Raw genomic sequence first — 72,089 nt, 5'->3', positions numbered from 1 at the left:
AACGTTCCATGGATGTCAGAACGACATTTGACAAAAAATCTTTATTTATTAGAGATGATGATCGATTGATTTGACATGTAACCATATCTCACCCATGCAAATCGATAAGCAAATGATTTTTTACAAAAATGTCAACCACGGTGGCTTTTATGATGGCAAGTTGTTAATAAAAATGGAATAAAATCAAAACTTATGGTATACATACGTGATACGACTAAAATAAGTATTATTTTTGGCAATTCCGAATAACAAAAAAGTATTTACTTATAACAAATCTTTTTTTTATATAAAAATTGTTAATTTTGGATAGGTTATACATATATCATGGATTGCTTGTCTAATCCTACTACCGTATTGACTTTATTACAATATTTATTGCATATTTGCATCTTTGTCATCCGATTAACTTTCTTTATAGATAGAAAAATAAGATAAGGTTCTTTGAATTGAAATTGTTAATTGTGACATGTATTTATGTATTTATAAAGGAAAGTGATTCGTACACAACAATTTTTATCAGTACACAACATTTTATGCTTAATAAAGTTGTACAATACAAAATTTTAAAGCACACATTGTTGTGTATGGAGAATTTTTGTTGTGTACGAATCAACTCCCATTTATAAATAACTTCCAAAATTAAATAAGTCCAAGTAAAATAACCTTATATATTGTGTCCGAATTAAATCTCCTAACTTTTTTTTTCCTTTATGAAAAACACCTTATAATTATTCATTTTTTTCAATTTGATCATTTTAGTAGTTTTTTTTTCCCCAAAAAACTTACCAAATGTAAGTATTTTTTTTTAGGATAAAAAAATTAAAGGTTTTTTTTGGAAAAAACTAAAAGATTGAGGTTTTTTCGGAAAAAAAAAAGAAAAGAAAAATACAAAGTTTTTTTTTTGGGAAAAATAAAATAAAATTAAAGTTTAATCAAGAAAAAAACACGATTTATATAAATTATTTACTATTCATATATTCTTGACTTCGATCTTAAATGCATGTCTTACTGACTTCATAACCTTTTGTAATTATATAAAAAGCAAATTGCATATCATGATTACATAAATTTCATCTATTTATAATCAAATTCCCATCATCCAAAATCTATTTCTGTGTTAGATATATTTTTCCTTTTTATAGAATATCATTTCAACTCAACTATAGCAACACTATATTTGAGTCTACGCTAACAATAAAGTGTGAACTATTTCCAAAGTGATCATGCTAACTTCAAATTGAAGCATTTCTTTCTTACTTTCTTGTTTCTATTGCTTTACCAGAATTATAATAGTAAAATTGTTATAAAAATAAAAGATAACCCCTTTAACATTAAAATATTACATTTATCCACAACAGATAAAGTTCCACTTTTAACGATTCTTAAACAATATACTATTATAAACCATAAATCAAAATGTTTATAATCGTTTAAAAAATAAATATTATTAATGATCAATAAAACATTGCACACAATTTGTGACTAATGTATATTGAAATAATGATTTGTTCTGCTGCCCCTCCAGCCAACCCAGGGACCAAGTGACCAACCCTTTCACCCAACCTCATGGATCATGCATTTGGAGCCATTGATTATTTTTAAAGTGGTAGTTACAAATTAGTTCTTATTAATATTTTGCATCGTCCAATTATAAACCATGTCACCTATTTAACTTCATTATCTTTTGTAGGTTCAAGCAATCATTATTATTTATTGACAATCATGTATAATGATTTGATACTTGTACGAAAATATATATAATTTATTTTTAATGCAACTAAATAATAATTAAATTTTTTTAAATGGTTATTAGGTGCAACATGAAATAAAAACTAGTAGTTGTGCAAACTTAATAATAGTAAGGTATCAACATATTTATGTCTAATCAAGAAAAAAAAACATTCAAGTGGTTGCTACGTGTCTTTAATGATACTTCTAGGTTGCATTATCTTTAAGAAGAATATATGTTATCTTGGAATGGCTCATTGTTGCAGAATTGGGAGAAAACACTATAGACTATATGTTCACTATTAGGGCCGGGGTACATCTCTTTATTTGGATGTCTATGTTATAGAAGAGTGTGGCTCTTTCAACTACAAAAACATAATACATGACTATTATTAAAAAACTGAAAAAGAGTGTATTTAGTTTAAGAACTTCCTATCTGAGTTGACATGAAACAATAATACTACATTTTTCATTGTAACTATTAGAATGAAGTGTAAGTAACGAATTAATGTTCGCAACCTGTCTATTTAGTCCCCTAGACTTGTTTAACCGGTTTCCTTGCCACATCTACATTATTTGCCACATCATTCAAGTCAACATTCAAACTTGGACCTTAATTTCGTTGGTTAACTACTTTGAAAGTCAACACATGCTTCAATTCAACTTGTTATTGTACCAGCTCCTCAGGCATCGGCAAATACACCATCTGCACACTTACTGGTTCCACTAAATACAATTTGCTCACGACATTTAGCACATCAGCTTTTAGAATTCCATCTTCTTTAAGCTTAAGGTTTCTCTTGCTTTATGACCTTTAGATAATGGAATTTGAGAAATTCAAAAGGTGTAGACCCAGATGAGATATCGAAGAAAGCATGCTTAAAACGAAAATCAAATCTTTGAGGTGTGAAAGTTTGTAAAATTCAAAAGGGGTAAAAGTGCTTGACTTACCTAAAGCTAATGTTTGTTGTGAAATATGAAGAAAAAAACAGAGTGAACCAAACCAAACCAGAGGATTGATTTTGCAACATCATTCCACGTTATCAAATCATTTATCAGGACTCTGATTTGATCGAAAGTGTACCCGTAATCCTCGTCGTTTCCTCTTGAAATAACAATACAATCAAGATGAGAAGTAAATCAATAGAACCCTAGATCAGAACCAGAAGTGAAGTAAGATAAATTTGTTTATTCTTACTTGGGGATGGAATGAAACAGAAAGAAATCGATTTCTCCTTCTTCGATCTACCACTATGTCTCCTTTTCTTTGGTTTGTTGTTAACAACGATGGACTCATCAACAGCAACCAGATCTTTATCCTATCGAATCTCTTCCATTCGCCACATGTGTCTTCTAGTGTTTCTGGGTGAACCATTATTAGAAAATCGCTTGTTGTAGCGGTGACGAGACCCATATAGGTCGGTGACCTCCCCAGAGACATCAAGTCTGGTTTTTGATCTCTTGGCAGGGGAAGGTGAAAGGACATGGAGATCGTGAAGGGAGAGAGTGGTTTTAGGTTTAGAAGGAAGAGTGTTCTTGGGTTGCGGGGTGTGTGTGGTGGTGGTGAGTCCATTGATTTGGTTGAGTGGAAGAATTAAAAGAAGGAGATGGTGTTGATAATGAGTTTTAATGTTGCAGGTATCTATTTGAGAAATAAGGAGGGGAAGAAGACGACAATGGGGTGTGGGGTATAGTTACGTGCCATTAATAAATGATGTGGCAAAATTATGACCGGTTTACCCCTTCAATACTTCAAAAAGGACGTAATTGACCTGACAAAAACGAGTTCGTTCCTTAATAAAGCCACAAAATAAATTAAGTGACTAAATGGGTAAACCCTAAAAACTTAATAGGGCAATTGTGTCATTTTCCCTATACATATCAAAAATAATCTTTTTTGAACTAAGTTACATGAAACCTTGTTCGAGTAAAAACATAAATTGATAAAGCATGATCGTTGGGTGTTGTTGGATTACACGTATTTGGCATAGTCAGGTTGTTATTATAAAAAATATTGTGTATAAATCATTATAAATAGAAAACATTTAGACTTATCATAGAGTTATCTAACATGTAAAGAAAACTCTCAGCTGCAAATTAAGGTTTCTTGATTTAGAAGTTGGTAAATACAAAAAAAGAAGGAAGACATAATTCAAGCTTCGAAGTTATTATCTTTGTTTCTTGAGTATTGCTCTAAAGAGATTACACCGGTTAATTGTTCATCATGGAGTACTAAGCTTGCATTTAAAGGCAATACAAATAAATTTACATTTAGTGGCACACAGTTTTAGGTGGTGTTTGTTTTTTGTCTGAAGATCTGCGTGACCTCTTCTGTCTGCACCGCGCAGACATTAGCCTTCGCAGATTGTTTGTTTTTTTTAAGACTGTAGACCTAAAAATGTATGTGCGCCTCTTCTTGGCGCAGATGTGGATCAGAGTCTTCTAACATTTTCAGACATCTTCTAGCCTAAAAAACACATATATCTTTAATTTTTTTAAGTTTTTTTTTAATTTACATTTTTTCCAACTTTATTAATGATAAACAATTTAAAAAAAATTACAAAACTTAAAAAAAAAACGTTCAACGATACAAACATGATATTTTTGACAAATTTATAAATAAATATTTATTACAGTAATAGTCGTTGAAGTTGTTTATATAAATATGAAAAAAAATCATAATATATATTTTTATATTTTTTTGCCAAATTTTGTAAAACATTATTTAATACAGTATAGTCAATTTCTCGAGAAAATATTTAGGGTACGTTTTTAATGGATTTAATTGAAAAAATTGAAGTTTATTTCCATCCATTTATGTATCAAATTCTTTGATCCCTAATTATAATGTTTAGTTATAACTTTGCAATCAAAGTTGTTGGTTTTTTATCAAATATATGTGCCAATTCATATAATTTTTATTTTTATTTTTTATACAATAATACATAAAAGTTGATCTAGATTTATTAATTATTTATAACAAAGTCATAAAAATATTAAAAAAATCACTTTGAAGTTTAATAAAATCAGTTTATTTTAGTAGCCCCGCAGATGTTAAAAAAACAAACAATCTTCTTTTTTCAGACTGCAGACGTTTGGTCCACCTCTTCTACTGCAGATGTCTACAGATATAGTCCGCAGACTGCAGACATATTGCCTCAGAAAAAACAAACAACACCTTAGTGACATTTTGTGTTTGTGCCACTATAGCATACTTTTAGTGGCACTTTATCTTATGCCACTATAACTTTTAATAGTTATAGTGACACTTTTTTTTATAACATTAATTTCCATATCTATTAGTGGCATTATAAATTAAAATGCCACTAAAAATTAATATTTTACTAAAATGATTGATAAAATACTTAGAATCCCAAAATGAAATTTTAATTAAAAAAAACTTAAAAACACTTCATTACCGTCTCCTTTTTACATTGCGAGAAAACGAAATTACTATCACTAAAAAATTCGCTCATTTGTATCTGTTTGTGCCTTAGCCTGTGCTTCGCCTGTTCGTGCCTTTCTTCTTTGTGGGAACTGCAATGCTCTGCTCTGCCATGCGTTTTCGCCCATCGACCTAGATTCGTCCACCCTGATTAGTTGCGATACCCTCTTCCCTTGTTGTCCTCATCCGTTCACATATCCTCCTCACTGCTCTGCTCCCTTCTGCCCTAGGTCATCTTCCCTACTCGGTTCAATTAGTGTATGTTTCTTTCATCTCTTTCATTTTCCTTCTAATTTTTCTTATGTATTGTTAAAATCATTATAACAAAATCAAACTTAAAGTCGATTTTTATCTAATTCACGTTATCTGAAGAAATTAGTGGGAAAAGGCTTACTGAAATAGGACCAAGTTCGAGGTCAATGAAGAAATTAGGACCAACTACTACATCTTCAAATACGATGGAGTAGGACCAAGCCTTGGTCCTAGAAATTAGAAGTACCCATTTAGATAACGTGAACAAAGGCTTATCTACTTCACCGATTTTTATCTAATTCACGTTATCTGAAAAAATCACGTTATCCTCACTTGGTCCTACTTGGGGTTGATTGCAGAGACCTTGGAAACACAGACTTATCTACTTCGGTGATTAAAGGCTTGCTGAAACTACAAACAAAAGTACTTGTAAGTTTTTATTTTCTTGTATGAAAATTTTCTACTAAACTAATACTTGGAAAACACAGAATTTTCTAATCATCATCTGAAGAAAATTATATCAAAATTTTCTGATAAAATAATAAGTGTAATTCTTATTGTAAATTGTTTTGGTGCATTTGAGCTTTAAATATCATACCATAACACAAATCATGATATCTTATGTGGTATTTTTATGATAGTAGGAAAATGAATAAATGGTTCGTGATATCTTATGTAACACCCGGAATCTAGAAGATTAATTATGGAAATAAATTCCCTTTCCTAGGGACCAACGCGGCGAGTTGATAGTGGCAAACTCGACGTATTGGAGTCTTTTGGGACGTGCGTTTTTATGAACCAACTCGGCGAGTTGGTGAAGGGAACTCGACGAGGTGGACGCTGATTGAGAAACCCTAATTTTTAGGGTGTTGCACCCTATTTAAAGGCCTTAAGTTCTTTGGCTGGCCTCCTTACCAGTCTTCTTTATCCAGAAACCCTAAAATCGAGCTTATCTTCCATTGTTGAGTGTGAGAACTTGAGGAGAGCCTTGAGAGTTCATTTTTGGTGATTGTTGAAAGACCTAAGGAATTACGAGTTGATTGGCTTGAAAAAGAAGTCTTGGATCCAGAATCTCTGTCTCGTTTGCCAAGTTTTTGAGGTATCAAGTTCTCACATTGCTTATTAGTTGCTTAGATCTCTTTCTGGGATAGAGTTTATGCTTTTTAACCATGGATGGGTGGATTTTGGGGATTAGGACGTCTCAAATGATTATTCTTTCAGATCTAAGGTCTACGTGAGCTCTTTTGGCATAAAGGTGCCAACTTTATGGATTTAAGGGTTTCATGCATTCATTAAGTCTTTCATTTAGCCCTTTTTGATCTTTTGAGCTCCTCCTAGTCATGCTTAAGCGTAAAGTTGGAAACTTTACGTGGCCATCTATCCTTATGGGGTCAGATCTGCATTTTGGGGTTTTGTCTTTGATTATTAACTGCTTAATGATTAAGCCCTCACTCTTTTGAGTCTAGGGTTTAGGTTTGGACCCATTTAGGTGGTTTCTAGGGGTAAAGTTGGAGGGTAAAGTTGGAAACTTTACCCTTCTTGATCTCATTTTGGTCGAGATCTGAGCTTTAGAGCTCTTGGATTCGATGAAGGCAGCTTAATGCATTAAGTTGTTGGTTCTTGGGAGAACTCGACGAGTTTGTTGGTGTCACACCCCCAAACCGGAACGGCGGAAACGTTCGGGGTGGTTGACGTCATGCGTAGTATCACAACAATTGTATCATAGCAAGCATAGTAAACACAACCAGACATTGAATACATATATGAAAAAGGTTTACATTGTTTAATACATAGTTTTGTTCATATCAAAAGTAAAATGGAAAGACGTGACTCTAACGCTCCGACTTCTCCGAACTCCTGGAAGTACCTGTCTACTAAATCCCTGAGAATACAAGCAGTTTTGAAAGAATATCAGCATAAAGCTGGTGAGTTCATAAGCATTTAGTTTTGGTGGAAAATGTTCTTTGATCCTTTTAAAAAGTGTTCCTCAACAAAATCCTATATTTTCTTATGAAAAGCGTGTTTGAAAACCCATTCCTTCCATGACTTCCAGATTCATACAAGATATGTACAATCCAGGGAGCCGTGGAATGAATATGAATATCTGTTAGTTACCTGTTAAACAATCCGTTTATGAAAAGCCGAGTTATCCCGGGAAAATCCTATATTTTCCCTAAAAGTTGATCATTGATTATCCGTTCTAAACCGAGGTGTACAAGTATCTACCATACTTATGTCGATAAACGTAGTTTTCTTTTAAAAACCCTGGTTACTCCCAGTGAGGTATATTAGCCCTATTACATAAATAAAACTAATAAAAGAAAACGTGATGAACTAAATCCTGAAGGTACTGTTAATACCCTCCGGTAATCAAATCGGTTATTACTTTGAGGTTAGTTTCACTTGATTCATTATTACAAAAGTAAATCTCTGCTATCTACATTGTGAGTTTCATGACCATAACTGACTAGATATGGCCCGCAACGGGGCCGATATCCTTTATGACTTTGTCACCGGTAAACCTGCCAGTCCGACTGTAGCTAGCAACAAGGTGCGGGATTGTCAGTCCCATATAGATCTATACACAACAGCCACGCTCTCCCTACAAGAGATTATGGTCACAAGTGCTAGTCCTACACTTTGATTCTGTGGGAGTGTTACCAAGGACGTGTCTCCAACTTAGACTAACAAATTTACAAGTAATAATATAGAAAATCCTTTTGTGATTAACATGGATCCTTTATAAAACGATACATTTTACTACATGATTCATAAGTTCATTGCTCTAGTTTTGAAAACTGTTTCTACGAGTTGATTTCTTAATCGTTTGGTAAAACTGTTTTCCGTGTTAAAAGCATACTAAAATATAATTATCTTAAACAAAATAATATACTTTGAGCACAAGTTTCCTTGTATTCCCCCTGAAAACATGATAAACTCGGAAAAAGTGTAGGGGTATGAACTCACCTCGGGCGATTCGAATGAAGGATCGATACGAAATGCCGGATGTTCAAGTGAAGCCTTGAACACGATTTAATCCTAATTAACACGTAATGACACATAAAGGAGTCAAATGAAGGTATTTCACCACTAGATGTGATAGAGAACCACTCTAGGGACTTGGAACTACTTGCACTAAGTGTTAGGACCTTAAAGGATTGCATGAGGGAGGTGTATGGCCACCTTAAAGGTGTGTACGGCCATGGGTGTGCGGCCCAATGGGTGTGCGGCCGTACACTCATGATGGAAGGTGCCTTTGAGGTGTTTTCAATGTCCATACTTGCATCCATGAAGTGTTCTAGGTCCATACTTAGTTGTAGTACAAGTTTAGGGTCTTAGAAATAGGTTTGTGGTCCTAGGGTGTGTGTGTGCTCGCACACGGGAGTGTGCTGCCGCACACAAGGAGTGTGCTACCGCACAAGGGTGTGTGCAGCCGTACATATGCGTGTGCGATAGTACACCCTACATGTTTGTGTCCAAAACGCCAATTATAAGGTGCAGCAAGGCTATGGTCATGTCTAACTCGAAGATGGAAGTCCAACTCTCACTTTGGAGGGTCTTTTAGGAGTGTGAGGCCACCTTATGTGGGTGTGCGGCCGCACTCCTTCAAAGAGATGAAGAACATGACGGGGATCAATGATTCAAGGCTTAGATTAGGTGGTTCTTCAAGCACAACAAGCTAAGGGATGGATTACTCAGGTTATGGAAACCTTGGGAGGGTTTGTGGTTGAAGAAGCTTGAGAGAAATGGTGTTGTGTGCTGCCAAGGTGTTAAAGGAATGAAAGGAAAGGGGTCTACCCTTTATATAGGGGTGGGTGTGCTGCCTAGAAGTGAGTGTGCGGCCAAGAGGTGAGTGTGCGGCCGCATACCCATGTGTACGGCCGTACACTCCCCCTAAGGGTGTGTATGGCCCGGTTTTGTCACCCTACGGCTTGGTGACTCATTCCTAACCTCAACCTTGGCTATACTCAAGCTTAGAACTCTTAAATGGGCCCTTAATCAGTGCTAGGAGTTAACAGAAACGAGTTTAACTTAGATTGACTGACTAGATGTACCAGGTAGAAGTTTTGAGTTGTCACGTCATCCCCCCGTTAGAGGGAATTTCGTCCCGAAATTCAAGAATAAAGATGTAACTCGCGGACTTGGAAATGATGGGGCTACTTCTGTTTCCTTGGATTCTCGTGCTCCCAAGTGAATCCAAGTTCCCGCTTGGCATTCCAGCGGACCTTCACTATCAGGATGTGACGTTATTTCGTTCTCTTGACTTCTCGATTCGTGTGTTCAAATGAAACGTAGACTCTTGTCTAGCTTGATATCGTCAAGGGAAAATCGCAAGTGTCTCCTCGGACAGACAATTCTTTGGTTCGACACGAGGAAGACGGGATGAGCGCTGCTAAGCGCTCGAGGTAACTGGATTTTGAACGCTACGGGACCGATCCTAGCAAGGATCTCAGATGGTCCAACGTATCATGGATTTAGCTTTCTACGCTTTCCGAAGCGTATCAGGCCTTTCCAGGGTGAGACCTGCAAAAAGAACACGTTCACCAATCTGGAACCCCAATGGTTTTTGTCTCTTATCGGCGTAGCCCTATCGTACGATCCCTTTTAGTCGCCTCTCGGATGATTTCAGGACTCGTGAGAGTACTATCGTGGACTTGACTCTTGACTAGTTGCGTTTCGCCCACCTCATCCCAGCACAGAGGGTATCTATACTTACGGCCATAGAGGGCTTCGAACGGCGCAACCTTGATGTTGGAAAGGTCACCGTTGTTGCAAGAAAGTTCCACTAAGGGTAGATGAGTGTCCCACAACGTATCTACAATTGTCCGGATTGTTCTCTTACTTTGTCCATTTCTTTGTGGATGATACTCTATGCTTGAATACTTTCGGGTTTCGAAGAGAGATGAATTTTCGAAGTTTGCATCTAGTTTGTCGTTACGAGCGACGTGAGTTTTGCGATCGAACGATTTAAGATAAAAGGGTTTGGTATAACATAGACTCAGTCGAACTAGACAGGATGACGTCGTAGAACCGCGCGTTAAGTTAGTCCGGGAGGATCGTTTTGTTAGGACATTGATGCCCCTGGGTGAATGTCTCTGGTGTTTTCTGTGTTTGACTCGAAGTTAACAGGTACTACTAACACGAGGGTTCTGATGTTTTGAAACTATGAACTTTCATGAAATGGTTCTTACTAGATCTCTCTATGATCGTTTGGTGTACACCAGCCGTGTATAACTACAACTGACCCTAGCGTATTCACTAAGCTATCATAATTTGCTCATTAGGGCTTTAAACCTTATAAGGATTTCGTGATTTAATCCGGACGAGAAAGTAATCACAATTATGAACAATTATTGGGTTTTTCAAAAACGTACCAAAACATGGCAGGGTCCTTTGATGCTTCCTCATTCTCTGAGGTCAGACTCCTCCTGTTTCCTCATTGTTCTTCTCTGTTGGGCAGTCTCTTTTGAAATGTCCTACACTTCCACAGAGGTAACAGGTTGGACTTGTCCCAACATTGGTAGTCGGAGTGATGAACTTGACTAGGGTCCTACAACTGCGGGACGTGTGGCCCTTCCTGTTGCATCTAGTGCAATGCAGCTCTCGGCAGACTCCATGATGATGGTAGTTGCATTTGCTACAGTGCGGGAGATTTCCAAAGTAGGGTGTGGTTGGTGTTGAAACAACAGGGTTGACTGGGGTACTGACTGTCCCAATTCGCTGCCTCTCAGTAGGTCCTTGGGTTGAACAACTTCCTTTGAGCTTTCGTTTCAGGATGTTAGGTTGGGGATCAGGTGTGTCCTTTCTAGTAGGCACTTGTTGTTGAGATTGGTTAACACCAAGATTTGGATTGCCATTAATACTTCCACCCACATTTGTGTTGTTAGCGTTAAGAACAGCTAGTGCGGCTGCTACAACTGTTGTGACAGTAGCTTGGAACGTAGCTGAGTCCATCTGGAGGATTGGCGTCTTACCGGTGGGTTGGTTACGTTTCTTCGGAGGCATGATTCTGCTACATGTCAAGAAAAGAAGCTTGTGAGCAACAATGGTTGCCTCTGGATGTATCCTAAATGTTTATCTATGCATTAAGATTTCCCGTTTTGCTATCTGACTCTCATTGATTCGACCCACATCCCCATGATGTGGTCCTAGCAAGAATAGAAAAAGATTTGAACGCAATAAAGTTCACATACAATAAACTTACTAACTCCTTGTTGTTCAGCTCATTGCGCTGGCTGGATAACTCTCACATTTTCGTCGGCTCTAGACGCTATGGAGATTTAGCTATAAGGGTAGTTCTGGGGATCAAGTCGATACGGTATTCAACTTGACACTCGAAAGAGATCCCTGGAATGTCTTTGGGGAAGACATCAGGAAAGTTGCAGACTTTGGAGATGCTCTCGAGGCCTTTAACTTTTTGCGTCTCATCGACAACATGAGCCAGGAATGCATGGCATCCCTTTCGCAGCTACTCCTGGCCTTTGGCGCAGGAAATGATACGAAGGTTCGAGCAAATTTTTATCTACTGCAACCAGTGAGGACTTCGTTAAAGGGAAGATTGAGACGAATCGCCTTCTCGAAACAAAGAACATCAGCACGATTTGGGGCTCAACCATCCCATGCCGATTAGGACATCGAAGCTTTTCATGGAGACTGGTATGAAATCGATAGGGAAAAGGAATGATCGTCCAAGTACATCCTATGATACATGTTTTGAAAACAAAACAATGATAGGACTTTGATAACGTTGTTTAATTTGCATGCTACCGATCTAAGGTATACTTTTGACAATGATAATCTTTAACTGAAATATGATTGTTGCCATCATAACTGAAACTGAGATTACACATATTTCGGAACCCTTGACCTAAAAATAGGTCTAAGTCATACTAATAAAGAGAAAATCTTGGCAACATGATAGACAAAGATGTTTATGGAAAAGAGCTACTCAGAACGTAAATATGAAAGTTATTCCTTAGACCAAAATGGAAGGACGAGTAGAGTATCCCCCTATCGGCGACGGGTACTCCTCAAGTGAAACCTTATTTCGGCCAGTTGACGCTCCACACCAAGCAGGCGTCTCTCGTACTCAGTCTGGCGTGCGCGGAGCTCTATGGCTTCGGCTCGGGTTGTAGCTAACTCTTGCTGCAGAGCTTCAGTGTTCCTTGCAGCTCTCGCATGAGAAATCTCGAGGCGACAAATGCGATCCGTGCTGGTGTTCGAATCCGCTTCGAGCTCCATGGTTCGCTGAAGGGTTGCCACACCTAGCTCCACATTGCGAGCCACTCGGCGTATCAGGATTGGAAGGCCCCTGTCCGCGGGGCCTCCTTCGTTTAGATTGTAGAAGTAGCGGGTTCCGTCGTATGGGAGGGGTTGATCTTGCTCGTGGCTCCACCTATTCAAACTCTCGACCCACATAGGCGTTGGACCTTGGAATCCCACTCAAGGGTTAGGATTTGGTATTGGGGCCACTTGAGGCAGGTTTTCGACTTCGGGTTCCGAGTCAGTCTCTTCAGGGAATGGTTCAGCAAAGTCATCGTCCAAAGGAATTTCATGGTTCCCTTCTCGCTCTGGCTCGATCCATCCATCATCTCCTTGGTTAGGAAAGTACGGGTCGTCAGGAAGATGGAATCTAGCCATGCTATCTATGCGAGGTGATGGTAAAAGGATAGTTAATAGGCATCGAATCTATAATACTTCCAATGTATTATAGTTACATGATTGATTCTTGAAGAAAGGATTTTTGGGTAAGTTTCCGGTTCAGTCGTTATAGCATCCTAAAATACTCCTATAGTATTTTAACCCTTATGTTTGGTTCTAGAACTCTTATGGTATTTAGGTAAGTTTTAGGCTTGCTGCAACACCACAATCACTCCCAAGCACATGTTGGTCATGTCTCGAATGAATATAGTTGATCAGGCTATATTGACCCTAGACATGATTACATAACTGCCCAGGTTTAACCGCGATGCCCAACATCCAAATACTTTTGTTTTGCTCTACTTATGACCGTGGTTCGGCTACTTAGGTATACTTGTATACTTTGTTATAAAAATACTTATATGTTTCAAAGTATACTTTTAGTTTAGAGCACTTAGGCCCCTTAATGTTTATAGTTGTAAACCATGTAAGGTTCGGTATACTTAATTCACTATAAACAATAGCTCTGATATCAATCTGTCACACCCCCAAACCGGAACGGCGGAAACATTCGGGGTGGTTGACGTCATGCGTAGTATCACAACAATTGTATCATAGCAAGCATAGTAAACACAACCAGACATTGAATACATATATGAAAAAGGTTTACATTGTTTAATACATAGTTTTGTTCATATCAAAAGTAAAATGGAAAGACGTGACTCTAACGCTCCGACTTCTCCGAACTCCTGGAAGATCCTGTCTACTAAATCCCTGAGAATACAAGCAGTTTTGAAAGAATATCAACATAAAGCTGGTGAGTTCATAAGCATTTAGTTTTGGTGGAAAATGTTATTTGATCCTTTTGAAAAGTGTTCCTCAACAAAATCCTATATTTTCTTATGAAAAGCGTGTTTGAAAACCCATTCCTTCCATGACTTCCAGATTCATACAAGATATGTACAATCCAGGGAGCCATGGAATGAATATGAATATCTGTTAGTTACCTGTTAAACAATCCGTTTATGAAAAGCCGAGTTATCCCGGGAAAATCCTATATTTTCCCTAAAAGTTGATCATTGATTATCCGTTCTAAACCGAGGTGTACAAGTATCTACCATACTTATGTCGATAAACGTAGTTTTCTTTTAAAAACCCTGGTTACTCCCAGTGAGGTATATTAGCCCTATTACATAAATAAAAATAATAAAAGAAAACGTGATGAACTAAATCCTGAAGGTACTGTTAATACCCTCCGGTAATCAAATCGGTTATTACTTTGAGGTTAGTTTCACTTGATTCATTATTACAAAAGTAAATCTCTGCTATCTACATTGTGAGTTTCATGACCATAACTGACTGGATATGGCCCGCAACGGGACCGGTATCCTTTATGACTTTGTCACCCGTAGACCTGTCGGTCCGACTGTAGGTAGCAGCAAGGTGCGGGATTGTCAGTCCCGTATAGATCTATACACAACAGTCACGCTCTCCCTATAAGAGATTCTGGTCACAAGTGCTAGTCCTACACTCTGATTCTGTGGGAGTGTTACCAAGGACGTGTCTCCAACTTAGACTAACAAATTTACAAGTAATAATATAGAAAATCCTTTTGTGATTAACATGAATCCTTTATAAAACGATACATTTTACTACATGATTCATAAGTTCATTGCTCTAGTTTTGAAAACAGTTTCTACGAGTTGATTTCTTAATCGTTTGGTAAAACTGTTTTCCATGTTAAAAGCATACTAAAATATAATTATCTTAAACAAAATAATATACTTTGAGCACAAGTTTCCTTGTACTTTTGCTTGTATTCCCCCCCCCCTAAAAACATGATAAACTCGAAAAAAGCGTAGGGGTATGAACTCACCTCGGGCAATTCAAATGAAGGATCGATACGGAATGCCGGATGTTCAAGTGAAGCCTTGAACATGATTTGATCCTAATTAACACGTAATGACACATAAAGGAGTCAAATAAAGGTATTTCACCACTAGATGTGATAGAGAACCACTCTAGGGACTTGGAACTACTTGCACTAAGTGTTAGGACCTTAAAGGATTGCATGAGGGAGGTGTATGGCCACCTTAAAGGTGTGTACGGCCATGGGTGTGCGGCCGTACACTCGTGATGGAAGGTGCCTTTGAGGTGTTTTCAATGTCCATACTTGCATCCATGAAGTGTTCTAGGTCCATACTTAGTTGTAGTACAAGTTTAGGGTCTTAGAAATGGGTTTGTGGTCCTAGGGTGTGTGTGTGGTCGCACACGGGAGCGTGCTGCCGCACACAAGGAGTGTGCTACCGCACAAGGGTGTGTGCGGTCGTACACCCTACATGTTTGTGTCCAAAACGCCAATTCTAAGGTGCAGCAAGGCTATGGTCATGTCTAACTCGAAGATGGAAGTCCAACTCTCACTTTGGAGGGTCTTTTAGGAGTGTGAGGTCACCTTATGTGGGTGTGCGGCCGCACTCCTTCAAAGATATGAAGAACATGACGGGACTCAATGATTCAAGGCTTAGATTAGGTGGTTCTTCAAGCACAACAAGCTAAGGGATGGATTACTCATGTTTTTGAATCCTTGGGAGGGTTTGTGGTTGAAGAAGCTTGAGAGAAATGGTGTTGTGTGCTGCCAAGGTGTTAAAGGAATGAAAGGAAAGGGGTCTACCCTTTATATAGGGGTGGGTGTACTGCCTAGAAGTGAGTGTGCGGCCAAGAGGTGAGTGTGCGGCCGCACACCCATGTGTACGGTTGTACACTCCCCCTAAGGGTGTGTATGGCCTGGTTTTGTCACCCTACGGCTTGCTGAATCATTCCTAACCTCAACCTTGGCTATACTCAAGCTTAGAACGCTTAAATGGGCCCTTAATCAGTGCTAGGAGTTAACAGAAACGAGTTTAACTTAGATTGACTGACTATATGTACCAGGTAGAAGTTTCGGGTTGTCACAGTTGGTCAACTCAGCGAGTTGGCTTGGTTTTTCTCGATATGTGCAGATTGATGGAGAAACTCGACGAGTTGAAGGACAACTCGGCGAGTTGGTCAACTTCGACCGTTGACTTTTGTAACATCCCAAAAATACAGACCAAAAATTTCATTTTTGATATAACAATTTATAAAATAATTTATAGAAAACATCATCAAGTTAATTCATTTCATAAAAAGCCATAGATCATAAGTCTCAAAATCATGTCAGAACATAGTAACAATGTCATAGTACAAATCCCCAAAATCTCATATGCGGAAATCATGTGTGTGATGCGCTGCTACTGTGCCAACTCCTTTCACTTCGAAGAAGAAGGACCTGAAACCAAAAACTGAAACTGTAAGCACAAAGCTTAGTGAGTTCCCCCATCATACCACATACCATACAATAAACATACTGCCAGACATATCTGGGTGCCCGACCTACCCTGCTGAGTATATCTGGGTGCTCAACCTACCCTTGTCAGGTATACCGGGGTGCCCGACCTACCCCTTGTCAAGCATATCTGGGTGCTCGACCTACCCTGCCAGGCATATCTGGGAGTCCGACCTACCCTCCGGTTTATTTCAACCAGCTACGAGGACTATTTCACCCCTTCCACTACCACATAATAACATAGCATATCATACTGTCAGGCATATCGGGGTGCCCGACCTACCCTGCCGGTATACCTCAACCGGGTCCGGGGACTAGTCCCCTCCTACCACTATCACATAAAATCATAGCATACTAACTCAAATAGCATAACAGATAGTGGCATACCAGACAATTATCATAAAGACAATCATTTCTACTATAATCAATCTACTAGTGGGTCGGCATTGGTGCCTAAGACCCACTTCTACCGGAAGGTAACTCACCTCAATGTCGTAAAGTAGCTAAACTGTCTGCGGTGTTGGGATCAATTCCTATCAAACTCCTACACATAACAATCTCCTTTAATTACCTTTTCATACTCATAACCCCTTTAAGGGTCAACCATGGTCCATGTTCAAGGCCACATACAACATCCTGGTCAAAGTCAACATCCTGGTTGACTCAACTCGTCGAGTTGGTCCATCAACTCGTCGAGTTCCATGATCCATAAAAACCCTGAAATCTCGATCCTACTCGTCGAGTTATTTCATGAACTCGTCGAGTTCCCCTTCATAAAAGTCGGGGCATTTCACTCGCAACTCGCCGAGTTCATCCTTGAACTCGTCGAGTTTCTCTTCATATCAGTTGGGACATTTTACTCTCAACTCGCCGAGTTCATCCTTGAACTCGTCGAGTTCTCTGATATTCAAGTCCATAAACATGTCCAACTCGCTGAGTCATCTTCTACACTCAACGGGTTTGCTCAGTATCAGAAAAGGTTGGGGGACCATGACCCAACTCGCCGAGTCGTATGAACGACAAGTCGACTCCCCTAAAGTCCAAATCTATCCAGTCGATTTTAGTCGGGCTTAATGCATCCAAAACGTAGATCTGGCTTCCTAGAGTCGATATAACACGTAAAGTTACAAATCTTACATTCATGTATGGGTTATTTAGCTCAAAAAGCCCTAAAAAGTGGTTCATATGATACATGAGACTCCCATGGCCATAAAGTTGGCACCCCGTGGCCATAAAGTTGGCACCTTTATGCCATAGAGTCCCTCAAAGACTATGGATCTGAAGTTATTACCCCAAAACATGCTTGCATCCATGAATGGTTCCATATTATGCTCCATATGGCCCTAAACTACCCCATGAAGAGATCTAGTAAACAAATAGACAAGGTATAGACTTTATACCTCAAATGAGCTGGAAATGAAGTTCCTCTTCTAAATCCAAAGCTCCTTCCTTCAACCAAGCACTTCTAGATTCCACTCCTTCAATAAAACACCAAGGAATCACTCCTTTTTCACTCACACACACTCACAAAGCTCAAGATCACCAATTAGGGTTTAATGGACTATGGTAGGCGATGAGGGAGGCCACAATGGGGGGTGTTAAGGTCTTTAAATAGGTTGCAAACCCTGAAAATTAGGGTTTCACTCTGGCAGCCCTACTTGTTGAGTCGAGGCTTCTCGACTTGTCGAGTAGACTTCAAGTCCCGCGTCCAAAAATCCCATTCCTACTCGACGAGTTTGGGGCCTCCAACTCATCGAGTCCCTTTGCAAAAATGAATGAATCTTTATTAAAATACATACCAGGAACCAGGCGTTACAACTTTGACTTTCGATTTATGTCTTTGAACAAGTTTGTCCCAAGGGGTACTTGAGGTAATCAGAAGTGTAATTAAGAAAATTATTGGATTAGGATAAGACCCATAAGGGGTTGGGCCTAATTTGGAAAATTGGGCCATTAGTAGGCTTTTGTGGATCTTTTGGTTTTGGGCCTCAGTTTTGTGTTCATGTTGGGTCAAGGGTAAAATGGTCATTTTACCCCAAGTAAGGATTATGGATTATAGCATGGAACCTAATTGCTAATTGGGTGTGTTGTTGGTAATGATAGCTCGGGAAGCCCACAGGGCAGCAACTAGGGATTTCTTTCAGTGAAGTTCTGCATTCGAGGTGAGTTTTCCTCACTGTACTTTCGGGTCAAAGGCACCAAGGCCGAAACATTGGTTTGATAACTTGATGTTGTTGTATGCTGAGTATGGAATAGATATGCATGCTAGTCTGGTTATGCTGGTCTTAGTTTGCTAGTCTGGTAGATCTGTAGGACTACCTGTGATACTGTCTGTTTATCTGTATATAATATTATATGTTATATGTCAACATATTGTGTGGGTTGGGTTGAGGTTGTACTGCTTTGTGTTGTAGCCAACAAACCCTGGAGAATGCCAAATTTGATCTGAGGGCCAGGGAGGGCATACCAGACTCATACTGAGGACTCATTAGCATTCCAGATATGAGCTGAGGGTCGGGCAGGGCAAACCAGACTCATACTGAGGGCTCAGTGGCATTCCAGATACGAGCTGAGGACCGGGTGGTATGCCAGACTCGTACTCAGGGCTACTCATTGGTATTCCAGTCCAAGGACTGAGGGAGCAAGCCAAACATAAGTTGTGGGCCCAAGGGAAAGCCAGACTTATGTTGTGGTCTCAAGAGCAAGCCATATATGAGTTGTGGGCCTGATAGGCAAGCCATACTCATACTGTGGGCTCAAGGGGTAATCCAGTCTTTTAGTTGTGGACCCAATACATGTTGTTATTTGTATATGTTATCTGTTTGGGTGTTGGTACTTTGGGGGAACTCACTAAGGTTCGTGCTTACAGTTTTGGTTTATGGTTTCAGGTACTTCAGTGGATTGTGTCAAGGTGAAGGCGTGACCGTACACATCCTCGCGTTTTGGACTTATGATTTATGGGAAACTCTGATAATGTGAATGTTTTGAAAACTTTATTGAAAGTTATTCTTATTTTTAAATAATGTTTTGGAAACATTGGTTTTTGTAAACATTTCCTTAGAAAAAGGGTTGTTTTGAAAAGTTTAAAGTTTATGAATTTTTATGGATGTTACATCTTATGTGATATTTCTTATATGGTAATAAATGCAATTTTTCTTGTAAGTTGTTTTGCTCAATTGTTAGTATTGGTTTTTTTACTAATATAATGCTTTATTTGAAAATAAGGATACTAAACTATGCATTTGCTATTATCCTTTAGGATTAATTATGGATAGATCTTGGATGTATCTTTCACCTAGATCTAGTGACTCTTTCATAAATGGGGTGCAATTTTTTTTGAATTTTACATTTGAGAAATCAAGTGTTGATGCGAAGATATTATGCCCATGTTCACATTGTTTGAATATGTGTTATTCAACAAGAAGAGATATTGTTGATCGTCTTATATGTTGGGGCTTTCGGCCATAGTACACTAAATGGGTATATCATGGGGAAGGCTCAACCACTACATCTTCAAATACGATGCCGATGAAGGAAGAAGTGACTTTTCAACATGAGATGCATGGATTGTTGAATGATCTTGTTGGTGAAAACCAAGTAGGACCAAGTGAGGATGACGTGAATAATGATCAAGAGAAGGAGAACATAAGAATTACTTTTAATGATATATTTAAGGAAGCTGAAGAAAAGGTGTATCCAAATTCAAAATACAACAAATTATCGTGTGTTGTGAATTTATACCATCTGAAGTGCCTTAATGGGTGGAGTAACAAATATTTTTCTATGTTGCTAGAGTTTTTAACAGATTTGTTACCTGAAGGAAACGTGTTGCCAAAAACAGCTCAACAAGTGAAAAAAATGTTGACAAGTTCGGGGCTTGGATATCAAAAAATCCATTCATGTCCTAATGATTGCATGTTGTTCTGGGCGGATAAAGAGAAAGATGAAAGTTGTTCTATTTGTGGATCTTCTAGATGGCAAGTTCCTAAAGACAATTCAAATTATGAAATGGGTCCAACAAAGAAAAAGGAATCAAAAATATTACATTGGTTCCCGTTAAAGCCTAGACTTCAGAGATTGTTCATGTCATCAAAGACAGTTAGCCTTATGTGGTGGCATCATTTGGTACGTGTTGACGATGGAAAAATACGACATCCTGCACATGCTTTAGCTTGAAATGATTTTGATAGGAAGTTTCCCGAATTTGCAAGTAATCCTCGCAATGTTCGTTTAGCACTTGCAAGTGATGGTTTCAATCCGTTTAGGACAATGAACACAACACACAGTATATGGCCTGCCATCCTTATTCCTTATAACTTACCGCCATGGTTAGTTATGAAACAACCTAATTTCATTCTTTCTTTAATTATACCTGTTCCTCGAAGTCCCGAAAACAAAATAGACCTCTACATGCAACCATTAATAGAAGAATTGAAGGAGTTGTGGGAGGTTGGAGTTGAGACATTTGATGCATCAACGAAAGAAAATTTTCAGTTGAAGGCATCAATTTTTTGTACAATATATGACTTTCCTGGTTATGCCAATCTCTCTGGGTGGAGTACCAAGGGAAAACTTGCTTGTCTAGTGTGTGGTTTTGATACCGATTCCAAATGGCTAACCAATGGGAAAAAAATTCTTATATGTGTCATAGGAGATGGCTTCCAACTGACCATCATTGGCATAGAGACACTAGATCCTTTGTTGGAAGAGAGGAGTTCAGGGAAGCTCCAAGTCCTATTTCTGGTGAGGAGGTTCTCCAATAATTAGATGACAAGGAGTTTCTTGTCGACTATGTCGGTCCTTGGAAAAAAAGTATTTTCTTTAAGTTGCCATATTGGAAACATTTGTTGTTTGCGTCACAATCGTGATCCCATGCACGTAGAAACTAATGTTCATGAAAATATTTTGGGCACTGTATTGGGACAACAGTGGAAAACAAAAGACAACTTAAAAGCACGACTCGATCTACAACTACTAGGTATAAGAAAAGAATTACATCCAAAGAAGCGACCAAGAAGCAATACTACTTACTTGCCAAAAGCATGTTATCAGATGACGGGGACCGAGAAATCTGCATTCTTGCAAACCCTTATGTCTTAAATACATGGATGTCTTAAATACAGGTCTTGCACTAGCTCCATGTTCAAGTGGAGAAATGTGTACGTGGCGTATCATGATTAGTGAAAAACACCACTATATACACTAGCTTCTCAACATGAAACGTAGTTGTTTCATTGTTTTCCTTCATCCTGCTTTTGTACATTATTTTTCATGGTGTCGATGTAATTCATGAGCTCGTCTGACACCATATCGCTTGCATTGTAATGGAAAAGGAATTTCCATAACTATAAGCACCATAGTAGCGGTGTTGGTGTTTCTTATACATTGTTTGAGGGTCTTGCCATTTTGGTTGACATCGTACAAAGGAGGGCATGTGATGCACAAGGCTAAACTCATAACATTCTCGCTATTCTCTCTCACACCTTCTAGGATCTATTCGTGATGTGCGGCTACGTTGACATTGTAGGTCCCACTGATGCTGCAACCTCATGGATCTGCTCTTGACTTTTCTACATATTGCCATTTTTAACAAACAAACAAACCGATATGTCTACAAAGTCAAATTGAAAATCAAATTCTCCTTGAAAAGGGTATTCCTGTAAATACGCATTTTTAGGTCGGTTATACCGTAAATAATAGGCTATTTAGCCTGCTAAGTTTTGGATAGTGTTTACGCGGCGCCTACTCATTGGTTCGGTCGTAAAAAAATCGACGCGGTACGTTCTCACTGGATTACTTTTTTTATAAAGAGGCCAAAGCATCGTTTTTACTGACCTCATCCTTCTTTTTATAAGCACACATGCACACATTCGCCTCCAAAACCCTGTCTCTCCTTTCATTTTAGGAGTCACAGAGCTTTTCCGGCGGAGGAGCACGTCGAAGAAGCGGCAGAACCTCACAATATTCAATTTCAATGGCCGCTATCTTCCGTACACTTCTTTTGCTTCTTACTCTATCAGGTAACTCTTTAAAATTCGAATCCCTTTTCAGTAGTTCCTGAAATTTGAAGTAATTACTCACAATTGGGGGGTGTTTGGTCTCTGTTTTTGATTGAATGTGGGGTTTGTTTTCTTTCCTGGAAAAATTCTCGCTTTTTAGCTAATTTTATTGATTTATTGAGTTATGGCGCAGAAGCAAAGATGGAAATTCATTTTCGGTTTCAATCTTTCAATACATTAATGCTGGATCATTACTAAAAACGAAATAAAGTTTTCAATCCTATCGGTTGTTTAAAAGATTCCTTTTTTCTCGTCTTTTTCTGTTGCTAGTTACCGAATTTCAACTAGTTAGTGATTAATTTTATAATTTCTTGAATTTGAGTTTGAATGATCCCAATTTCACCCAATTATATGTTTCCCAGAATCATTTATCGGTGTCTTCACCATTGGAGTTGGAGTCAACTATGGACGAATTGCCAACAATCTTCCACCTCCATCTCAAGTATCAACCCTTCTTAGATCTTTAAACATTACTAGAGTAAAAGTCTATGATGCCGATCCACAAGTGTTACAAGCATTTGCAGGAACAAACATCGAATTCATCATTGGTTTAGGAAACGAATACCTTCAAAGAATGAGAGATCCTCAACAAGCTCAAACATGGATTCAACAAAACGTACAACCATACCTCTCACAAACCAAAATCACCTGTATCAACGTCGGCAATGAAGTTCTCGGAGGACAAGATACTCAATTAGCATCATATCTCCTTCCAGCCATGAAAACCATGTATGGAGCTTTAGTTAATCTCGGATTAAGCAAACAAGTTTACATAACCACTGCTCATTCCCTTCAAATCTTAGCAACTTCTTTCCCACCTTCTCAAGGGACATTTCAGGAAAACCTAATTCAATACATTCAACCAATTCTAAACTTTCACGCTCAAGTCGATTCCCCCTTTTTCATAAACGCATACCCTTATTTCGCATACAAAGGTGATCCAAACAATGTCCCTTTAGAATACGTTCTTTTTGAACCGAATTCTGGATCAATTGATCCACATACGAATTTGAAATACGATAATATGTTATACGCACAAATTGACGCTGTTTATTCAGCGATAAAAGCATTAGGTCATACTGATATTGAAGTTAAAATTTCTGAAACTGGTTGGCCTTCAAAGGGAGATGAAAACGAAGCTGGAGCAACTGTTCAAAACGCTGGAATTTATAACAGAAATTTGATGCAAAGAATGCAACAAGGGGAAAGTACTCCTGCAAGACCTTCGCAGCCTATTGATATTTACGTTTTTGCCCTTTTCAATGAGAATCAGAAGGATGGGCCCACATCAGAGAGGAACTTCGGATTGTATTATCCTGATGGGAGTTTGGTTTATAATCTTGGAGTAAAAAGTTATATCCTTCCACGAATAGACTACTCATCTTCCATGAAAAACGTAAGATCACATCTTTTTTTTCATTAAAGGTGACAACTTTTTCAAAATTTTGAATGATTTTGGCTTATATAAACTATATACTTGCAGGGTTTATCTATCTTGAGTTATCTCGTTTTGCTTATTGGATCCCTAGTGTATTTTATTGAGAGATGAATAGTTAAATTATAATTTTGGTGACAAGTATACAAAGCAACGTGGCTCAAGAGGATGATAATTTGAGGTAATTTAAGAACTCTAATCTTTTATACATTTTATACATTTACAGATATTCTTCACCTACCAATTAGTTGAATTCATAATGGCCATAATAAAAATATATCTTCAAGAAATAATAGATTATAATTTGAAAAAATATGCATCCATTCATTAAATAACTAAAGCCAACACAACAATCATTCTAGGCTAGGACCCCATCAACTACACTACGATTTTCAAAAAAATAGTTATTATTCAATATCACTTCTAGAAATAATGGCAAAATGGTCATTTTTTTCATATTTAGTTTGTTCATTTGGTCCAAAAAAACGAAAAAATCTTTGTTTATATACGGTATTACTCTAGACAGACATTATTTATCCATTCAGAACCCGAAATTAATGTCAACTGTGTGAATACAACACTATTTTGTGTATTTTCTTGTGCTACTACATTATTAAAATTTTAAAAATATGGCCACTAATGTCCACCCCATCTTATCTTCACAAACAATCATGGAATATAGAATCTTATTACAAATTAAATTCTTCTTGTCTTATAGTATACAAAAGTCCAAATTCTGTTTAATCAAATATGAAAAAGCCACCCTTCTCTAATCCAACCATTCTGGTAGCCTCTTTTTATTAAAAAATAATTACAAAGTTTAAAGCTCATGGTTCTTGCCTTGTATTTCTTGTCCACACTGTATCCTCACTGTCTTTTTTTTTTTTTTTTTTTTTAATTTAATATCTGAAAAGGATATATCTTGATGTCCTTTTCTCTTTTTCTTCTACAAACTCAAGGTTATTATATAATAACAATAATAAAATAATAATAGTATGCTACCTTTTATACAAGTTGGATATCTTTACATTAAAAAAGTTTAAAGAATCCAACTTTAATACATCTTGGCTTGTTCTTTCTTACACTTTGACCAACACTTGAAAATTCTTTTTTGTGCTCTTTTGAGATCTTCCAAAGGTAATGAACAAAATAGATTAATATTTATATTTTGTGAAAAAATGGAATGCCACGTGGCAGTCTGCAATTGGTTTTGCATTTCCTAACATTGAGGGTCCAGATTAGGTTTGCTATGTTGAAATTTAGTATATATGCAATGCAGCCAAATTAGACGGGTCATAATTCCACTAATTTATGTATCAAATTATGGATTAAAAGAATTCAAATATGTCGATTAGATTAAGACACTTGCTTTTTGTTTGTTCAATTAATCTAATGATATTTTTTGCCTACCTAAATCTGACAGGTGAGATTTAAGGATTCAGATTTTCATATTCATGGATGATACATCAACATTTTCAAAGCAGTGGGAACCTGTCGTCTTCATAGTACACATTTTTAGAACATGGTTACATACTTCAATACAATATTTATTGTTTTTGTTTTATAGTATATTAGAAATTCGTTATTATGTTTATACGCAATGATATACTATTATAGTTTATATTTATATCAATAAAAAAAGAGAGATATATATTCTTGGAACATTTTAGAGGTTTCTTTTATTGTCATCATGTATTTGTTATTATTATTATTCAATGTTATCTCTTTTGTTTATTTTATTGGTGATTGATTGGCCTAATGTGATAAATAGTTGTGACGTACTGTTTTTAGGTTGCAATTATTCATGTTTTGAATATTAAGCAAGATTTGCTATCAATGATATGACACCACTCAAAATAGGATCAATTGCTTCCAAATTCAGTCTCATAAAAAACCCAACATTTGGGGTTTTTAATTGCTTTTTTTGGCATTTTTTTTGCACTCTTTTGGACTTTTTCCTAGTTGAAGGAATAATATTTTTGAGGTTCATGCTTCTATTAATCATCGATTATCTTGTACAATACAATTAGGTGATTTACATAAAGGGTATGTAGAGATATATTTATGCAAAAAAAATTCTTTCTAAAAGTAAATCCAGACTGTCGATTTTTATAAACAATATAGTTGTTAGATTGTAATGGATTCAGAAAATTAAGTGGGTTGCTTTTGTTGATGAGATCATGTGAGAAATACAACTTTTTCACAATCACTACTCTGTAAAGTTAACTTATCAAGTCATTGGAAAAGACATGAAAAAAGGCTTCAATTCGAATGGTATCCTTCTCGGTTCATATTTTATCAAGTTAGGTTTTTTGTGAGGATAGAAAGTAAAGTTTTGCTCAAAAGTGAGAAGTATTCATAATACTAAAAAAGAATGTACGAATTCTCAAGATAAAAAATCATTGTTCTTTGATTAAGATTCTTATGGGAAACAAGATTTTTCCAACACCTTGATTTTTATATATATAGAACCTCTCGAGTCAAACCTCGTCTTTGACCCATGACTTGATGAAGTAACCTTGGCCCATAACCTCGGTGGATCATTTGGGGGCCATCATTGCAATTTAAAAAAAGTGCGTTATTGGTTGCATATAAACTACCCACACCCAATATTCCTTCTTTAGACGACATGATCTTAGCCTATTTTTCCTAAATCATCCTATGTTTACCAATTTTGCCTCCCCAAAAAACCGGGCATGCAACGACTTAAGGTGGTTGATAAATAATAAAGGTGCTTGAAAAATAGAAAGAAAATAAGTTCCTAAACTACCAAGAACAACTTTAAGAAGTGTTAACCTTCTCCCAAATAGATAAAACTTTCACCTTTCATTGAAAAAATTAGAAATAATAAAAGTAATAGTATCATACTAATAGTAATAATATTAATTATATTAATAGTAATAATAGTTTGCGGTTTTCATTATGTTGTTCTTATAAACGTTCTATAAATCATGGTTATTAAGATGCCGATTTTTTTTTGAACGACAAACACATAAACCCACTAATCATATTCTTAATTCTATACCTTTTGGCCATCACGAAACTTGAATCTCCACCCGCTTAGGGAGGGCCGCCTTTCCAATTAAGTTCTTACAAGCAAAAAACATACCAATAGGATCTATACGAAGCAATATCTAAATTCAGATCTTAAGATCTTAATTCGATCTGATCTCACATCTTTTGTCATTATTATAGTGGTGCCTTCAAACTTTGTTCATTGAACATCAAATCGAGCATTTCAAAGTCGTAAGAAGTCTCATAATCAGACCACTTCACCCTTCATTTCAAACTAGGTATAATATTATGACACTCATATTTTTCCTTTGTGATATTATGTATGTTGTTGTGCATGGTCATACTGATCTTGTTTCCTTTTCCGATAATGATGTTTTATTTATAGTTTTTGCAGTTTCTAACAATCAGGGTCATATAGTAGGTCATGTAACATGGGCGAAGGCCTAAGGCCTTTAATTTTTCAGGGCTCATTTTTTATGTATCTACTTATATTATTATTAGAAAAAAAATGTTTGGTATTAACTCGTCGCAAACAGCGGGAAAAAAAGAAAAAAACGAGATTGGAGCCAAAATTGGTGTAGAAGACGAAAATAATTCCAATCGATTCTTCAAGAATCTAAGCAATTAATTATTTTTTTTACTTAAAAAATATGGATAAGGGCATCATTTTTTTTGCCCGAGTCTTCAAATCGGCTTGGATCGGTCCTGACAACAACAATAAGTTATGGTTCATGTATAAAAAGTTAAAGTTAATTCAACATCAATGTGTTAATCAATATCAAGTTATATCGAATATTACACAAACAAGATCATGCAAATAAATTTGAAGACTAGTTCGTTCTGGTAAGATCTTTTGATCTACGAGTCGATCTTAGTCACTAAACTTTTGAAAGTGTGTTTATTTGGTCACTTAATTTTTTTTAAGCTTTAAAAAATCATTAAAATTGTTAATTTTTGCTAAAGTGATCATTATTACCTACAACAACAAATTTTCATGTTCTTTTTTCTATCTTTTTTTTGCTATCTAAAACCATTTAACTTTTTTTTTTTGGTATAACTAGTCATTAAGTTTTTGAAATTGCATACGTTTGTTTGTATATGTATTTTTTCATAAACTTTTTTATAATTTCATTTTTTACTTTGTTTTTATATATTTTTTCACAGTTCATTTTTTTCTTCATTTTTATATGTTTTTCAACAATTTGCTTTTACAACTTTACTTTTATGCATTTAACATGTTTTTTTTTTCACAATCTATTTTTACAACTTTAATTTTTTGCTTTGTTTTTTAAAATCCCGTTTTACTTTATTTTTTCGTTCATTTTTATAGTTTCTTACAATATGATTTTACAACTTCATATATTTACATGTTTTTTCTTTCACAATTTGTTTTTACAAGTTCATTCTTTTACTTAAATATTTTTACAATTTTTTTCACAGTCTATTTTACAACTTCACTTTTACAAGTAAATATAATAAAGCTATAAAAACAAATTGTAAAAAAAACATGTAAAAACGAAATAAAAAAATAAAATTATATAAATAGATTGTAAAAAAAACATGTAAAACCAAAGAAACAAGTTAAGTTGTAAAAACCAATAGTATAAAACAAAGTAGTAACCAAATAAAAAATGAAGTTTATATAGATCGATATAGGGGTGAACAAACCGGTTTTTTTTCAAACCGAACCGGTTCAGTAAACCGGTTCGGTTCAGATTTGTGAATAGTAAAACCGGTTCAACCATAAACCGGTTCGGTTCAAACCGATTCCGTCATAGAAAATCTCGAACCTGTCTAAACCGGTTACACCGGTTCTAAACCGGTTCAATCGGTTCTAAACCGGTTCGATCGGTTTGACTACCGGTTCTAAACCGGTTCGATCGGTTTGACTACCGGTTCCAAACCGGTTCACGGTTATTAAACCGGTTCTAAACCGGTTTCAATATCTAAAATCTCGAACGGGTGCGAACCGGCGGTTCGGTTCTTGAATCGGTTCGGTTCATAGTGGACCGGTTCGTAGTGAACCGGTTTACCGGTTCAGTGACCGGTTCGGATCCTGAACCGGTTTTTTTGTGCAAGCCTAGATCGATAGTGAATAACCATATAAGTAAAAATATAAAGTTGTGAAAATGAATTATGAAAAAACATATTAAAACGAAATAAAAGAATATAAAAACAAGTATCTACAAGTATAAATAAAAATGAAATAAAAAGAAATAAAAATACGAAGTTGTAAAAACCAGTTACGAAAAAACATATAAAAACATATAACAAATCGTGGATAGCAAAAAAATAAATAAATAAAAGTTCAATACTTTAGATAGCTTAAATAATATGAAATCCGTTGTTGCTATTTTGACCAAAGTTAACAAGTTTTAAAACTTATAAAAAGTTAAATCATATAAAAACAAGGGACAATTTCAAAAGTTTAGTATTAATCGAGTACATGACCTTAACCCAACCTAAAACTAGCTTAGACAAATCCCGTTTGACAAACACTCTACAATCTTTTATCACTAAAAAAGGAATAACGCAACTACGCAAGAATATCGCATAAAAGCAGCCAAAAGAAGCAATTTCAGATTCCATCTCCGTCGAGCAAAGGATTGAATTTCGAGAATGGCGCGGAGGAAGGAAGTAGTGGTTTCAGCTCTCCAGTTTGCTTGTTCCGACGATGTCGCCTCTAACGTCGACACCGCCGAACGGTTTACTTCTTTTACTCACTCTGCTCCATTTACTACATGAAATTTAGGGTTTTTTTTTTTTTTTTTTTTTTTTTTTTTTTTTTTAACGATTTCTAGCTTTTATATCTCGATTTAAACCTTATTGTGTATGAAATTGCAAAAATACTATTGATATGGACTTAGCTTTGCAAAACATAAGTCGTAGAAGCTTGAATTTGAGTGTTAACAAGAGTAGAAGTGTCAGTAATTCCCCTTACGTATCGGGACAGTAGTTTAGGATTTGAGCAATTAGGACTAGGTTTGGAGTTGTGATTGAAGTGCATTTGATCTAACATTAAAACGAATATTGCTATGATTCTGGTTCAATCAATGGGATTCATGTTTCCAATTTTCATTTTCACCTGTTGTGCTACTTTTAGCAAATTCACAGGCTTACGAATTTGTCATAAAAAGTAGTTCATGTTCTCAAAGAATGTTTTGCATTACAGGCTTGTGAGATCTGCTCATGAGAAGGGTGCTAATATCATCCTTATTCAGGTCTGCTTTTTGAATTTAATAAGATTCTTAAAGAATTAAACATTTTGTTTCACCTTTACCTCTTTATCAGCTTATTCTAACAACTATATTCATGGTTGATTTTGTTAAAGGAACTATTTGAGGGCTATTACTTTTGTCAAACACAAAAGGAAGATTTCTTTCAGAGAGCAAAACCTTACAAAGATCATCCAACCATTTTGAGGTTCACACATCCCCACATCCCAACATATTATCATAATTTGAATTTGTACATAACTTGATTACATGATACCATTTTCTTTTTAGTTAAGATCAAACATATAATTTTCAGGATGCAGAAACTTGCAAAGGAATTAGGAGTTGTTATACCTGTGAGCTTCTTTGAGGAAGCAAATAATGCACATTACAACTCAATAGCCATAATTGATGCTGATGGAACTGATCTTGGAATATATAGAAAATCCCACATCCCAGATGGACCAGGTTTAATATATTCCTATCATTTATTAAATTAGCAAAAATCTCTTATATTTTATGTAAGTTTAATTAAAATAAATAGTTTCTTGTTTTTCTCAGGATACCAGGAGAAATTCTACTTCAATCCAGGTGACACTGGCTTCAAGGTCAGTTTTTTTTTATACAATTATATACCCATGTTTTATATTAAATCCCCACTTTGACTTTTCAATGTAAGGGTAAAATAGTCATTTAGTCTTTTGATAAGTTATATTTTATTATACAGGTGTTCCAAACCAAGTTTGCTAAGATAGGCGTGGGTATGAATTTCTCAATCCTTTTGATTTAATATGGACCAAATTAACCTTTTCTTTTTTCCTTCCAACACATTAAAGTGATGAATGTTGTGAAAAGTTTTTGTTAGAATGTAAGGGTAAGATAGTCATTTTAGTCTTGTTAAGACGCTGTATTCAGTCTAGAAAAGAAACAAGTCACTTTATCCAGACAGACATCATTACCAGTTCAGCCACTTTTATAAAAAAAAAGTTGCAGCTTTTTACTTTTATATTTTAAAAACAAAATACAATTCTTTTCAGCAATATGTTGGGATCAATGGTTTCCGGAAGCTGCTAGAGCCATGGTTCTTCAAGGTGCAGAATTACTATTTTACCCCACTGCTATTGGCTCTGAGCCTCAAGATGAAGGTCTTGATTCACGTGACCATTGGAAACGCGTAATGCAAGGGCATGCTGGAGCTAATTTGGTTAGTTAATTATAAAAATATAAATTATAATTTTGTTAATTTTTTATAAATTTAAAATAAAATATAAAAATTTATGCTTTCAGGTACCCCTGATAGCCTCAAATCGCATAGGCAAGGAGGTGATTCAAACAGAACATGGTAAAAGTTCAATTACATTCTATGGGAACTCCTTTATAGCAGGTAATTATAAATGTCGGTTTTTTACCTCCAACTTTGAATGTATGTTCACTTTACACCCTGATTTTTAACTTCCTAACAAAAATAGGACCTACCGGAAAAATTATCACAGTTGCTAATGATAAAGAGGAAGCAATTCTTGTAGCAGAGTTTGATCTTGATCAAATTAAATCCAAAAGACATAGTTGGGGAATATTCCGTGATCGACGCCCCGATTTATACAAAGTACTTTTGACATTAGATGGAAGCAATCCTTCATCATAATTATTAAAATGTTTTAATAACAATATTTCGTCATGAAATGGACTAATTTTGTAATAATATTTTAAGCGTTTGAAGTTTAAGTAAAATAAAAAAACACATACTACTTTTTTTTTTGGGGTCTTTTCAACATCACGGGTGGAATGCTGTAAAGTGCTACACATTGTCATGTACTTGTGCCTAAATTTATTACATGTAACAAACTTTTTGGTGAAAGTTGCTACACTAGATAAATCAATATTATAATCTATATAAAGATTATGCAATCCTATATATGGACGTTTTAAAAAAAAACCATTATATTTTGGACATGTTTTATTTTTTAAATTAACCATTTTACATTTCGTCTGTAATTTTTGTCAGATAAGGTTTCACTCTTAGGTTCCCAAGTTAACCATTTTGAGAAAAAAAAAAAAACTATGACACTTTTTATGGTTTGATTGAAAAAAATAAAATTTAAGTGGTTAAACCGTAAAATTGTCAAGAATATAATGATTTTTTTTAATATGTATGCATATAAATTGTATCATTCACATCAAAGGACACTTTTATTTGCAAGAGAAATACTTTGGACTTTACAAATTGCATGCTAAATAATAAGCATGCTAATCACAATGGTTCTTCCCTAATCTCACTTTTCCCTATAACATCATCGACTTCAACCTCGTAACCGACATTTTGTCCGTTTTCCCTCTCGACCTCCACGTCATCATCGTACTGAACAAATTGCAATTTCAATCGCCCGTCTTCTCTATACGCATGCAAAAGTTCTTGATTTTGGATCCTTACCTCTCTCAGAATAAGTCTACCATTAAACCGATAAGATTCAAAACACACATGTCTTCCAATTGAAGAAATTGGTGGTGGGATTTCCCTCCTAATCCTCGATCTTTTCAAATCACCTGGAATTCTTGATTTTGAATGATTTATCATAACACCGAAACCTTGTGTACACTCGTGTTTTTGTGCCCATTGATCGTTGAATTCGTGTGTATCATTGAAGGTATCAAAGATGGGTTGAGGGCTTTCACATGCAGCCATTTGTTTTCTTGTATTTTTTGTGGTTGCATGAAAAGGAAAAAACTAGAGAAGAGTTGTTTTTGGAGAGAAAAGTGTTGTTTTGTTGTATTTTTGTGGTTGCATGAAAAAACTAATAGAGAAGAAAAGGAACGAAGAGTTTTTTTTGGAGAGAGAAGTGTTTCTTAGAGAGACCAATTGGTAAAGTCAAGTTTCATGGAAGGAGGATGATGCTATTATATAGGTGAGTGTGTGTGTTGGATTAGAGATTTTGGTTATAATTTAGTGGTCATAAATTAATGTAGGAAGATATTTGTGTTTGGAAGTGGAAGAGGTTTAGTGTTTTTCGGTGATGACGTATTGTTTGGTGTTAAGTTTGATGTATATCAAATTTAAAAAACATTTTTTTCGTTTTTTAGGGAAAACATAATGTGAAAATTTGTTGGAAAATGAAATAACTCATAAATGATAATGTATTTTGTAATTCGTCCCACTTAGGTCATTATTTTTCTTAGTACGTTAGTAAAGTATTTCACTTAGTTTATTAGATAATGTGTTTATAATCATGGTTAACATGCTTAAAAGTATTAATTCAAAGCTATATATGTTAATAATCATCAACTATATAATAATCTTTTAAACTACAAAATCTTTTCAACCACTCCCTCATCCTGCCCTTCTGTCTTTCCTATTCTTACTCTTTCCGTTTTTCTTTCTAAAACTTACTATGAATTTAGTAATTCCGCCTACTAACTTCTATTTTTTTTTCCAATTTTTTATATTTTCTTTTCCACATACCCAATTCATTTTCAACATATTTAGTGTTTCAACCTCGTATGACACCGACACATTTCAAGGTTTAACATTAACCTAAAACCCGATACAAAAATAAACGGATTGACACGGCACGATAATTAAACGGGTCGGGTTAGGACTGATCTCTCTCAACCTGTTTGTTGTTTTGATACGGCACGAACCTGATATGATACAACACATTTACCATGTCTAATGTTAATTAGTAATTGATATAAAAATCATTTCAAAATCTTATCTTTATCCTGATTCAATATGATACTTTATAATATTTATACAACAAAAACACTCATATTTGTTCCCTTTATATCGATGGTAATGCTCCAAGTAAGAAGTAAAAGAAAGGCTTTATTTAAAGAGATTTTGGCGGTCGTTGAATCAGAAACAATGACAAAAGTGCCTTTAAATGAAAAGGAGATAGTTGATGACACACGGTTAGGAATCTGACACTCTATTGAACCTTTGATATCTTCATTGTATGTCTCATTCTATCCATCTATACTATTTCCCCTTTCAAAAATAGTTGATAGCATAAGATTAGAAAACAATACGTTGGGGATTTTTTTGCCTACGTTTTAACCCATTCAAAAGTCACATAGTTACCTAGGTTGCCCTTTCAAAAAAATTGAAGATTCTTTTGGACATTTCGTTGAACGCGTGGAGTGTTGTACTTAATCAAAACATAACAAAACTATAACATGAGAAAAAACAACAAACATGAGTTTTTTACATCAATGCCGACACACAAATAAAGATTGAAAAACAACAAACATGAGTTCTTTACATCAATTGTGACACACAAATAAAGAATAAAAACAACAAACATGAGTTCTTTATCAACGTAAGACTGAAATTCATCGGTATGCGTTGCACAAATAATTGATGCATCTTGATAAGATAGAATCACATAGATCCATAGATATAGTACATTTGCGCAATAGTACACCTACAATGCTTGAGACTAATACAATGCATATCTCATAATTGAAATTTGAACTTGCACTTAGAGGGTGTTTGGATAGGGAAAAAAGAGGGTGCTTATTGCTTATCCCTATCGTTATAAGCTAAGTTTAAGTGTTTGGATAGTAAACACTAAAAATCAGCTTATTGTGGTGAGAATAAGTTAAATAAGCTAATTTTCACTTGCTTATAACTTATTGCTTATTTCTAATCCAAACACTTTTATAAAAGTTGTTTTCTCTCACCGTTATAAACTAATAAGCTATAAGCTAATTTATCCAAACGTGAATTGTTGACAAAAATGAAAAAGGACCCCAACATTCAAGATAAGCTGATATTCATTAGATTAGAGGCCGGAGTTACTATTTTCATATATAGAGTTACATTTTCTCGTCTTTGGATTTAGAGAGATAGATAGGGGAGGAGTGATATTGAAAATGAATATTTATGTTGGAGCACTAAACCTAGAGAGAGAAGACGAGGAGACAAAACGGAGCGGGAAAAGCAAGTGGGGCTTCTAAAACTTTTGAGTCAAATTATTCATAAATAATTTTTTAGCTCGATATAACAATTATAACTAGGCTGGAAAATGATTTAGGGTGTTTGAGATTGCTTATCTAAATCAATAAGCACTTTTTGATAGAATTTTTTTATTAGCTCATGTTGTTAAAAAAATAGTTTATAATAAAGTGTTTGGATTAACTTATGTGTCGACAATGATCTATAAGTTCATAAACTATATTTAAAAAAGCGTTTGATATGTTATATAGTAATTTTATAGTTATTTTAGGTGAAAAAGTTATAAACATTTTTACAAAGTCGCGACTTTTTAAAAACTCATTTCAAAGGGTCATCTTTCATGTGATCAATAGAATAATGAAGAAGTTGTATCATTCGACAAGACAGTAGGGGATGCATTTTTGAAAGAAAGTTATGTGGTAGATCAAGTGGAGAACTATTGATCCTGAAGTTAATAGTGGACCAAATAAACAAGCTTAGAAAATGACTTTGGATAAATTTATTGAAGGTTAAAAATATGGAGAGCACTTGTTAGTTATGGCCGAGAGGAAATATCTATAAGAAATTGGAGTAATCATCATGTAAAATATAAGATCGATGTTCTCTGGAACTCAAAACCAAAGATTTTATTGAGTCTCTATAAATAATATCGAATGTAGATGTATTAAAAGAAACAAAATCATAGAATGATAATTTAATGTAACGTCTGCAAATTCGGGCTAGTCAAATTAGATGTAATAAACGTTAAAAATAATTTTTTGATAGAAGATTATTTAGGACAAATAATCTTAACAAAATTTATAGTATATATGAAAAGGATTTCGTACATATAAAGAACGCTAAAATCCGATTTCGAATGAAGAAGTTATGTTTCTTCGAAGTTTCGCGATTAAACCGGCACGCCACTGTGTATCGTAAAAAGTGAATTTTTGATAAATTACTTTTTAGCATAAGTGGTCTAAACGAAAGTCGCATTAGTCGTTAAACCGAGAGCGTGCATATAAGAAACGTCTAAATTTGACTTCATTAGAGGACGTTATGATTTTTCTAAGATTCAGCGTAACAATATACAGCTCAGAGATCGAATTTTAGATCGGTGATTTTTAGCCAAAACGATCTGAACGAGAATTGAAGATCTCGTTAACAGGAGTTCAACAATATAAAGACAGTTGAAAACGGACGTCAGATGACAAAATTATGAATTTTTAACGGACATTATGTAATGCTCGGGTTTCAAGGCTAAGCATTTTAGATGATGTAATAGTCTAGGTCAACTATTATAACTCTTTTTGAAGTAATAAAGATGAAATATTTGAGTATTATGTGAATTCATATGTTTATTACTTAATTATAAATATGTAATAAATAAAGAATAAAAATAAGCGTCAAAATTAAAGTGTGAGATAAACACGATATCTCTACATAAAGTTGTAATGGTCGAAACAAGGATTACGAGGATATAAAGAACGCCGAAATCCGAGTTATAACGAAGAAGTTATGACCCGTCGAAGTTTCGCGACGGAACCGGCGCGACACCGGGAAGCGTAAATAGTGAATTTACGATAGAGCGACTTTTAGCCTTAGCGATCTAAAAGAAAGTCGTAGAAAACGTTAAACCGAGAGCGTCCATAAAAAGAACGCCCAAATCTGACTTCGTATGAAGAAGTTATGATTTTTCGAAGTTTCGGCTTAGCAGTGTACAACCCGAAGTTCGAATATTAGATCGAACGATTTTTAGCCCGACACAACCTAAACAAGAATCGAAGATCTCGTTATTAGTAGCTTAACGATAAAAAGACAGACGAAAACGGACGTCGGATGAAGAAGTTATGAGATTTTAACGGACCAATCTTGTCCCGGCCTGTTAATAATATAACTTTTAAAATAAAGTCAAAATTAGCCGACGGAGTCTAAACGAAAGTTGTAGAGTACGTTCCCGCCTACGCGTGGATATAAACAACGTCGAAAACGGAGCTCGTATGCGAAAGATACGAATTTTAGAAGTTGAGGGTGCAATGTGCGAAATCTGATGCGAATAGTGATGACGTGGCAGGGCCACAGCCGTCCGTTGATGATCAGGAACACACTTCGGATTCAGACACGTCACCCCTCGCTACGCCCTGCGTCCAAACTTTCGTGCGCACCGCGTTTGCCAGCCACTCCTCGGTTCAGCTTAAGCCACGTTGCACCACCGAGACGTCGCCACATGGAGCTCTTATCCGAACTACGCCCAGCGTAGTTGTGCTGAACGCCCAGCATTCGTCCGAAGCTGGGAGCCTATAAAAGGCTGCGAAGTCTTCCGAGTTTTTCACACAAATCTCCTTCTCTCTCTAACTTCTTTCTCTCTCTAGACTATCCTAACCCCCCCCCCCCCTAAAGCCTAGGTGAACCCCTAGCACCTGAAGGAAGCCCCGAGGCTCCCGGAGTCCCGAAAAAAAAGGGTCTTTCGGTTTAGAAACGCTGCTCCAAGCGAAGCCCAGTTTTCTTTAAAACCCGCTGTAAGTGAGCTACGCCTATGAAAATTTTAATATAACTTCTAATTAATTATAGTAACATTATTAGGACCTTAAAATAATTATTTGGGCTATTATTATGAGTTATATAAGAGTGTTGATTAACGCTTATATAATAGTAATAATGGCTAGACTATTAATTAGTCTCGGTAAATATTAGACTAAACCCTAGTGGTAATGATACTAGGTTTTGTCGAAGGAAATTGTTTTAAAAGTAACGAAGTGCTGTCCAAGTGCAGAGTCACCACCTAATCAAGTGAGTGCATAGTTACGTTCATCTTACACATAGATATGAATTATTTTATCTAAATTACGTGCTACGTGTGCATATTATCTGTATACTTGCTATCTATGCTGGATGAACGATTTTATACATGTTTTAAATGATTTAAACTGTATATGTATTTTATATCTACAGAATGTGTTGGGTAAAACATGGGTAGATGTAATAGTTGCTGTGTGACAAAATAAAATAATGAGAGGCCTCGTTATAAATGTTATTGATGATCCAGTCATCTAGCGGAGTATAGATGACGACCACAGACTATTCTAGACAGTCTAGTGGAACACTAGCAGGTTCGCAACCTGTAGGTGTTTATTTGAACTGTGTGTTTACCAGAAGTACTCCATCCCCCACATGGTTGCCTTATTTGACATGAATTGCTGAGGAACCCCCGAAGCATGTGTTGTCACCCCGATGAAAGTCCTTAGACTAGGTCCCTTGTGTTAGATGTTTTAGGGACGTAAAGTGAGGATAACGGGAACGGGTAATCGGGTTTGTTTGGTTTGATAAAGTTAATAAACTTATTTATTGTGGGTTGAAAACCCTATGTGCTCACCAGGCTCCCAAGCCTGACCCACTCAGTTTCTTGTATTACAAGTAGTGGCGCACGAGCATAGATGTTTGAATGAGAGATAAGGGATTATAGGCCTGTAAATACGAAATAATGTAGTAAGACTTATGTTGTACTGTTTATGCTTTTGATCTGTATCGAACATGACATCCCGAGTCTTTTAATGAAATACATTTCTATGGAAATGCTTTGATAAATCTTTATCAAATTTTGTTTTGGGAACAAATTCCGCAACTCTTTTATTTAAATTATTACTCTGATGTTTAAACAAAGCATAAACAAATCGGTCTTTTCTGGCCGTGAAAATGGAGATGTCACAGTTGGTATCAGAGCATTAGTTTAAGCGAACTAGGAATTTGTAAGATTTCTAGACTTAAGATGTCACAGTTGGTATCAGAGCATTAGTTTAAACGTCTATCCTGAATAAAGATCTAAATTCACCTTATTCGGTGTATAGATCAAAATGGCAAGAACCCGCAGTGGAGCTGGAAACGCAAACGAAAACAGGAATCGACCACCTGTAATTGAGCAAATACCTGTTGTAGCTGCAGCACCTGAGCCAGTAACGATGGCTGGTGTACAATTGATGATTCAGGCGATGTTGGATAATCAGATGGAAGAAACTAGACGTCTGCTTCGACAAAATCGTGAAGAACTTTCAATCCAAGTTGAAGAGCCCGAAGTGAATGGAGGGCCATCGGAAGGTGGAAACTTCAGTGGTACCGTTGGTCAAGACAACCCACAAATTGTTAGACAAGGCAATCGTAATGGAGGAAATGATGGAAGAGGATGTAAATACAAGGATTTTATGGCGTCTAAGCCACCGTGTCTATCCGGAAGCCCGACGCCGGTGCAAATTATGGATTGGATCTCCGAAATGGAGACAATGTTTGAAAGTTGCGAATGCAGCAACAGGCAGAAGACCGCTCTTGCGATCCCGTTGTTGAAATCTGGCGTGTTGAGTTGGTGGAAGCTGTTAGCTGATTCTATGCCCAAGGGAGAAGCGAGTAAAATGTCTTGGGAAGATTTTGTGGAACAATTGAAACTGCAATACTGCTTAGAGCAGGACCTACTGGAAATCAATAACGAGTTTCAGAATTTGAAGAAGGGAAAGATGAGCGTTGCTGAATACGCTGCAAGTTTCACGGAGAAAATGAAGCTTATCCCATACCTAGTTCCAACAGAACTCTCAAAGGTCAATAAGTTTGCCCTTGGACTACCAGCGGACTATGGTCCAATGGTTAAGCAAGCAACCACGTTGAAAGCCGCCATCTGGGCTGCCAGAAATGTTGAGACCCAGATCAGGGAGAAAGGTCTGGAAAGGTCAGAGGTTGGTGAGAAGAGGAAGTTTGACGGACCCTCGGGGTCCAGCAAAAAGGGTAAATTCTCAAAGTTTAGTTCGAAAGGAGGTGGAGGAGGCGAAGTGAAGTGGTGTGACAAGTGCAAGAAGAAGCACTCTGGGAAGTGCGACGGAGGGGTCACTTGTTTCAAATGTGGGAAGCCTGGGCACTATGCCAATGAATGCACATTCACTAAGAAGGTCTGTTATGAGTGCAACGAGGAGGGGCACATTTCGAGGGACTGTCCGAAGAAGAAGGAAGCAGGAAGACCCAACATTCCACCAAAGCCGAAGGCTAGAGCCTTCCAGATGACACTGGAAGCTGCTAAGGAAGAAGCTGATGTCGCTTCAGGTACCTTTCTCGTAAACAAATTGCATGCCCAAATTTTATTTGATTCTGGAGCCAACTACTCCTTTATTTCCCATGAATTTGGTAGAAAGCTAGCTTTGCCTGTCGATAGACTAGATAATGCCTTATTAGTCGAAGTTGCTAGTAGCAAGTTTGTACCTGTTAGCCATCGTATGAAAAACATCTTAATTGATTTGAACGGGAATAAGTTTCACGAGGAATTATTGCCTATCGAACTTAACGGTTTCGACATCGTGTTGGGAATGGATTGGCTTAGCACCAATGATACGGAAATACTGTGCAAAAAGAAGATCGTAAAAGTAAACCCGCCTGGGAAAGAGTCGTTTATGGTGTATGGGGACAAACACAGGGTAAATTCTGGAATCATTTCTCTAATGAAAGCCAGAAAATGTTTGACCAAGGGATGTACATCATATTTAGCATTCGTGATCGATGCTAAGAAGGAAAAGAAGGTGATACAGAGCATTCATGTCGTGTGTGATTATCCAGAAGTATTTCCCGAAGATCTTCCCGGATTACCGCCTGATCGACAAGTAGAATTCCGTATTGACTTGTTACCAGGAACGACACCAATAGCAAAAGCACCTTACCGATTAGCACCGACGGAGATGAAGGAGCTGATGATGCAACTTCAGGAGTTATTGGACAAAGGTTTCATTAGACCTAGTTCATCACCCTGGGGAGCTCCGGTGTTATTCGTGAAAAAGAAAGATGGAAGTATGAGAATGTGTATTGATTACAGAGAGCTGAACAAGGCAAAAAAAAAAAAGAATAGATATTCGTTGCCAAGGATTGATGACCTGTTCGATCAACTGCAAGGTTCAAGTTATTTTTCAAAGAGCGACCTAAGGTCAGGATATCATCAGCTGAAGGTAAGAGAGCAAGATATAGAGAAGACTGCATTCAGAACACGATATGGACACTACGAGTTTTTGGTTATGTCGTTTGGACTAACCAATGCTCCAGCAGCATTCATGGATTTAATGAACAGGGTTTGTAATCCGTTTCTTGATAAATATGTGATAGTGTTCATAGATGGCATTCTGATTTACTCAAAAAGCCAAGAAGAGCATGGTAGACACTTGCGGGAAGTGTTAGAAGTCTTGAAGAAGGAGAAGCTGTATGCTAAATTCTCCAAATGTGATTTTTGGATTCGAGAAGTCCAATTCTTGGGTCACGTGGTCAACCAAGAAGGGATAATGGTCGATCCAGCAAAGATTGAAGCGGTAATGAAGTGGGAACAACCAAAAAGTCCCACGGAGATCCGAAGCTTTTTGGGATTAGCCGGATATTACCGAAGGTTTATCCAAGGATTTTCTTCAATCGCTAGTCCATTAACAGCGTTAACCCACAAAGGAGCTAACTATGCTTGGAGTGATAAGCATAAAGAAGCATTCGAGAAGCTAAAGAAGAAACTATGCGAGGCACCGATACTTTCTCTACCCAATGGAGTTGAAGACTTCGCTGTTTATAGCGATGCGTCTGGTGTTGGGTTGGGTTGTGTTTTGACCCAAAGAGAAAAGGTGATCGCATATGCGTCTCGACAGTTGAAGGAACATGAAAAGAACTACCCGACTCATGACTTGGAGTTGGTGGCGGTAGTTTTCGCTCTAAAAATATGGAGGCATTACCTCTATGGCACGAAGTGCAAACTTTTCACCGATCATAAGAGTCTCCAATATCTCTTTAATCAGAAAGAATTGAACATGAGGCAACGACGCTGGCTAGAATTACTCAAGGACTATGACTGTGAGATACTTTACCACCCCGGTAAAGCAAACGTTGTCGCTGATGCTCTCAGTCGAAAAGTCAACCTTGAAAGAAAAAGGCCAAGAGAGTTGAGAATAGAAGTTGTCTCGACCGTTGTGGAAAGTATCAGAGAAGCTCAAGAAGAAGCTTCAGGGAAGAGTGACCGAAAAGAAGAACGTTTGGGAAAAACATTAGTGTTCGGTACAAACAGTCAAGGACTAAAGGTATTCCAAGATCGGATTTGGGTACCTAAGACTGGAGGAATAAGAGATCTTCTGATGGAAGAAGCTCACAAGACCATGTACTCGATTCATCCCGGTAGCACTAAAATGTATAGGGACCTAAAACCCTACTACTGGTGGCCGACGATGAAGCTCGACGTTGCGAAATATGTGGCCGAGTGTGTAACTTGTGCAAGAGTTAAGGCACAACATCAGAAACCATATGGGAGTTTAGAACCCTTACCTGTACCCATGGGTAAATGGGAAGACATCACCATGGATTTTGTGACTAAACTACCCAGGACGAAGAACTGTCACGACATGATTTGGGTGGTCGTGGATCGTTTCACAAAGAGTGCACACTTCATAGCTGCCAATGAAAGGTGGTCTATGGATAAGCTTGCAAATGCTTACGTGAAGGAAATTGTGAGACTTCACGGTGTTCCTCTAACAATTGTATCGGATCGTGATAGTCGTTTCACGTCAAGGTTTTGGAGAAGTCTACAAGAGGAATTGGGTACGAAGTTATGTCTGAGTACAGCTTACCATCCGCAGACTGATGGTCAGAGTGAAAGAACGATTCAAACGCTTGAAGATATGTTGAGAGCATGTACCCTCGAGTTCCAAGGTAACTGGGATGAGCACTTACCTTTGGTAGAATTTTCCTACAACAACAGTTTCCACTCGAGCATCAAGATGGCACCTTATCAAGCTTTGTACGGACAAAAGTGTCGTACGCCTTCTTGTTGGCTTGAGGCTGGAGAAAAGCAGTTTATGGGCCCCGAGATAATCCATGAGACTGCTGAGAAACTGAAGGTGATAAAGGAAAGGATGTTAGCAGCTCAGGATCGTCAGAAGAGCTATGCTGACAAGAAAAGACGACCGATGACCTTCGAAGTTGGGGATTCCGTTTTGCTTAAAGTCTCACCGTGGAAAGGACTTATACGATTCGGGAAACGAGGAAAGCTGAGTCCAAGGTTTATTGGACCGTTCAAAGTTCTTCAGAAGATCGGGAACCAAGCTTACAAGCTGGAATTGCCCGAAGAACTCGATGGTATTCATAACACCTTCCATGTATGTTATCTGAGGAAATTCACGGGAGAAGTTCCCGACATAATTCCGATCTCGGAGTTAAGAATGGATGAGAATAAGAGGCTAATCGAAGAGCCCGAGGCAATTGTTGACCGTAAGATTAAGAAGTTACGACGCAAGATGGTCGACTTAGTGCTAGTCCGATGGAAACATTCGAATGGGCCGAATCTCACTTGGGAAACAGAGGATGACATGATGAGTCGCTATCCGCATCTGTTTGCTGACGCATGATTCCGGGACGGAATCATCCTAAGGGGGAGAGAATTGTAACGCCCGGGTTTCGGGGCTAAGCATTTTTAGACGATGTAATAGTCTAGGTCAACTATTGTAACTCTTTTGATGTAATAAAAATGAAATATTTGAGTATTTTGTGAATTTATGTGCTTATTATTTAATTATAAATGTATAATTAATAAAGAATAAAAATAAGCGTCAAAATTAAAATATGAGATAAGCCCGATATCTTTACATAAAGTTGTAGTGGTCAAAACAAGGATTCCGGAGATATAAAGAACGCCGAAATCCGAGTTATAACGAAGAAGTTATGACCCGACGAAGTTTCACGTCGGAACCGGCACGATACTGGGAAGCGTGAATAGTGAATTTATGATAAAGCAAGTTTTTAGCCGACACGACCTAAACGAGAATCGAAGAGCTCTTTAATTGTGGCGTAACAATAAAAAGACAGACGAAAACGGACGTCGGATGAAGAAGTTATGAATTTTTAACGTACCAATCCTGTCCCGGCCTGTTAAAAATATAACTTTTAAAATAAATTCAAAATTTGCCAACGGAGTCTAAACGAAAGTTGTAGATTACGTTCCCGCCTTCACGTGGATATAAATAACGTCAAAAACGGAGCTCGTATGCGAGAGTTATGATTTTTCTAAGACGGGAGGCCGATACGCGGTATTGGGTGACATGGCACCACCAGAAATTGGACATGTGGCACCACCAGAAATTGGACACATGGCACCACCAGAAATTGGACATGTGACACCACCAGAATTTGGACAAGTGGCACCACCAGAAGGCCACCACATGCCCCAACTCACTATAAATAGAAGTGCTGGGTTCTCTCATTTCTTACACCTTTCCTCTTCCACTTTCTCTCTCTAAACTCTCTCTCTAAGCTCCCTTGAGCCCCTAAAGTCTAGGTAAACCCCCTAGCACCCGAAGGAAGTCCCGAGGCTCCCGGAGTCCCGAGAAAAGAACCTTTCGGCTCGGAAACGCTGCTCCAGCGAAGCCCGGTTTTGAGAAAAAAAAAAAACCCGTTGTAAGTAAGGTACGCCTACGAAATTTTTAATATAACTTTTAAATAATTATAGTAATGTTATTAGGTCCTTAAAATAATTATTTGGGCTATTATTATTTATATATTGAGTGTTATTTAACGCTTGTATAATAATAATAATAGCCAGACTATTAATTAGTCGCGGTTAACGTTAAAACTAAACGCTAGTGGTATTAATACTAGGTTTTGATCAAGGAAAAATTGTTTTGAGATAACGGAGTGCTGTTCGAGTACCGAGTCACCACCTAATCAGGTGAGTGCATAGTTACTTTCATCTTACACATAGATATGGAGTATTTTATATTAATTACGTGCTATGTGTGCATATTATCTGAATACTTGCTGCCTATACTGATGAAAGATTTTTATACATGTTTTAAATAATTTAAACTGTATATGTATTTTATATCTACAAAAAAAATGTTGGGGTAAAACATGGGTAGATGTAATAAGACGATGTGTGATAAAATGATGAGAGGCCTCGATGTTGTTGTTGTTGATTCTGTCATCTAGCGGAGTATGGATGACGACCACAGACTCTTCTAGACAGTCCAGTGGAACGCTAGCAGGCTCGCAACCTGTAGGTGTTTGTGAACGATGTGTTCACCGGTGTACTCCATCCCCCTCATGGTTGCCTTTAGGACATTTATTGCTGAGGAAACCCCTTGGCAGTAGTGTCCATCCCGATGTTGATCATTAGGCTAGGTCCCTTATGATAGGTGTTTTAGGGACGTAATGTGAGGATAACGGGAACGGGTAATCGGGTTATTGTTGATTGATGAAATTAATAAACTTATTTATTGTGGGTTGAAAACCCTATGTGCTCACCAGGCTCCCAAGCCTGACCCACTCAGTTTCTTGTATTACAGGTGGTGGCGCACGAGCATAGACATGATGTTTGGGATGAGAGATTATGAATAAATGTAGTAAGGTTATATTGTACTGTTTATGCTTTTGATCTGTATCGAACATGACATCCCGAGGCTTTTAATGAAATACATTTCTACGGAAATGTTTTGATAAATCCTTATCATATTTTATTTTGGGAACAAATTCCGCAACACTTTTATTTAAAATGTTACTCTGATTTTTAAACAAAGCATAAACAAAATCGGTCTTTTCTGGCCGTGAAAAAGGGGATGTCACAAAACTACAGCAGGTATGTGGGCCAAGCTAATCCACCAGTGATCAGGAGAAATGTTCAAGATGATGGAGTCGAGAGAAACGGCTGCAAGTACAAGGATTTTCTAACTTGCAAGCCATCGACCTCCATTGGGAAGGAAGATCCGACCGGAGTCATGGATTGGATCTCAGAAATGGAGTTAGCTTTTATGACATGCGGTTGCAGAGGCAAGATGCAAACCACCTTTGCAGTACGTCAGTTCCGTGGAGGAGCAGTGCGTTGGTGGAACACCCTGGGGAAGACTTTAAGCCCCAACGAGCCCCTGCAGCTGACATGGGCAGAGTTCTTAGTGAAGTTCAAGTGAAAGTACTGCTCAGCTCAAAACTTGCTCGAGCTAGAGAACCAGTTCCTGACCCTGAAGAAGGGAAGCATGTCAATCGATGGATACACGAACAACTTCACAGAGAAGATGGAGTTTGCCTTACGTATTGTGCCGGATGAATTGACGAAAATCGACAAGTACGCCACGGGACTCCCATGGGAGTATGCGGTGCCGGTACGTCAGGCACATACTCTGGAGGCAGCAATCTGGGCTGCCAAGTCTGTGGAGGAGATGATCAAGGGAAGAGCCGCCAGCAAGGTTGAGGTTGGCGAGAAAAGAAAATTTGAGGGGTCTGCTAAACCCAACAACAACAAGAGCAATTTCAGTTCCAAGAAGTTTGGAGGAGGAGGGAACGAAGCAAAATGGTGTGAGAAGTGCAAGAAGAAGCACTCGGGAAAATGTAACGAGGAAGTAACCTGCTACAAGTGTGGGAAAATGGGGCACTATGCTAATGAGTGCACCATCAACAAGAGGGTGTGCTACGAGTGTCGTGAAGAAGGGCACATCGCCAAGGATTGCCCGAAGAAGAAAGACGTAACAAGGACCAACATTCCACCAAAGCCGAAGGTGAGAGCCTTCCAGATGACGCTCGACGCTGCGAAGGAATGGTGGTTATCGAGGCCAACAAAAATAAATAACCCTAAATCTTTTACACTAAAATAGTGTATAGTGTTAAAGGGGTCGATCCACCGAGATTGGTTCAATATATAACTCTATGGAAAATCTCTTTGCAAAAGTACTTGTAAAACGACAATAAAATAAAAATGGGGGGGGGGGGGTTTAGTTCTTTTTGATTGCTTGACAAAATTAAAACTAACTAGAATGTAAATATGACAAGTAAACAAGTAAAAGATTTGATTAAATTCAATGAAGTGAAATTGGTTGATTTTGGGTACACCACATGGATGACATGGTTGACTTATCATTAGACTAAATAGAATAACACTTGTGAATTGGTTTAACTTGGCTATAGCAATTCATAAACACAAATTGCCTCAACTCTTCTTAGATATTAAAATGGCTAGAGGAGCTCTTAACACATTTCCTTAATTGAAGTCACAAAATCAATGAAGCATAAAATCTTGTGAAAATCAATTAGCTTTAAGTTGTAAGAGTTACCAAGTCCAAAATATAATCAAATGCTTACATTATCATTATGGAGGAAACATTTCCATGGTCTAAATGAAATGAAAACAAACATATAAACCATTTGTTGCTTACTAATTTGAAAGTCCATTACTTAACCAAGAAATTAGTCAACAAAAATTAGCATTCATTCATCTAAGCTCATCATCAAAGATAAATAAACACAACAAGATGTTTAACTAGAAAACATTTCCATAAATTTCAACACAAGATAATAATAGTCTTCAAAACAACCAATCATCCATGGGATTAAACCCTAATCAACCAAATGAAAGTTTAGCCAAGCATGGCCAAAGTAAAAGAAAGACAATATAGTTTAGTGGTACCAAACATTGTTCTAGTTGCAAGATGGAAAGAAATTACACTAATCTTCAAAAAAATCTTCAAATCTTCCAAAGCCTCCTTGAGAGAGAATTGTGTGTGTTCTTCAAGTGATAAAATCTCCAAAATGCTCCCAAACTCCAGCAGATAAGGTTCATTTCCCGATTCAAAAAGTTTCCCAAAAGCTACCCACCAACTTTACACAAGTAGAGTCAACAAGTCAAAACTCGGAATCAAGTCAGCACATTTCATGCGGACTGTGTATGGGTCCACGCGGACCGTGTGGATCACGCTGAATGTGGGACTTGGGCCATTTAACATGCAATCTAGCCTAATCTTTTCATTCACACTTCAGCCCACATGCACAACTCTTGGTAGCCCAATTATGTTATTCCAAAGCCTCCATTGATGGTCTAATGCTTCTTTAATCCTCCTCAACTCGAATCCTCGTCCAATATAAAATCCAACGCGCATCCCGCTTATACTGACACCGAGCCCAATCGCCACACTTCAAGTTCACGAACAAATTGCAAGCCCCTAATAGTCCCGCACTCCTTCCATACCTCCAATGACAAATAGTCTTCGACAAATCCTGCAAATAAGCTCAAAAGACTGGAAAGCACCCGGTAAAGGAGAAAAATAACAAAAAGAGAAAATATGCATGAAGATTAACTAAAATGAGATGGAATGTGCTAAAATAAACTATAAAAAGAAGTAAATAAAATGAAACTATCAAATCACCCCAAGCTTAAACCTTACTTGTCCTCAAGTAAGACAAGACTAAAATGAACTTGGGATGAACTATCCTAGAAAGAAAAAAGAATGAACATCTTAGGTGGAAATTCACAACACGCCCTTAAAATAAAAACATATAATCCATTTTTAGGGGTAAGAATCACTTTGAGGAACGAGCCTTTATTACCTTTCTAGCAAGGGATACATGTTGATCAAGATGCAAAACGAGCATGCATACTTCACTAGTATGGTTTATGTGACATTGTTTCGTGGTCCGATCTAGCCCACTAGCCATGAGAAAGTGTCCCTCGGTTAGAATGTTCCTCACTCCTCACAACTTCAACCTCACATCAAGAAATAAAACCTAGAGAAAGATAACTCGGGCCAAAAATGGCAAGAAGCGAGCTATGTACAAAAGTTGGCAAACTACAATCATCTAGAAGAGTAAGTGCTTCCACCAAAATATGATCCATGTAGAGCGAAGAGTCGAGCACGCGATGAGTGAAGGCCGCCTTGGTAGTTGCCAACAAAAAATGATATCTAACTAGAAAAACATCAACTAGAAACTAATTACATGAGCTAGAATCCGAAAAACTAAACATTTACAAAAGCAAACAAATGGATACAACTTCGTGGCCCGACCTTTTTTTTTTTCTATGGACAACAAAACCCCAAAGACATGTTACAAAAACAAATATAAATACTTAAGACACAAAGAAGAAAATACTAAAAATATATAACTACCCTCGCATTTTATGATTGCGATAATATCCGACTTTTCAAAACTAATTTTTTTTTTAACTTCTAAAGACTAGAACCAACAAACATAAGGTTCAAATTCCACAAAATATCAAAAGTTTGACTTCTCCAAACAAATTGGTTACATATGAAATTTCAAGTGCACGAACTAAATACTAGACTTTATTGAACCCCTTATTTATTTATTTATTTATTTATTTTTGGTAAATTGACGCAAAACTTTTCGAACGATACTTTTGAAACAGTTTACTTTTTACTCATAAAACAAAACAAAACTGGAAAAGGGGGTAGTTGTCTCTCCTTTAATTTTTTTTTAATTTTATTATTATTATTATTTTTAGACTCACTTTTTTGGTTTACCACAGGAGTTTTACAAGTAAAGCCTGAAAATAAAAATACAAAACTATATACAACTATAAGCAGAGTCTAAGTCTAACCCAAACAAGAGGCCAAACAAGCACAACTACACTAAGGCTAATTCGAGATCAAGTGGGAAAAATGTGTGTAAATCATAAAGTAGTGAGATATGATGTGAATTGTAGCAGTTAGACACTAAAGATCTCAAAATAGCACAATCTATTTTTTATTCCTTTCTTTGGGGTTTGATTGTGGCTTACACGGAGAATTCAGGTGAGGGACTGGTCGGCACGGGGCTAAGTTGCCTCCTACTTATGCCACAGTTGACATGGGTCGATTCATATGCACAACTACTTGCACTCTCTCCCCACGTATATGTAAGAGAAGAAGCAACAACTGAAAGTCCATAAGAGCGAATCTTATTTGTTATGTGAGTTTCCAAAAGAATTGTATTTAAGGTGTGTCGTGTCTTTCAAGTAAAGATGTTCGGAGATGAGAATAAAGAGATAACAAAAGTGCATGAATGCTTATGCCCTAGGCTAAATGCCATGCAAAAATAAAAGTGAAAAAGAAGAAAAATAAAATCTTTTTGGAGTTTTATATATATATATATATATATATATATATATATATATATATATATATAATGGATGCAATTTATACTAAAATGCTATGCAACCTAATTAAAATGCATGATAAATTAAAAAGAAAAGGGAATACCCCACCCCAAGCTTAGAAATAAGCATTGTCCTCAATGCTTGGGGCGAGGCGAAAGTACCTAGACCGGGGGATCTGGAGGAGGATATGGGTATTGGGGGTAAGGGTAGGGGTAAGGTGGAAGGGGATAAGGGTGGGTGGGTGGAGGGTATGGATAGGGAGGTGGAAGTGGGATGTTCTCGAAATGGTTTTGGGATTGGTGCCACCCCCACATATGGTGCATCTACTGGGACATGATTTGGTTGGAGATGCAAAGAGTCTCGAACCGTTCGGCAAAATTGGGGGGAAGCGGGTAATATCCGGGAGGTGCTTGGGGCTGGGCGTGCTGTGGACCATGGGTGGGCTCATCGTCGGGCTCGTCATCCACATGCATCTCGTCATCATCTTGATCCTGGAGCACATCCTCATTGACTGACTGAGTGATGGTCCTCGCGAGTCTCCACTGAGTGCGATCGTGGAAGGTGAAGTTGGTGACTCGAGGGTCGGGAAGAATGAGATATCCGACCCCTTGAGGACAATACCATATGAAGCTTCTCCTGTTCCTTCGGCGGATGTGGTGCATGTTTATGAGAGCGCGCTCATCCAAAAGTTTTTTGTTGTCAACAGTCTGGTATTCGTCTGGGAGCTCGATGTCAAGACCGCGAGCCAAAAGTGTGACAAATCCCCCAATACAAATATCACCGGACGTTTTGGTTCTCATGTGTGTGCATTTGTGGAAAAAGAACGAAGCAAAGTCCAGGATTGGCGGGTTTGCACGCCGCGTCATACACCAAAGGAAGAAGAGCTCATTTTTTGTGACCTGACCTGCTTCTTTGCGGGCAAAAACTGTACATACCAAGATGCGATGGGCAATGCGGAGGCACGGGCGAATGATGGAGGTTGCTTTATCCCGACCGGCACATGAAAAGATACCCCCGGTGATCTCCGTCCAAAACGTATCGTGGTTGAACTCAGCAGGCAGGACGTCGAAAATCGTGGATGTGCTCGAGGAAGGTAAGCCCAAGATGTCGTTTATTGTAGCAAAATTAATAAACCTTCGGTCCCCCAAAAGTTGGAATGCGGCTTTTTTTCTTTTGCTATCGTACCCGCAATCGGCCAGAAACTCTCTAGTAGGGAGCTCGTAAGTGTGTGCCATGAGATTGAGAAGGTTTTCCCACCCAATGTTACAGAACAATTGGGTGACCCCCTCAAGAACCCCTAATGAGATAAGTGTGGGTTTGCACACGAACTTGGTGGATGCAACCTTTCTAGGCAAGCTCTTCGTGTAATTTTCGGCCGCCTTGGCATCCCGAAATCTTGGAATATCGGGAGCATCATTTTGATTTCTAGCCGGGGCTTTGCCTCGGGCAGCAGCCGGGCGCTTCCTAGATGTGGACATGGACTACCTGCACGAAAAATAACCACTACACGAACCACAATCTCAACAAACGATATTTCAATCCAAATCACCAACCGACTCCCTATGGACTTCTAAAGCAGTTCAACAATCAAAGCAAGAAATAATTCCTAAACTCATTTGACGCAATAGCATATGAATTGTTGTTCAGAGACATGCATATTGTTCAATTAAAATAAAGGAAAGAAAGTACCCGTTTTTGTTGAAAGTTCAAAATTTGCGCGCGAAAATTCGGTATTTGAAAATCTTGCAACTCTCTACCCCAAGCTTTAAGCTTTGTTCAATATCCCGTGAGAAGCAATTTACCGCAAAAACCCGATGAATCCGGCAATGGCTTGAAATTCCGGCGAGCTTTGAGAGATATTTTTGGTGGGGTTTGTAGCCTTATCCAAGGGGAGCACAATGGTGGTGTCGGAATCACGAGAGGTGGCCGGAGTTGGCCGGAAAACGGCCGGAAAGTGGTGGTGGCGCCCGGAGTTACAGCAACAGATCAGACCGGTTTTTTAGTGGGGTTTGTAGAGCTCGGAAATTGGTGAAGAATGGCGGTGGTCTCGCGGAATTCCGACCGGCGGTTTGACGGGAAACTGAGTTTTAGTGGAGGAGAAGGAGGTGTTCTAATGGAGGTTAAGGGAGAAGAATGGAGAAGAAGAAGGGAAGAAAGGGCCGGCTGATGTTTATTAACCAAAAAAACGCGGTCAACACTGGTAAAAACCGAGTCAACGTTGGTCAACAACTCACGCGGACGCGGATGTGGGTACACGCGGTCCGCGTGAATAAACCCGAAATCATTCTGTCTTGCATCATTTACACGCGGTCAAATGCTGGAGTATACGCGGTCCGTTTTAATAAACACGCGGACGGAGCCAAGAGTACACGCGGTCCGCGTGAATTGGCTTGAAAGTCTTCTGTCTTCTGAAAATGGACGCGGACAGTTTAGGGGACCACACGCGGTCCATTTGTTTATTAACGCGGACGGCCCTTGGAGTACACGCAGACCGCGTGAGTGCTGTTGCCATTTTTCTCAATTTTTGCTCTTTGACCAATACGAACACCGGGCCTTCAAATCCAACATTCTTTTGCCGCAAGAAGGAAGAAGAAGAGATGTTAAATGCAAAAATGGTCCATCTACGACATTTATTCGGAACTTGAAAAGATGAAAACTTTTAGTTTTCCAAAAATGCCCCTCTTTAACGTCTTTGGCGAGACGTGCTTCCCTCTTGATTTCAGTACACCGGGGCATCCAATTGGATGACATCTAGGACATTTGCGTTAAAACCTTCATAGAAAGGTTTCAATCGATGCTCATTGACTTTAAAGATTTGCCCTGTTTCTTCACTTTGAATATCAACCGCTCCATGCTCAAATACTTTTAGCACAACAAATGGACCCATCCATCTTGACCTCAACTTTCCAGGAAATAATTTCAATCGCGAATGGTAAAGCAAAACCCTATGTCCCGGCTCGAAATGCTTGCGGGTAATGGACTTGTCATGGAAAAGCTTCGTCTTCTCCTTGTAAATTCTTGAGTTTTCATAGGAGTCGTTTCTCAACTCCTCTAACTCTTGAAGTTGAAGCTTCCTATGCCTTCCCGCTTCATCGATGTTGAAGTTGCATTGCTTGACCGCCCAAAATGCACGGTGTTCCAATTCCACGGGAAGATGACAATGTTTTCCAAAAACCAACCTAAATGGAGACATTTCTATCGGGGTCTTGTATGCGGTCCGATAAGCCCACAAGGCATCATCAAGCCTTAAACTCCAATCTTTCCTTGAGGGATTTACCGTTTTCTCAAGGATACTCTTCACCTCACGATTCGAAACTTCTGCTTGACCGTTCGTTTGAGGGTGGTAGGCGGTTGAAACACGGTGGGTCACGTTGTACTTCTTCAATAAAGCCTCCATCATCTTGTTGCAAAAGTGTGTCCCCTATCATTAATCAAAGCCCTAGGCACACCAAACCTCACAAAAACATTAGACTTCAAAAACTCGATACCCGTTTTGGCATCGTCCGATCGTGTAGCTTTGGCTTCAACCCACTTAGAAACATAGTCAACCGCGAGCAAGATGTACACGTTGCCAAACGAAATGGGGAATGGGCCCATGAAATCAATCCCCCATACGTCAAAAACTTCACAAACAAGGATGGGATTTTGTGGCATTTGATTCTTTTGTGAAATGTTCCCCGTCCTTTGGCACCGTTCACAACTTTTGCAAAACAAGTAACAATCGCGTGACATGGTTGGCCAAAATAGTCCACACTCAAGGACCTTTCTCAAGGTCCGGCTAGGTCCGAAGTGTCCCCCACAAGCAAGTTCATGACAAAATTGTAAAATGGATTGATGCTCTTGTTGGGGCACACATCGCCTAATAATTTGATCAGGACAATGTTTCCACAAATAAGGTTCATCCCACACATAGTATTTTTCATCACTTTTGAGCTTGTCTTTTTGAGCACGTGTGAATGTGTCGGGATACCTTTTCGTGACCAAAAAGTTAACGATATCGGCATACCAAGGAGTAGATTGAGTAAGGGAAAAGAGATGTTCATCCGAAAACTCGTCCCGCAAAGGGAGAAGAGTTTCATTTGAAGTGATCCGGCTTAGGTGGTCGGCAACAAGGTTCTCGCATCCACTCTTGTCCCGAATTTCCAAATCAAATTCTTGTAACAATATAATCCACCAGATGAGTCTAGGCTTTGCATCTTTCTTCGTCATCAAGTACTTAAGAGCTGCGTGATCCGAATACACAATGACCTTGGTACCAATAGGTATTGTCTAAATTTCTCCAAGGCGAACACTATGGCCAATAGCTCCTTCTCCGTAGTAGAGTAGTTGCTTTGAGCATTGTCTAGTGTTCTCGATGCATAGTAGATCACATGGGAGGCTCGTCCATTCTTTTGACCCAAAATGGCGCCTATTGCATAGTTGCTTGCATCACCCATGATCTCAAAGGGGAGATCCCAATTTGGTGCTTGCATGATGGGGGCGGATGTAAGCGACTCCTTGAGCTTATCGAAAGCTTCTTTGCACGCCTCATTGAACTCGAAATCAACATCCTTTTGCAAGAGTTGGCATATTGGTCTTGTTATCTTTGAAAAGTCCTTGATGAATCGTCGGTAGAAACCTGCATGGCCCAAAAAAGAACGAACTTCCCGAACACAAGTCGGGTAAGGTAAGCTTTGAATAACATCAATTTTGGCCTTATCTACCTCAATTCCGTTCTTTGACACAATGTGACCCAAAATGAGACCTTGACTCACCATGAAATGACACTTTTCAAAATTTAAAACCAAATTTGTTTCAATACATCTTTTCAAAATTTTGGTGAGATTGGTCAAACACTCTTGAAAGGAATTTCCATATACCGTAAAATCGTCCATAAAAACCTCAATTATGTTTTCGACATATTCGGAAAAGATACTAACCATGCAACGTTGGAAAGTGGCCGGGGCGTTACATAATCCAAATGGCATTCTCCGGTATGCGAAAGTGCCAAATGGACATGTAAATTCTTTTCTTGGTCTTCCGGTGCCACCGGGATTTGGTGAAAACCGGAGTACCCGTCTAGACATCAATAATGTGATTTCCCGGCCAACCTTTCTAACATTTGGTCAATGAAAGGTAATGGGAAGTGATCTTTTCTTGTGCTTGCATTGAGTTTGCGGTAGTCAATACATACTCTCCACCCGTTTTGCACACGGGTGGGGACCATCATACCTTTGTTGTTCTCGACTACCGTGATTCCCGTCTTCTTTGGAACGACTTGCACCGGCCTCACCCACTTGCTATCCGAGATTGGATAGATCATTCCCGCATCTAAGAGCTTCAAAATCTCTTTCTTGACCACTTCCATCATTGGCGGATTCAACCTTCTTTGCGCGTCTCTACTTGGCTTGCATTCATCCTCCATTAGAATTTTGTGCATGCAAGTGGAGGGGCTCAACCCTTTGATATCCGCAATCGTCCAACCCATGGCTTCTTTATGCTCCCTCAACACCTTGAGGAGTTGCTCTTCTTCACATTCGGTTAAGTGAGTTGAAATGATGACCGGAAGAGTCTCGTTGTTTCCTAAGTACGCATACTTCAAATGTTGAGGAAGGACCTTCAATTCTAATTCCGGAGGTTGAACAAGGGAGGGTGGCAATCTTGTGTGAGTTTGAGGTAATTCAATTTGCTTCACACTAAATTGAGTGGTCTTCTTGATCTCCAAATTGTTAACCAATCTTTCAACTTCGGGGTCTAGTGAGTAGAGCTTCAACTTCTTGGCTAACTTTCCACAATCAAACCCTTTGCTCAAAACCATCTCCAACGTGTCACCATTAGACAACTCGAACAACTCTTGGGTTAATGGTTCAATAACATCAACAAAACACAAGGATGAAACATCACTAGGATATCTCATAGCATCATAAATGTTAAAACTTATTGTTTCACCATCAAACTCCATTGTTAAGCTTCCCGCATACACATCAATCTTTGTTCTAGCTGTCTTCAAGAATGGTCTCCCAAGTAAAATTATACCCGACTTTGAGGACACTTGTTCATCTAGATCGATCACATAGAAATCCGCGGGGAAGACCAATTGGTTTACTTGCACTAGGACATCCTCCAAAACACCTCTAGGAAAGACACTTGATTTATCCGCAAGAGAGACTATGACACCGGTTTCACTTAAAGGTCCAACATTCAATGATTCATACACCGAATAGGGAATGACGTTAATAGAAGCACCAAGGTCAAGCATGACACTACTAAAAGTGACATCTCCTATCTTGCAAGGAACCGTAAACATTCCCGGATCTTTGCATTTGGGTGGAAGCTTCCTTTGTAAAACCGCGGATGCGTTTTCATTCATCAAAATTTTCTCATTTCCCTTCAACTTCCTCTTGTTGGTACAAAGTACTTTCAAAAACTTTGCATATCTCAGGATTTGCTTGATTGCATCAAGTAGAGGGATGTTTACTTCCACCTTTCGGAAGGTGTCCAAAATCTCTTTTTCCTCCATTTTCTTCTTTGAAGTTGCAAGTCGGGAGGGGAATGGCGGTTGAGTGGCTATTGGAGTCACTAGAGGGGTTGTCTTCTTTGGGGCTCCGGCTTGTGCATCATTCTTGAGTATAGGTTCTTTAATGGGAATGACTTCTATTTCTTCCTCTTCATCCCTTGGGTTCTTCTTTGAACTACTTTCTCCGGTTTGTTTGCCACTTCTCAAGGTCACCACATTGACATTTGGATTCTTTTCGGTTTGAGAAGGGAGTTTTCCACGGGACTCCAACTTGCTTATGGATGTAACTATATCTCCCATTTGTGCTTCAAGGTTGGAGATACTAGTCCTTGTTTCTTTTTGGAATTGTTGGGTACTAGTGGCTAAGGATTTGACAATGTCTTTAAGGGACATTCCGGAGCTACTTGGTTGGGATTGAGGAGGTTGTTGGTGGTGTGGAGGGTGTGGTTTGGATTGATAGTGTGGTTATGGATGTTGGTAATGAGGTTGTGGTGGTGGATAGGAAGGTCTAACCAATGCATTTTGAGGTAATGGTCTTGGGTTGTAGCTCATGTTGGGATTTGGCTTCCAACTTGAATTGTAAGCATTTTGGTAACCGGATGGCTTGTTGTGGTAATTTTGGAACTCTCCCGTGGCATTTACATGTTCCGCATCTTCTTGAAGAATTGGACACATATCCGTAGGATGTCCCATTGTTGCACATATCCCACAAACCATCACTTTTGGCGTTTGTCCCATGGCTAGCTTTTGGACAACGGAGGTTAGATCTTTGATTTGAGACTCGAGGTTCGATGTTCCCACTTCATTGACTTTGTGTTGTGTGTCTCTTTTCATATCTTGGCGCGGGCCAAAGTGTTTGGGAATTCGCGGCTATGATGTTGAAAAGTTGTCTTGTTTGTTGTGGAGTTTTACTAAAGACATCATTACCACTTGAGGCATCAACTAGTCTTCTCTCCATTGGTAACAATCCCTCATAGAAGTGTTGAATAAGGAGTTGTTTCGGAATTTGGTGTTGTGGGCAACTATAACACAAATTGTTGAATCTCTCCCAATAATCATGAAAAGTCTCATTTTGACCTTGGCGAATTCCACAAATCTCATTTCTAAGACTTGAGACTCTTGAAGCGGGATAGAACTTATCAAGAAAAGATCTTGCCATGTCGGTCCATGAGTTGATCGACCCCAGGGGAAGATAGAATAACCAATCTTTTGCTCTATCGGCCAATGAAAAGGGGAATGCCCTTAGCTTGATTTGGTCATCGGTTGACCCTTGTGGCTTCATACTAGTGCAAATAATGTGGAACATCTTCAAATGCTTATATGAGTCTTCATTCTCCAATCCATGAAAAGTTGGGAGGTGATGGACTAAACTTGACTTTAATTCCGAACCTCCTTCCAAAACCGGGTAATTGATATCGGTTGGAGTTTGTGTAACATCGGTTTCCATCATTTGCCTCAAAGTTCTTTCGGGAACTTCTCCTCCGTCCGCCATTGCAATTGGTTCAATAATGGGTGGATTTTGTTGTAGAGGTGATGTTTCGGGAATTTCTTGGCGAGGGTCGGGACTAGAATCGGGTTCCGTGTCACTTGATGAAGCGGGTTCAACCTCCGGATCCCCGTCAGGATTAGAAGTTTGACCACGTTCAATTCGCTTTTCCTTCGCCAAACGCCTTGTTTGTTTTTCAATTTCTGGGTTGTAAATCAAGTCACCTGTACGCTGAGATCTAGGCATAGAGAAACAAATTGATTAAAAATAAACCAATCCCCAGCAACGGCGCCAAAATTTGGTGGTTGTCGAGGCCAACAAAAATAAATAACCCTAAATCTTTTACACTAAAATAGTGTATAGTGTTAAAGGGGTCGATCCACCGAGATTGGTTCAATATATAACTCTATGGAAAATCTCTTTGCAAAAGTACTTGTAAAATGACAATAAAATAAAAATGGGGGGGGGGGGGTTTAGTTCTTTTTGATTGCTTGACAAAATTAAAACTAACTAGAATGTAAATATGACAAGTAAAAGATTTGATTAAATTCAATGAAGTGAAATTGGTTGATTTTGGGTACACCACATGGATGACATGGTTGACTTATCATTAGACTAAATAGAATAACACTTGTGAATTGGTTTAACTTGGCTATAGCAATTCATAAGCACAAATTGCCTCAACTCTTCTTAGATATTAAAATGGCTAGAGGAGCTCTTAACACATTTCCTTAATTGAAGTCACAAAATCAATGAAGCATAAAATCTTGTGAAAATCAATTAGCTTTAAGTTGTAAGAGTTACCAAGTCCAAAAGATAATCAAATGCTTACATTATCATTATGGAGGAAACATTTCCATGGTCTAAATGAAATGAAAACAAACATATAAACCATTTGTTGCTTACTAATTTGAAAGTCCATTACTTAACCAAGAAATTAGTCAACAAAAATTAGCATTCATTCATCTAAGCTCATCATCAAAGATAAATAAACACAACAAGATGTTTAACTAGAAAACATTTCCATAAATTTCAACACAAGATAATAATAGTCTTCAAAACAACCAATCATCCATGGGATTAAACCCTAATCAACCAAATGAAAGTTTAGCCAAGCATGGCCAAAGTAAAAGAAAGACAATATAGTTTAGTGGTACCAAACATTGTTCTAGTTGCAAGATGGAAAGAAATTACACTAATCTTCAAAAAAATCTTCAAATCTTCCAAAGCCTCCTTGAGAGAGAATTGTGTGTGTTCTTCAAGTGATAAAATCTCCAAAATGCTCCCAAACTCCAGCAGATAAGGTTCATTTCCCGATTCAAAAAGTTTCCCAAAAGCTACCCACCAACTTTACACAAGTAGAGTCAACAAGTCAAAACTCGGAATCAAGTCAGCACATTTCATGCGGACTGTGTATGGGTCCACGCGGATCGCGTGGATCACGCTGAATGTGGGACTTGGGCCATTTAACATGCAATCTAGCCCAATCTTCTCATTCACACTTCAGCCCACATGCACAACTCTTGGTAGCCCAATTATGTTATTCCAAAGCCTCCATTGATGGTCTAATGCTTCTTTAATCCTCCTCAACTCGAATCCTCGTCCAATATAAAATCCAACGCACATCCCGCTTGTACTGACACCGAGCCCAATCGCCACACTTCAAGTTCACGAACAAATTGCAAGCCCCTAATAGTCCCGCACTCCTTCCATACCTCCAATGACAAATAGTCTTCGACAAATCCTGCAAATAAGCTCAAAAGACTGGAAAGCACCCGGTAAAGGAGAAAAATAACAAAAAGAGAAAATATGCATGAAGATTAACTAAAATGAGATGGAATGTGCTAAAATAAACTATAAAAAGAAGTAAATAAAATGAAACTATCAAGGAGGCAGCAAACGTCGCTTCAGGTCCCTTTCTTGTAAATGGTTTGCCTGCCAATATACTATTTGATTCCAGAGCCAACTACTCCTTTGTGTCGCATAAATTTGGGGGGAAACTAGCATTGCCTGTAGAAAAACTTGATAATGCCTTAGTTGTGGAAGTTGCCAGTGGCAAGTTCGTACATGTTAGTGGTCGTATTAAGAACATCGTCATCGACTTAAACGGAAACGAATTCCGCGAAGAGTTGTTACCCATAAAGTTGAACGGTTTTGACATCGTTCTGGGTATGGATTGGCTTAGTGCGAATGTGTGACAACTGTCAATTCAGGTCATTCTCGGACTCATGCATCTTTATAATAACCATTCATGCACATCATGCCATGGCCTAGTAGTATAAAATTAGGTCAAAATCTTACATAAACTAGGATCCATCTAAGACCTTGGACTAATATACTTGACACTTACGATTCTAGTAAGCTGCTTAACTACAATAGGAAATGCCAATGCTATAATTTGAATGAAACTTTCAAGCTTTGTTATAATTGAAAAAGGGTATAAAACCCTAAAAATAAATTAAAATATTCTAATTATACTTCATTATGATGATGAATATCAAACAATATTCCAAAAACCCTAAGAGAGCTAAAAATCCAAATTTATAAATCATAAAGCTTAAAAACTTTATAAAATTTGGCTATAAACTTTCTAATATCAAATTTTTATTAATCAAATTATGGATTATAATCATTGAAATAGAAATTAAATTATCATGCAATAATCATAATTTATTAGTTAAAAACAAGATTTTTTACAAATAAATCAAGAATTGCTTAATAAATATTTTTATAAAAATTAGGGTTTTTATAAAATTATTGGAGGGAATTTTATAAAATTTGAAATTAGGAGAGAGGAGGCCTAATGCATGATAGAGCCAGCCATTCTCCCCTCCCCATGCACTCTCTCTTCCCGAAACTCAATCATTAGACTTAAACCTTCACTCTACCTCTTCTCTCTTCACTCTCTCACACTCCACCCTCCTAACACACAAACTCTCTTCCTCTCTCTCTCTAACTCACGAAATTTCTCTCATTTCTCTGCCAAATTTCGAGATTTGGAAGACTTTGAATGTGTTCTTACTTCCCTCAAGATCAAAACCAAGGTAAACAACAACATCTTCTTCCATAATTTCATGATTCTACTACCTCTTCTTCTTAGTTTTCTCCTCTTTTCGGATTCTATGCCTTTACATGGCTAGAAATCTTTATTTTTCCCTTGTGGTTTGTAGATTCTCACCATAACACAATGCATGTGTTTGAAATGGTGAAAATCCGGGATCAAACCCATGCAAGGAGTGAAAATGATGCACATATGTTCATGTGACTTCAAAAACAAGTATTACATCTTCTTCTCCATTTCTTTTGTGTTCTTGCATGGTCAAAAGCATTTAAACCATTTCTAGTACATCTTGGATGCTCATTCACTCCATGCATGTGCTAGAAATCGGACCTTATCAAAGGCATGCATGATGTTCTTGTCAAAATGTCCTAAGGATGCACTCAAAGCAAACATGCAATCTGCCAGATTACTTTATTCAGATTTGAACGACCATATCTCGGTCATTCCTTAACCAAATCATGATATTCTTTTTTCATTGGATAGCTCCATGAGTTAACTTTCAAACCCAACTGGTCTTACTGTAAAAGATTAAATATCCGATTTTTGGCAATTTTTACAAAATGGTTGCGCAAACAGCTCTTTTTCTATGATCACCATTTTTGCCTTGCATGATCAATGGCCTTAAACCCAACCATAAATCTGGGGAAAAATACTTTAGAAACTTAACATATCCAGTGAATGATGGCTGAAATTTCGTGGCTTAAAACCCCACAGAATGTGCTTCACAAATTCATGAACTTCAGCCACATTTACATCTCATGCACCATTGCATGCAACATTTCTTATCTTGTTTGGGTTCAATACCCCTATTTCCCTTCTGAATAAATTTTGAACATTTTTCCTTTTGAAAGCCTTCACATGCATGTGATAATCTGTAAAATACCAAAAGCTTTTATTATATATTTTATTTATTAAAATTATTGCTAGAAACCAAGGGCATAAATCACATAAAATACTTCCAGAGGTCAATAAATCCGGAACAAATTCATGAATGACCCTTATGATGGATAATGACCCCTCACTAAATTTCATCAATTTTTGTTGCTGTTTGGTATGATTTCCAATTTTCTTTTTGTTAGGATATAATAAATCACAAAACCACTTTGGAGAGTGTGAAAATTTTATCTAACAATTTTCGCATACCTTACCTGTGATGGATGACTCAGAAAAATAATTTCAACATTTTTCATCATGCCTTGCTATTTTTCCCAATTTTTGGTAATTATAATGGTTTAAAAATAGGAAAAATAGTTCAGATTATCCAAAATTCATGAAAATTTACCAGAACATCATGTTTTACAGTAGGAGGTTACATAAAAATTTTAAGGATTTTTCTCCACTGTAAACTATTTTTCTCTTAATTTCTAAAGTTAATTACACTTAAATACACATAAATACCCAAAACCGGATTATATAATATGAAGACCACTTTTGATATTTTTCTCAGGTTATTTATACTATAAGTGATGTTACAAAAAATTTTGGTAATTTATTTTAACTGTTTAATATTATTTCTTCAATTAAAGATTATTTAAAGGAACAAAACAAGGAAAAATAGAAATACCCTCTGAAAAATATCTTTTATATTTTTCCCAGCCTATTTATGTATAATAACAGTTAAATAAAAAGTTTGGGTAATTTTGGAAACTGTTTTGTATTTATTTCAATTTTTATTGGAATAAATGCTCAAAAATCATAAAATATAATTAAACAGCTTGGAAATCCATTTTTATAATTTTCCCAGCTTAGTATTGTGTAATAACAGTTAAATAAAAAGTTTGAGAATTTTTATCCTTTGAATGCTATTTCCGTGAATTTATGTTGTAATAAGGACTTAAAAATTTGGAAAATTTATATTCCAATGTTGTAATTAATCGCCCGATTTGTAGAATTTCATTATTTCAGAAAAAGTGTAACCAATTAATATAAAATCAAATACTAAAACATAAATTGGCATTTCACTATATGTAGAATTTAGTATATTAGCATTAGATTTCGACATGGAAACTCACTAGTGTGTGTTTGATGTCGTAGGATCCCGGTAGTAAGACGTTGGTGCATTCCGAAGTACCACTTGTACCTACTCGAAACGTTGTGAGTATTCACGCACTCCCCTATTTTCAGTTTTTATGTTTTGGGGTGGAAAAGCATGTCCCGAAAAACTATTATTTAAATGTTGTATTTAAATTGATTTGTATCAAACATGATTGCTATTTTATTGCTATGTCTCTCTATGTATGTCTATGCAACACGGAACATGAGAACTTATCGTACTAAGGCCCTTCCCTTATCTCTAACCATTAACTCTTTGAGCCAATGGTCATTATGGATAGCGCTATTAGGAATTGACAACTCCTCACTCGCCCTATTGCTGGAGTGCATGATACCATATTCATCTATGGAACGATAAGCATAGATCTTGATAGGGCTTCAGTCATAGGTTTGGTTGAGACTCATTGTTTGCTCATACACATACAAACTCGTTACACATTATAGCAATAAACTTGTTATCTATTATGACAATAAACTCGTTTATCAATTTTAGCAATCAACTTTGTTTCTCATTATAGCAATGAACTTTGTTCTCATTAAAGCAATGTACTTGTATTTATGAAAAGTCTTATACCAAATCTTGATTTTATAAACCTGTGAACTCACCAACTATTTTCATAGTTGACGCTCGTTTTACATGCTTTTTCAGGAAATAATTAGTAAGTGGATATAGAGATTCATCATCATAGAGCATGCTGCATCGTGTGGAAGTTATTTTATGAAGTTATATTTTGAACAATGTCATTTTGGAAAACTTGTACTTTGTTTTGTTTAAGCTAGGGGTTGTAAACTTTTAAATATTGCTATGGTGATGTATCTTTATCTTTTGCAATGAAACCTTTGTCACTGTCATACCTTGCGTTTCCGCTTTAGCGGGGTGTGACAGAATGATGCTGAGATTCTTTGCAGGAAGAAGATAGTAAGGGTAAACCCACCTGGAAGAGAGTCATTTATGGTGTACGAGGACAAACGTAGAGTAAATTTTGGAATCATTTCCCTAATGAAAGCCAGTAAATGTTTGTCCAAGGGTTGTGCATCATACTTGGCATTTGTTATCGATGCTAAGAAGGAAAAGAAGGAGGTGCAGAGTATACCAGTGGTGTGTGACTATCCAGAAGTCTTTCCCGAAGATCTTCTTGGATTACCGTCTGATAGACAAGTGGAGTTTCGTATAGACTTGTTACCAGGAACGACACCGATAGCAAAGGCACCTTACCGATTAGCACCGACGGAGATGAAGGAGCTTATGACGCAACTTCAGGAGTTGTTGGACAACGGTTTCATTAGACCTAGTTCATCACCCTGGGGAGCTCCGGTGCTATTCGTAAAGAAGAAAGACGGAAGCATGAGAATGTGTATAGACTACCGAGAGCTGAACAAGGCAACGGTGAAGAACAAGTACCCATTGCCGAGGATTGATGACCTATTCGATCAACTACAAGGTTCGAGCTATTTCTCAAAGATCGGTCTTAGGTCAGAATATCATCAGCTGAAGGTAAGAGATCAGGATATTGAGAAAATTGCATTCAGAACGAGATATGGACACTACGAGTTCTTGGTTATGTCGTTTGGACTGACCAATGCTCCGGCAACATTCATGGATTTGATGAATAGGGTTTGTAAACCATTCCTCGATAAATCCGTGATAGTGTTCATAGATGACATTCTGATTTACTCGAAAAGTCAGGAGGAGCATGGCAAGCATCTATGAGAAGTGTTGGAAGTGTTAAAGAAGGAGAAGCTTTACGCTAAGTTCTCAAAATGTGATTTTTGGATCCTAGAAGTCCAATTCTTGGGTCATCTGGTTAACCAGGAGGGGATAATGGTTGATCCAGCAAAGATCGAAGCAGTGATGAAGTGGGAACGACCAAAAAGTCCCACGGAGATTCGAAGCTTTTTGGGATTAGCCGGATATTACCGACGATTTATCCAAGGCTTTTCTTCGATAGCTGCTCCATTGACAGCTTTGACCCATAAAGGAGCTACATACACATGGAGCGAGAAGCACGAAGAAGCGTTCGAGAAGCTAAAGAAGAAATTATGTGAAGCACCGATTCTTTCTCTACCCGATGGAGTTGAAGACTTTGTTGGATTAATGTCTAAGTCCATAACTATAATTGGTAAGACTTGACCCGGCCCGGCATGGTCCATTTGGGTTGCATGGCATCATGCATTTGGATAGACTATAATGAGAGAAATAACACTTAAGGTTGGTTAATATATTATAAGTTCTAATATATATTAATAAGGTTATTTAATTAGTATTGATCAAGAATTAATTTGGAATTAATTAAGTGATCAAAAGGAGACTAATTAAATATATGGGTTGATTGTGTAAATCATTCATTCTTATATATGTGGGCTTGTGATCCAAGATTCCTTATGTTGGACTAAGTCCATGGGGTGACCCATGGATACTCCATGGAGGTTAAAATCCATGGAGCATAAGGAATGGGTAACGTTATGAGTTACATGGTGTAACCCTAATAGCCACCATAAAAAAGAATCCCATGGCTCAAGAAATCGGAGACTAATGTGTGAGTGTGAGGGCTAGACGATTTCAAGGAGTGTTCAAGTTTCTCTCAAGTTATTCCAAGTGTATTTGGTGTTGTGTGAACCATTTGAGGTGTCACACTTGGGGCACTAGGCACTCAAGCTTCATGAAGACATTCTACATCAAAGAGGTATGTATTCTATCTTGTTATATTTATTATTTTGTATGCTAGATTAGGATAATACCTTGGATGTTCATAATTGTATGTATAATAGAGAAAACATAGATCCAAGGTATTTAGGGTTGCATGTACACTTAGGAGTGTTAGAATGCTCATAACCCAACAGTGGTATCAGAGCCTGGTTTGTTTTCTTGTTATACTTGCAAAAGTAGCTGAAAAATCGAGTTGGATGCATATATTCGATTGTTTTGGCTGGAATTGGACTAGGAACATTACCCTAAGATGTTTTTGTAAACTTGTTTTTGATGTGGTAATGTTCATGCTAATCCAATTTCTAAGATAATTGTCATAATTTCAAGATTTGTATTAGTTTGTATGTTCATGCTAATTTCTTGAAGATTGATGATTTGAATTATCTTGTTCTTATGAGGTTCTTAGATTAATAGAAAAGTTGTGTGAAATAGTTGTTTTCAATCCATTTTAATCTAAGAGTTGATTCCAAAGTGTGTTTTTGTAACTTGTCCTCAAGTTATATGAAAAGTCACATTTAAGAATCATAAAACTCATAAAAGTTGGCAAAGGTTACAAAATGAAGAGTCTAGTTCTAATTAAATGGTTTTATGACTCCATAACTTGTCCTCAAGTTATGGAGGTTCAAGAGTCTCTTCATTAAATTAAAAAAAAAAGTGTAACCTTAATTAGTTCCATAAGTTACAATAAAAAAAAGTTATTTTTTTTATTAATTAGTTTAAAGTCTTCCATAACTTGTCCTCAAGTTATGGAACTTGAAGAGTTTTTTTTTTTTTTTTTTTTTTTTTTTTTTTTAATTAAAACTACTTTAAACTCATAAGTTATGGAATTAATTAGTTTTGAATAGTTTCAAAACTTGCCCTCAAGTTTTGGAATTTGAAAAGTTTTCACTTATGAATACTTTAATTCCAAGTTAGCCCTTAGAATTTTAAAAGTTAAAATTCAACCTTATACTTTATAATATTATAAGTTAATAATATTTATATATATGTATAAGAGTAAAGTCAGTCTTACCGTTAGTAGGCCTCATTCACGAAGCCGGTCTATAAGGGGGGTATAAGGTTACTGCCTATAAAATGGCAGTTTAATGGGTGTCCACTCTCACCCACCGCTTCCTTGACTGGTGGAGGGTCGTTAGCCGAACGGGTAGGACAAGGACTATAATTCTCCTTTCATTAAAAGTATTAATGATAAATACTAAGTAACTAAACTCTTATTAATACCCAATCTTAGTTACTTAGGAAAATGTGAATTTGGTGCTAACCCATGAAATTACACTTTGCACTTTGCTTAAGTCCTTAGTGGAGCGTGTGTGGTTAACCGGCACACTAACCTGGACTTAACAAGGTAGGCAAAGGGTAACTTAATATTTATCATAGTATCGGTGGAGCGTGTGTGGTTAACCGGCACACTGATTAAGGGGTAAATATTAAGGGTACCAAGTATATTTGCATGGTTATTCACACCTTGTTTTGTGATCCTCGGCATCCCAGTCACAAAACCTGAAGGGCACACTCGAGATTGAAACATGCCTTTGAACAGTTCAATGAATCTCAAAGATCTAGGACTTTCAAATCCAATTAAAACCTAATAAATTATTTCGTTTTTCATGGTGGAAATTGGTGAATCGTCATTCACCTACCTTCAAATATTTTATAGCTTGGATTACGGCATCCCTCTTCTAAGTTATAAAATAGTTTGTTGGGTCCTAGCCTTAATATTTCATATTGGGTGTCATATTAAGGACTTTAAATCAACTATCTTGAATATCTCCCAAAAAGATGTCTGGTCTAGACATTTATGATCTTCCCAAATCTCTTGAAACAAGCTTTCCTAAATGAAGATGATGTCCCATGGATATCATACTTCTTTCACCTCCTCCAATTATTCTCCCTAACCCACAAGTTCCTAAAAAGTTTAAGGTCACTCAAGCCCTATTGGCAAGGCAAGGTCTAGGTGTGATCACATCTTGGAGATGTAGTCACATATTGACAAGCCGGGAGAGTTGGGTGTCAAAGTCTTGAGAAAGTTGGTGGCTCAACTACTTTCTAAGTCACATAGTGAGTTCTTTTGGGAATCCTATGAAACAGACTAAGACAAGACCCTTAATGATCTTATCTATTTGCTAAGATCAACTTCCTAAAACGCTATGGACATTGACAATGATGACATTGGATATCCAGTAAAGCTCTCTCTTCCCAATGGAAAGGGATCGGCCATAGTCAACTCGGTTGACCCAATGGTAAAGAGAGAGGCGAAGTCTGAGATAGTCCCATTATCAAGGGTCCATAGGTAACTATTGCCAAAGGAAGGGGCATTGGTTACGAAGCTGCCAAATTTACCTAAGGATGTTAAAGTCAATAAGTTTGGCTCTACTTCAGGTAAAGTCCATTGTCTAACTCTATTAAGTACATGCTGATTCTGATCACGAAGATGGATTTCAATCGCATGGTTCGGTGATCAGAATTTTGGGCTATTACTTAAGAGTTATGATATTTATATTGCTTAGGAATAGATAACAACAAGGTTTTCATATGGATTGTAAGGATAAGTTTTTCCGCAAAGTTTTAAAATAAAAGAAAAAGGTTTTGATTTTATTTATTTTAAGTATCCTTACAATGGCATTTGTGAAAAGTTGTTGCTTATAAGATTCCATTGATAGCAATATTGGAAAAATGGATTTGATTCTTTCGGTTGTGGTAGTGTCTAATATTACCAAATAAGGAAAGATTCTCATCACCCAAAGTTCAATTGGACCGAAACTTGGAATCATGCAAGTTGTATAGTATGATGAATGAGAACTTTCAGCTTGGAAAATTAAGACTAATTCCTTATGTGAATAAGGAAAGGACTAAGGGATCGAGTACACATTCTTGTGCACTGGTCAAGTCCACCACAAAAGATCAAGAAGACTATTCGTCATGATTTACTTAAGTTCAGTAAATATGGTTATACTTATAAGTTTAAGTATAAGTCTGTAGCATTGGAGAAGTTTCAATGTGAGACAGAACGAATAAGAAGAATCAAAGTATGGCAGAAAGATAAAAGTTTCTCAAATCTTAAAAGATGGGAGAGTACTTTAGTATCATGTTTATGATCATCTTAATGATTAAGATACCATATCACAATTGGTCCTCTAAAGTCATCTTAGTGCATTCTTATGACTAAGAAGAGGAGTCATGAGTTGTTGAAATGGTTAAATCAAAAAGATGAGTCATACTTCGTTCCAAAACAATTCTTAGAGTCATACTCCAAGATTGTAACTTGAGTGACATATCTTAAAGAGGGTTTGTTAACACTAGTCAAATGTAAGAGTAAAAGGTTATCTACTCTTGTACATTTGAAATTGGTAAGTTGTGATGTTTTGGATAAAACAGAGACCAACTTAGGCCAATTGTGTAAAGTGTTAGTCTTGATAAAGAATCCGCACTATCTCTTGAATATTTGACCAAGGGAGTTTTATATGTCAAGAGGACAGTGGGAGTCTTAAAGCTCTTGAAAGTTTCAAGACTTAATCAAGAATAAAACCTAAAGTCCTTCACTAGCACACGACTTGAGGTTTATAACCTATCGTGTTGGAAAATTTGTGCCTATTCAAGTTGGCTTTGCATAGGAGTTCTGAGAGTTCTCAATTGGTTGCACAACTACTTGGAAGCAATGGCAGGCACCTGAGCTGCCAAATGGCAATAATTTAAGATTGCACAAGTTTAATCAATATGAGTTTGGATTTGTCACTAACCTTGTCTTGTGATTATGGTTTTGACAAATTCACATGGATAAGAACACATACACTATTAAATCTAAGTGTCATAAGGTTTCTCTCCGATTCATGAAAAATGATGGTGAGGAAACACTTTCACTAAGTAGATTTTAGCTAGATAGCAATTGTGATATTTGCATTCTCAAAGTCGTTAGTGGAGCGTGTGTGGTTTACCGGCACACTAACATGGACTTGTGAGAAGTGGCAAAGGTCTAAACAATTGAGACTATGATTACGGCATCCCTTTTCATAGTTCTAAAATTGTTTAGACACACATGTGAGTCTAAGAGAGGTGTATGATTTTGATAAAGTTTTATCAAAACAATCTAGTATCAGAAATCTGAACTTTGGTAAGAAAGTCAGCTGATTTCTGAGTACATGTCAAAGCTAGTGGGAGCATAAGTGTTATGCTAATAATCATCATGTTAGTGGGAGCATGATAATTATGACAAAGGTTGCAAGTTAGAAATGTTAATTATAGAAAACAAAAGTTTCAATTCGTGAGGTTGCAGGGGTTGAAAAAGTTGTTTTGCTATAATTAAGGGAGAGGAAATTATACTTCATTTCAATTCTAAAAGCTTAGATTGAGATTTTAATCGTATTTAATCAAGGATATATATATGAATTTCATGTTGGAATGGCTCAACATAAGGAAATTCTATATATGGGTCCATTATTTGCGTTCTAAAATTCGATTATGATTACGGCATCCCTTTTCATAATCTGAATTTTGAGAACTTGGCAAATTGAAATGGAAATATTATAGCAAAAGACTGGTTTAGTCTTTATGTGAGACATCATGAATCATGTCCCATATGCTTCGGATATAAGATCGATTACATGTGCTATATTCATCCCTTCTAAAATTTTCCAAATGCCTGCAACATTATGAAGGGAAAAGGTCTAGAATTGGATATGACTAAAATGATTAAGCAATTGTCGAGGACAATCTAAGGTTTACCAAAGATTGGTTGCTCAAGGACAGTTGGAAGTTTAATGTTAATTCTGGAAGGACCATATTGACATAATCTGTAAGGAGGCAACTCTTGTTCAGAAGTGATAGTCAAAATGGAATATGGAAATGTTTCAAAGTTAGAAATTATTCAATTTGTGTAAGATTAGGAAACTTAATGAAAGAAGGATGTTTCCAAGGAGCTGATCTCCGTTGGAATGCTCTGTACTGATTGTTGTCAAGTCTTTCTGACTTTGTGCATAATCATTAAGAGGATCAATGCATATAAGTTTAGAATCTAACAGATTTCAGTAAATGGCATGAATTTGTAATTCTTGCATTTGCAGTAAGGATTTGGGACTGTGAAAAGAGGATCATTGGAGTGATGTTCAATTGATCTATTTTACAAAGTAAAGATCATAGACAAACATAGTATGCATACTTGGTGTATGGCATGACTAGTGTTTAGAAAACATAGTGTACATGCTTGGAGCATGGGACAACTATTGTTTTAAATTCAAGTATAAAGTTGATAAAACCGAAACAATGAATAATGAGTAATCAGTATGGTGATAAATAAAAGTGTTTATTTATATTCATAGGGTTTGATACCATATTTGATTCATTTATTCTTGTGTTTCACTTTGCATGTTTTGACTTCCAGAATAACTAAGTCGCTCTTCCTGAATGATTAAGTTATTCAAACCATCCACAGTCGGTCATATGTTGGAAGTAGATATGAATCAAGACTGTCATGGGTTGGTTTGTAGAGGTCCAAGTTGGTGGACAAAGTGGTGCTACAACACTCATGAGTGCTCATAAGTTCTGAGTATTGGATTCAACCCGCGCTCATTTGAATCACTTCATGGATTTTATCACGAGTGATCATGCGACGATAATATCTTATATTCTTCAAACCTAGAGATATGAGTTGTTACTATGAGTTGGTTATACATTGATTGCACGAAAACGCATTGGTAACTCGATGTTATAAAACGTGCCTTTGTGTATGATTCAACAAGTAGTAGAACAAGCCATATGAGTCGAAGTTTATCCATTCCTTTTACCTTCGGGATAAAAGCGATATTTGTGGGCCCCTCGATGATTTAAAGATGATACATGTGAGTGCTTGGCCAAGCCAGGACTGATTTGATTTGTTCAATCAGTCAGTCATCATGAATCGGAAATTGGGAAACAACAAATGGACAGAGAGAATTATTGATAATCCATGTCTCAGTCCATATGATATCTAGAATGGAGGAATATATGATCCCTTATCTAATGGACAAGTCATTGACAAAGGTCAGAGTTCATCGACAAGGTCAGAGTTCGACAGAAGCTTTTGAGAGCTACGTGCTGATCGGTTCCTGAAGTCATACGCAATAATAGTTTTAGACTTATCCAAGTGGGAGACTGTTGGATTAATGTCTAAGTCCATAACTATAATTGGTAAGACTTGACCCGACCCGGCATGGTCCATTTGGGTTGCATGGCATCATGCATTTGGATAGACTATAATGAGAGAAATAACACTTAAGGTTGGTTAATATATTATAAGTTCTAATATATATTAATAAGGTTATTTAATTAGTATTGATCA

General features: G+C 37.4%; 4 protein-coding genes and 1 long non-coding RNA gene across 6 annotated transcripts; 3 read left to right on the top strand and 2 right to left on the bottom strand.

Annotated features, from left to right (window-relative positions):
- The first annotated feature begins 22,285 nt into the window (after positions 1 to 22,285).
- Positions 22,286 to 25,663, top strand: LOC145156529 (glucan endo-1,3-beta-glucosidase 14-like). Its single transcript, XM_079075861.1, has 4 exons — positions 22,286 to 22,450; positions 22,852 to 23,885; positions 23,973 to 24,105; positions 25,348 to 25,663. The coding sequence occupies exons 1-3, from the start codon at positions 22,405 to 22,407 to the stop codon at positions 24,036 to 24,038; spliced, it is 1,146 nt and encodes a 381-aa protein (XP_078931987.1). The 5' UTR covers positions 22,286 to 22,404; the 3' UTR covers positions 24,039 to 24,105; positions 25,348 to 25,663.
- A 3,740-nt stretch (positions 25,664 to 29,403) lies between these two features.
- On the top strand, positions 29,404 to 31,912 carry NLP1 (nitrilase-like protein 1). 2 transcript variants are annotated; one of them, XM_079075853.1, is made up of 9 exons: positions 29,404 to 29,644; positions 30,112 to 30,160; positions 30,271 to 30,362; positions 30,471 to 30,622; positions 30,716 to 30,762; positions 30,882 to 30,915; positions 31,192 to 31,358; positions 31,442 to 31,538; positions 31,648 to 31,912. In XM_079075853.1, exons 1-9 carry the CDS (start codon positions 29,559 to 29,561, stop codon positions 31,797 to 31,799), a joined length of 876 nt encoding a protein of 291 aa, XP_078931979.1. In that variant the 5' UTR covers positions 29,404 to 29,558; the 3' UTR covers positions 31,800 to 31,912. The 2 variants fall into 2 exon arrangements, with proteins under 2 accessions (XP_078931979.1, XP_078931976.1); XM_079075850.1 differs by having other exon boundaries at positions 29,406 to 29,644; positions 31,624 to 31,912.
- Positions 31,913 to 44,350: 12,438 nt separating this feature from the next.
- On the top strand, positions 44,351 to 45,514 carry LOC145106164 (uncharacterized). Its single transcript, XR_013707486.1, has 3 exons — positions 44,351 to 44,528; positions 44,721 to 44,790; positions 45,407 to 45,514. It is a non-coding gene; the product is annotated as an uncharacterized LOC145106164 (long non-coding RNA).
- A 7,182-nt stretch (positions 45,515 to 52,696) lies between these two features.
- On the bottom strand, positions 52,697 to 53,374 carry LOC145119123 (uncharacterized). The gene has a single exon (XM_079054751.1). It carries the CDS (start codon positions 53,372 to 53,374, stop codon positions 52,697 to 52,699), a length of 678 nt encoding a protein of 225 aa, XP_078910877.1.
- Positions 53,374 to 56,773, bottom strand: LOC145119112 (uncharacterized). The gene is made up of 3 exons (XM_079054744.1): positions 55,906 to 56,773; positions 55,189 to 55,809; positions 53,374 to 53,600 (listed from the first exon to the last, which is right to left on the bottom strand). Exons 1-3 carry the CDS (start codon positions 56,771 to 56,773, stop codon positions 53,374 to 53,376), a joined length of 1,716 nt encoding a protein of 571 aa, XP_078910870.1.
- Between the last annotated feature and the right edge of the window lie 15,316 nt (positions 56,774 to 72,089).

This window comes from Lactuca virosa, chromosome 1 (assembly GCF_052849685.1).
Source record: "Lactuca virosa cultivar CGN04683 chromosome 1, Lactuca_virosa_CGN04683_v6, whole genome shotgun sequence".
Lineage (NCBI taxonomy): Eukaryota > Viridiplantae > Streptophyta > Magnoliopsida > Asterales > Asteraceae > Lactuca > Lactuca virosa.
Note: the sequence above shows the minus strand (reverse complement) of the source record. Positions and strands in the feature narration are given on the sequence as shown.

Excerpts from the sequence above, each read along its gene's own strand:
- NLP1 (XM_079075850.1), top strand. The coding sequence starts at position 29,559 with ATGGCGCGGAGGAAGGAAGTAGTGGTTTCAGCTCTCCAGTTTGCTTGT. Across the intron at positions 30,363-30,470 it reads GATCATCCAACCATTTTGAG|GATGCAGAAACTTGCAAAGG; the intron begins GTTCACACATCC and ends TATAATTTTCAG. Across the intron at positions 30,623-30,715 it reads CCACATCCCAGATGGACCAG|GATACCAGGAGAAATTCTAC; the intron begins GTTTAATATATT and ends TGTTTTTCTCAG.
- LOC145119112 (XM_079054744.1), bottom strand. The coding sequence starts at position 56,773 with ATGGGAGATATAGTTACATCCATAAGCAAGTTGGAGTCCCGTGGAAAA. Across the intron at positions 55,810-55,905 it reads CTTAACAATGGAGTTTGATG|AGTTGTTCGAGTTGTCTAAT; the intron begins GTGAAACAATAA and ends CATTAACCCAAG. Across the intron at positions 53,601-55,188 it reads GGTAGTCGAGAACAACAAAG|TTTTTGACGTATGGGGGATT; the intron begins GTATGATGGTCC and ends TTGTTTGTGAAG.
- LOC145119123 (XM_079054751.1), bottom strand. The coding sequence starts at position 53,374 with ATGGAGGCTTTATTGAAGAAGTACAACGTGACCCACCGTGTTTCAACC.
- LOC145156529 (XM_079075861.1), top strand. The coding sequence starts at position 22,405 with ATGGCCGCTATCTTCCGTACACTTCTTTTGCTTCTTACTCTATCAG. Across the intron at positions 22,451-22,851 it reads TTTGCTTCTTACTCTATCAG|AATCATTTATCGGTGTCTTC; the intron begins GTAACTCTTTAA and ends TATGTTTCCCAG. Across the intron at positions 23,886-23,972 it reads ACTCATCTTCCATGAAAAAC|GGTTTATCTATCTTGAGTTA; the intron begins GTAAGATCACAT and ends ATATACTTGCAG.